Here is a 64,309-nt window from a genome sequence, read left to right as displayed (position 1 = left end):
CTGGCTCTGAAACATTTAAACATACAATAGAAATATATACCCATGTAACATGTGTAATCCTAATTATTTGTAAGAAATTTGTAAGTTATTGAGAATTTTAATCAAACCCCAGCCAGAGTCCGTTCCTGTACGGCAACGCTGTTGACTGCCTCCGTTATCCTCTTCCACACAGCGTTTTATGAGCTCCTTTAATTCCATTTTTCAGACTGCCAAAAAGCACATCTTTGTTTTGCTCTACCTCAGATGTGAGGATGCCGATTAACATCTCGGAAAAGTTTCTTTTCTTGCCAGTGTTTCTTTTCTCCATGTTTGACCTCAGTGGGCGAGGCCTCCGAACCAGGAATATTTAAGTTGCGTAACATGTTAATGACGGTCGAATTCAGCCGCCACATTTATCAAGACCGGATCAATCGTACGCTGGGATTGGTCAGATACGAACGTTTCATAAATCACACGTGTGTCCTGTCGTAAGACCAATTCTGCGCTCAGATCTGCACCCGTTTTCACACAAGATTGATAAATGAGGGCCAGCGACTCTAAACGGACAGAATGTGCAGCCTGAAGACACTGCTGTGTATTACTGTGCCAGAGAGCCACAGTGAGAGACAATAACAGGAGAGTCGTACAAAAACTACTTCCTCTGTTTACAACCATCACTGGGGACAGTTGGAACATATGTTTGTAATACTGATGTGCCATAATGTAAATTCTTATTATGGATTCAATGTTGAAGTCTTGTTTAATCTCATTCGTCTGAATGTTAAAGTCGTTTCCATCAAGAATTCAACATCATTCATTTGTCATTGCACAACAGAGTTCCACAATGATTCAATGTTTTAGCCCATTCCTGCAACACACAGAACAAAAGGACACATTGTTTAAAGTAGAATAGAAAAAGATACATTGTCATATTTGAGTTATTTAGATACTAATACACTGGTTCATTAGCACAATTAAAATTATAATTCTGTTGCACTCTTTTTGGATTTGTTGTTTGGGGGAATGTAAACGGCAGCAACAAGATAGTGCTGATAACTTTATGCTGAAATCTGAACTTTAAAAACTTGACATCTGGGAAATATTATTAACTTTTACAATATTTGAGCACCAAGTATCATCGATAAAAACAGTTTCTCCCCTTGTGAACACTAACATGAAGCCACCACAGGAGGAGCCCTCAGACCACCAAAGATTTCAACATCAGTTCACTGTTACAGCAACAACAGAAACAGTCTTTAGAACATTGGAAATAATAGACAATGTTCCAATCACTGATAAAATAGTGTATGTTGTCACAGTAACAAACTCCACGATACATTATTAAATATTAAAGCATTCAACAACTTATACAAATGAGGTTGATTACTTTGCTCAGTGTTCCTCGTCTCTGAAAGTCAGTTCCTTTTTGAGAACATACTAAAAAATATCAAACTGATAAGTTATCAGAATCATACGTGCATTAGAGACTGAACCGGTCTTTAGCCAAAGTCATGGTGGTGTTTATTATTTAGGACATAAAACATGTGATTCAAACATCAATCTCATTACGTTTGATATGTCTGAAGTTTCACCAACTCTTTCTGTGAGACGGAGAGAAAACATTTTAATAAACTTTACTGTCCCATGGATGTAAATAAGCCTCCTTGTGTGTTGCCTTATAAGGACATAAAGTGTCTTCTCCTCTTGCTGGTTTCTAGTTTCTATTCACGGCTGCTCCTTTAGTTTCCAGTAGTGCTCTTCTTCATTGTTACAGCAACGCTGATTTTAATAAATATTATCAATGAATGCTTCTGGTTGTTTGCAATTTGAAAATAAATTACATGATGCTTAAAAATCAAATGTCTCTCAGTGCAAAACATTCAGAAATTTATATTCTGTAAATGTTGGGACATTTTAAATGTTGAGTGTTCTGAAATGAAAATATCACATGTGAAGCAAAGGTGATTTCCAGGCATGTTTCTACTCGACTGCCCCTCCCTGCTTCACACACATAACATTCATAAACACGTTTAAATCAAGAATTCATGAATTTAAATAAAAAAAGTTGAGATAAACACCAATACACGTATGCATGAAGTGATATTATATAATATAATTTCCATCAATAGAACTGATCATTATCAGAATCATGTGGGCATTGGAAACTGAACCAGAAGTCACCTTTATTATTCAAATGGTAAATGGACTGTACTTATAGAGCGCTTTTCTCACTCAGAGCTGCTTTTTACACTACATATCACATTCATCCATTCACACACTGATGGCAGAGGCTGCTACTAAAGTGCCCAACTGTCAATCAGATATCACATTCATACCCTTTGGCTATGCCACCGGGTGCAATTTGGGTTTCAGTGTCTTGCCCAAAGACACTTCGACATGTAGCCTGAGGGAGCTGGGGATCGAACCTCCGACCTTCCGATTGAAAGACGACCGACTCTACCACTGAGCCACAGCCGCCACAAACTACAAACCTACAACAAATGAAGCTTTCAATACCAATCTAAACTCTGGGCAGATACCCAGAAACAAAGGAGACAAAACCTCCCACACATGTCGACAGTGAGATCTATAATGAAAGAACATCACGGGCAGTTAACACCTGATAGAGGTTTATATGGGAGCAGATCTTCTGGTGTCAAACAAGAGAAGAACTTACTGCTTCAGTCTGATGAACTGAAAATAACAGAGATAAAAGTCAAATGATATTCCTCCCTGAGGAGGAGTCAATGCAAACTGTGATGTCTTCCTCCTCTACTTATGTGACTGCAGAGAGGAGGACAGAGAACAGTGGACACACAGTTTAACATGATGGACTACAGGACAGGACTGCTGCTGATAACTGTCTGCTGGGCAGGTGAAGATCATCACTATATTCATGTTACATAGCGTATATATCTGTCAGCAGCTGATTTCACTTGATGTTTTTATCCTCTCTCCAGGTGTTGATGCTCAGACTCTGACAGAATCTGGACCAGTGGTTAAACGTCCTGGAGAATCCCACAGACTGACCTGTACAGGCTCTGGATTCACATTCAGCAGCTATCAGATGAACTGGGTCAGACAGGCTCCTGGAAAAGGACTGGAATGGATCGCTGCTGATGATGGTGGTAGCAGCAAATACTACTCTCAGTCAGTTCAAGGCCGGTTCACCGTCTCCAGAGACAACAGCAGACAGCAGCTGTATCTGCAGATGAATTGTCTGAAGACTGAAGACACTGCTGTGTATTACTGTGCCAGAAGAGACACAATAACACAAACCATCAGCAGAGCTGAACAAAAACCCCTCAGTGCCTGAACACTTGTAACATGAAGCCACCAGAGGAGGAGCCCTCAGACCACTAATGATTATAACAACAGTCTCAGTGGGACAAACAGGCTTTAAGTGTATTTAGGTGTTAAACACTGCAAAATAGTTTATAGTGGTAGTATCAGACCCTCCCATCAAAATCAGAGTTTCTGCATGTATAAAATATAAGTCATAAAATTTGCACAAATTACCATAAAAATGGTGCATGTAGTTGAAAATTGTGCTTCTGAAACATCCTTTAGCTGAATCCTTGTTCTTGTAAAACGTCTTCACTTAACCTCAGTGAGATGTGAACCAAAACTACAAGTTAACGTGTCTTCATGATTCAATAAAAATAAAAACAACAATAAATATTAAGTTCATGTGAATAAACTTAATCTTTATTTCGTCACCTGTCAATACTTGACTCTGATTGGTTGCAGGGTGTCACTTCTTTTCTCACTTTGGATTGTTCTGGCCTCTAAGTCGTCCATAAGTTCCTCATAATGGAAACATCATCAGAGAATGTCCCTTTCTTAGTTTTTTAAGAGAACAGTGTTTATTCTTTTCTCTCGATTATAAGCATTATTAACAGGCAATATAAAAAGTCTATCTCTGTTTCTAACTATGCTGATTAAATCATTTGTATTTCTGTCATGAAACAGTATAATAAACAAGTCTTACTGCAGAAAAGAAATCAGTAGCAATTAAGTTCTTATTCTCAGGCTTCCTTTAATAATTGGTCTATTTTCATGTCAGAAATTCATGTTGTCTGTGATTCAATCATCAGAAAAATACACTGATAGACATTTGAACACAGAGAACATGAAAAACAGCAGACAAGTTACAGCCGCAAGCGGCGATGAACGGGCCCTCGCACCCATGGCCACGTTGGGGAGTGTCGCGGCTACGGGGTGTGAGGCAGCCTCGGGACGTGCTGCAGCACCAGGGTGTGCATGAGCCACAGCATGTGCTGCAGCCAGGAGCTGTTAACCAGTAGGTGGTGCTATCAGCATGACCCAAATTCCTATGTAGATCTGTTCAGGCCGAGACTTTAATCAAGCAAATGAAATTTGAAGCTGATTGAAAAATGTATATGAGAGTTACTACTGCCTCTTTCCACTAGGTGGCGCCAAGAGTGAGTGAAAATGTATATGCAGATCTGTTCAGGGCAGTACCCTCATGAAAAATTTGTGAGGAGATTGGACAATGCATATGAGGGTTGATACAGGCTGTCACCAGTGTGTGGCACTATAGCTATCATGAAAAAATGACTCTGTTCAGGGCGGGACTCAAGCATATGAAATTTGGTGCAGAGATGATGAAGTACAGCCACGTTATCAAAGCCTCGATGTTAGGCGACGCATCATGGCGAAGGTTATCTTCGCCACGGCACCAGGGTCACGACGTCTGTTGAAACCTCACCGTGTTTTTCACAAATCTTGATCAAGGTCTTAAGGCTTTCCTGGCCAAAGTTTGTTGTTGATGTGTCTTACCACCTTGGAGGAGAAGCTTGGAGAGTAAAACATGTCATTTCCTGTTTCCAGTAGGGGGCTCTAGGCCCGATGGGAAATGTTTTCATGTAGTTGTGTTCAGGCAGGGGCTGTTATCATACATTTAAAATATGAAGAACATTGAACATTGTGTATGGGAGTTACAATGATTTTCTGTTTTTGGCCTTCGACCCCCCCGCCAAGGCCCCGCCCTTTGATGAAAACTCAAGCTTGTAATAACTTTGAATGTCCAGTGTGTTGTCAATACACTGACTGAGTTTGAAAAGGATCAGATGAAGTCCCTACGAGGAATTCGTTAAAGTATGACCACTGTAAATGACCAAAAACAAGCCTTATTTTGAAATTCAAAGCAAAATGGATGACTTCCTGTTGGGTTTGAGGTATGGGTGCAAAAGGCTGTTTTGTGCATCCTGACCTGCTATATATACCTACCAAAATCCATATGTGTACGTCAGAGTAACCTTTATGGGGACCCCTTTTTGAAATTTTCTGGGGGCGCTATGGAGCCATTTTGCCACGCCCATGTGCGTAAAACACAAAATATCAAACATTTCGTCAGACCAGGGGTCCGTTTCACAAAGCAGGTTTATTGAAAACTCTGAGTCTGTTAACCCTGAAATGAGGGAAACTCTGAGTTTTCCGTTTCACAAAGGGAGGTAACTCAAACCAGAGAAAGAGGGGTAACTCTAGCCTGTTTCACAGAGAGAGGTAACTTAAGCTCTCGGTCAGTAACCGTAGTAACAGTCTCTATGAACCTAACCTGGTCGGGAGCAGGTTTTTCTCAATGAACCTCGAGTTTCTCTCTGTCTCCGCCCTCTTTCAGCCACACACGGTATTTGATTTACTCATTCATTGAGTCAGCAGGCGAGTTTTGGCGTAGCAAAGTTCTGCCGTCTGTTATTTAAAAAAATCAGTCAGTAGGCTTATATTAGGCCATAGGCACAGTAGGTGGCGACTTTTTCCACTAACATGGCATGTCCGTTTGACAACGATCCCGTGGATGAAGGTGCAGCATTACTGCGCAGAGAATTAAATATTCGTCGGGAGATGGTTATCAGACCGCGCATAGATGTTCTCGCATTTCCAGACAATTATCTTTTTGAGCGGTACCGTTTCACGTCACAGTCCATCATCTACATACACAACCTAATCCGTCCTTACATTTGCAACATTACCAACCGTAGCCATGCTCTCACATCCCAACAGATATTGTGTGTTGCGCTGCGTTTCTTCGCAAATGGGAGTTTTTTGTATAATGTTGGAGATGCAGAGCACCTGAGTAAGGCAACTGTATGCAGGGCGGTCAGAAAAGTGTGCCTCGCCCTGAAACGGCTATTATCCATCTTCGTTGTTTTCCCTGGACATAAACCTGTCAGAGCCATCAAGGAGGAGTTTCACAGGATTGCAGGTGAATGATGTAGAGATCCGTTCAATGAATTTTAAATTATATTCTGTTAATGACATTGTGCTGCAACCTCATACTGGGATTAGTCATTTTAATTTCTTTTAGGATTTCCCAGTGTGATTGGCTGCATAGATGGCACACACATCCCCATCACGGCTCCGTCACATAATGAAGCAGATTATGTGAATAGGAAGTCAATTCACAGTATAAATGTGCAGGTACATGAAGATTGACTACTGTTTCAAAATGTTAAAGAGTGCATCATAGTTCAACATCTGTCATTCTCTGCACTGTCAAGATCATATGTGATGCTGCATACATCATTTCCAATGTGGTGGCCAAGTGGCCTGGGTCTGTTCATGACTCAAGGATTTATCGCGAGTCTAACCTGAGCAACAGACTGCAACGTGGTAAGCAGCCTAAAGATTTGCACAATATAATTCACTCGTCTCCCTCATTTAATATACTCTAATGTATCCACTATACATTACAGGAGAGTTTGATGGCCTTCTGCTGGGTGACAGGGGTTACCCATGCCAACCTAGGCTGCTGACCCCTTACCCTGACCCTGAACCAGGCCCCCAACAGAACTTCAACCGGGCTCACTGCAGGACGAGAGCCCGGGTGGAGATGACCATAGGCCTGCTGAAAGCCCGTTTCCAGTGCCTACGTCACCTTAGGGTGACCCCTGAGAGGGCCTGTGATATTATTGTGGCATGTGTTGTTCTTCATAATATTGCCACTATTAGAGGAGAGTAACACCCGGCCTACAAATCGAAGACCTTGATGATGACCCCATCCACCTGCCAGCTATGCAGGACGGCAGAGCAGTCAGAGACACCATATGCCATAACCACTTCAGAGACTAATCATCACCATCATCACCACCACCACAGCAGTCAAATAAAGACATAATACAAATTTCATTTGGACTTCTTTATTTCCTACAAATACAAGGGCTAGTTTAGTTAATGTTCCAATAGTTAACATAATTAACATAATTCAGCTGTGACCATGCACCTACCTCTAACTTGTGCTCCAGTATTTCAATTTCTAGGTCTGCCCTCCTAATCTGGCGGTCAGAGTATTGCATTTCTTTGTCGGTTTTTTGAATTTTTTTCAGCAGGTGAATTTTGTAAATGTCTTTTACTGGTAACTGGGAAAACATAAAGACATTAAATTATACAGTTACACATGAATTCCACAGAATGAACCTCTGGTGTTTACTGAACATCCATCTCACTGTGTCAATCTGTGCAGTGGAAGTTGAGGGACCCTCCTGCTGCTGCCCAGCCATGCCCTGTTAAAAAGGATGAGAATGTGTTAATACTTCAGTGTAGGCTAAATGTCACACTCTATATTCCACCAGAATGTTAAGAAATGTGAATGAGAAGAGAACTATCAGTAACATATCAAGATGTTACCTCTATAGGCCTTTCTGGATCCCCCTCTGTAAAGGCAGCAGACACAGTTTCCTCATACTCTTCTTCCTGGATGAGTGATATGTTTCAGTATACTTAAACTACCATTTGGCAAAATATTTGGAGTATTGCCTACTTACAGTTACAAGGTATGTTGTGGCGTGAGGGGGCTCCACCAGGCAGATAGCACCATCAGAATCTGTTTGGACAAAAGGGAAAAAAAAGACATGAAAGGGAAATACATATTTGTATGAATAGGCTTAAAAAAGGTATATAGGCCTAGGCATATTACATTTTATAAAGGCACTTGTGTCTTGAGGGGTGGGCTCAGAGGATGAGCTCCCTCCAGGGATTCCCTCAGCCACTGGCCTTCCTAAATTCTGGCTAAGGGCCAGCTTCTCTGCCTCTGTTAGAGGTGGCGGTGCTGGGCCACCACCCGTTTTACGGGCATCTGCCTTCTTTCTGTTGGCTGAGTAGAAGTCTGTGTTAGTTTAAATAGGCTTAATTATTTAACAGAACATGATATAGATAAGAAGACATTTATGTTTGTGAAAACAGCATTATGTTGGGGATAAAACAACTGCACAGTCAAACAGCCACTTAATATTTACTTTACAATGTAAAACATGATCAAAATGAGGTACCCCCATGAGGTTATGCCGAGGTCTTACCTGTTTGAACAATGTTTTTATATTTCATCTTAAGCTGCTGCCAAGTGCGCTTCTCCCCCGCGGGATTGCACCTAAATGAAATAAATTAATAGGCTACCACTGAAGCAGTTTTCCCCTGTAATATTATTGTGATTGCAAAGGACTACATTTAAACTTACGCATTGACCCGAGCAGCGATGTTCTCCCACGCCATCTCCCTCTCTTTTGCAGCTGCAGCGGTGTTGCACTTCCTTCTAAAAACATGTTCAAACTCGCCGTATGAGCGCATTAAAATGTCCAGTTTAAGTGGGGTGAAAAACGCAGCCCTCCCCTTCCCCATTGCCATGGTGACTCGTCGAATCGGGGCTCCACTGATGCTGTCTTTTTATAGTTGTGGTGCACGCGCTTAACTCCAGGTGAAACTACTCTGAGTTGATCAAACTAACTCAAATCAGCTGTTCTGGAACCGGAAAACTCAGAGTAGATCAACTCAGAGTTCAGGGTTAGACTCAGAGATGGTGAACCTGCTTTGTGAAACGGACCCCAGATGCACAATCCAAATGTGGTGAGTTTTTCGGCATGTTTAAGCTGCGAAATTTGCGCTTCATTTGGGATAAAAAGAAAGGGTCTTTGCACCCATCGGTGCTCGGGCACCAATAATACGAGTGACTCTGGTTCAATTAAAAATGTCAGTAAATATTAGATTCTAGATTAAATTCTGAAAGCTATGTTATTCAACACAGTGAAATTTGAGGCGTTTCATATTCAGGAATAAAAGAAGGAAGATTTATTTTATGTTCCAGAGAATGAAGAAACTGTAAATGATCATTTTCTACATGAAGTTTTCTTGCTTTGCCCGACCACACTGCAGTTACAACAGAGGAAACATGATGATCAAATATGACTAAATATGTCGAGGCCACACAAAGAAAATCTCCCACCTGCCCCCAAAACACTCCTTTTCTCTCTGTGAGGAGGAGTCAATGCAAACTGTGATGTCTTCCTCCTCTACTTATGTGACTGCAGAGAGGAGGACAGAGAACAGTGGACACACAGTTTAACATGATGGACTACAGGACAGGACTGCTGCTGTTAACTGTCTGCTGGGCAGGTGAAGACCATCACTATATTCATGTTACATAGCGTATATATCTGTCAGCAGCTGATTTCACTTGATGTTTTCATCCTCTCTCCAGGTGTTGATGGTCAGACTCTGACACAATCTGAACCAGTGGTTAAACGTCCTGGAGAATCCCACAGACTGACCTGTACAGGCTCTGGGTTCACATTCAGTGGCTCCCACATGGCCTGGGTCAGACAGGCTCCTGGAAAAGGACTGGAGTGGATCGCCTGGATTCAAACCAGTAGTAGCAGCAAACGCTACTCTCAGTCAGTTCAAGGCCGGTTCACCATCTCCAGAGACGACAGCAGACAGCAGCTGTATCTGCAGATGAACAGTCTGAAGACTGAAGACACTGCTGTGTATTACTGTGCCAGAGACCCACAGTGAGAGACAATAACAGGAGAGTCGTACAAAAACTACTTCCTCTATTTGCCAGCACCACATGGGACACTTGGAACACATTTTTGCAATACTGATTGTGATTAACTGTCATGTTCATTCTAACGGTGCCCCAATTGGTCGGCCACCGATCGTGATCAGCCGATATACATACTAACTGGTTTGATCAGTGGTTTCACAAGTGACATGTGGAGTTCGAGTGTGTGTCTCATGTCCATGTTGAGCCTAACTGGGCAGTTTATTGATCAAAACTTCAAACTAAACAAAGTTGTTCTTTATCCTCAAGAGTTCTGCAGGTCACACACCACAGTTGCATTCAGTGACATGTTACGAGCAACGGGGATACCGAAGGAAAAAGTGCACGTTATTCTAAGAGATAATGCCAAGAACATGGAAAAGGCCATGAGGGATACGGATTTACCCAGCCTGCCGTACATGGAGCATACACTCCAGCTTCCCGTTGCCGAAGGAGTTTCGTCACAATGAAGCATCACATTTGAAGCATTTAATAGCCTCTGAAAGACGCATCGTTGGCCAACACTCCCAGCTTGCCTACTGGCGACTTCAAAGTATCCAGAAACAACTGAGTCAGTCTATCAAAAGACTTGAGCAAGACGTACCCACCCGATGGAACATTTCGTTATTTATGCTACAGAGTCTACTTGAACAGAAACGTGCACTGTGCGCTTATGGAGCTGACTACAACAGAGTTGTTGAGACTGTTGATCTCAAATCTACTCACGGCTGAAAGGACATTAAATTAAGCTCTCATCAAGTTCAAACAATCGTCATTGCATCATTTTTGTTTATCCTTGTTTACAGCCTCTGGATTCACACTCAGCAGCTACTGGATGAACTGGGTCAGACAGGCTCCTGGAAAAGGACTGGAGTGGGTCGCTGCTGATGCTGGCGGCAGCACCAAATCCTACTCTCAGTCAGTTCAAGGCTGGTTCACCGTCTCCAGAGACAACAGCAGACAGCAGGTGTATCTGCAGATGAACAGTCTGAAGACTGAAGACACTGCTGTGTATTACTGTGCCAGAGACCCACAATAACACAAACCATCAGCAGAGCTGAACAAAAACCCCTCAGTGCCTGAACACTTGTAACATGAAGCCACCAGAGGAGGAGCCCTCAGACCACTAATGATTATAACAACAGTTCACTGTTAAGAACAGAACAGACATATTTAGAAACAGGAAAAGTCAAAGATTATAATGTATAAAAAGATATTTAATATACAGTGAAGTGTCAACATGTGAAATAGTGACATTATTTCTCTTCACAACTCTGTCTCAAAAAGGTTTCCATGAAACAAATGAAACATTAAAGATGGAATTTCTTTCTTTGACTAAATAACAGAAAATAAACAACAGAAAGAAAAACTCAAAAACTATACACTCAACCGCAGATAGATGACAACAGCAAAATGGATGAATTTCTGAGATCAGTGGATCTGCCAGTCCTCTCTGAAACTCAAAATAACACATTAATATCAGCGATAACAACGGAAGAAGTCAAAGCCGCCATTACAAGACTGAAAACAAATAAATCCCCAGGCCCTGATGGATACACAGCACAATGGTACAAAACCCTAAGAGATGTTTTGACACCTATTTTAGTGAAAGCATTTAACTGGGTTTTGCAGACAAAGGAGACCCCAATTTCCTGGAGGGAAGCGATAATATCTGTTATTCCAAAACCAGGAAAGGATAAATCAGAATGCACTAATTACAGGCCAATTAGCGTACTAAACTTAGATTACAAGTTGTTCACTTCTATTCTTGCTAAAAGAATCGACAAGATTCTGCCACAGATCATACATTTGGATCAAACAGGGTTCATTCAAAATAGACAAACTCAAGACAATATAAGACGAACATTACAGATTATCCGACATATTACCCAAAACAATCTCCAGGCTATGATAGTGAGCTTAGATGCAGAAAAAGCCTTTGACTCTGTGAGATGGACCTTCCTATTCAAGGTCATGGAAAAATTTGGCTTTGATGAGACAATTATACAAACAATAGAAACACTATACAAAAACCCATCAGCACGACTGAAGATTAATGGAGAACTCTCAGAATCATTTATACTTGAACGATCAACGAGACAAGGATGCCCACTGAGTCCTCTTCTCTTTGCTATTTTTATTGAGCCTCTGGCTCAAGGAATAAGACAAAACGAAGCAATAAGGGGGATAAAAATGGGAGATGATCAGAAATTGGCGTTATTTGCAGATGACGTATTAATATATCTAAGTAATCCAACACTATCCTTGCCAGCACTAATGACATGTTTAAATGAATATGGCTCTTTCTCAGGCTATAAATTAAATGTTCAAAAAACACAAATTCTTAGTTTTGATTACAATCCTCCCACTGATCTCCATCAGGAATATCAGCTAAACTGGGATGAAAAATCTATAAAATATTTAGGAATTCATATCCCTAAAAATCTGTCAAGAATAGCGGAAATAAATTATAAACCTCTTAATAAGGAAATTAAGGAAGATATTCATAGATGGAGCTTGATACCCTATCTAAGTCTCAGCTCACGTATTGAATCCATCAAGATGAACATCCTGCCAAGGGTTTTATACCTTTTTCAGTCATTACCCTTAGAAGCACCAGAAAAACAATTCCAAGAATGGGACAGACTAATCTCTAGATACATATGGGCGGGGGAAAAACCCAGGATACGATACAAGATACTCCAGCTGTCAAAAGAAAAAGGAGGACTAGCTCTTCCTATTCTAAAAGACTATTACAAGGCAGCCCAACTTAGGCCTTTAATAGGCTGGTGTACTCCTAGTTACAAGGCCAGATGGAAAAATATTGAACAAACAATGGGAAAAGAATTTCCAGTCACTGCGTTGATTGGGGATCCATCACTACATAAACACCTTACAGATCAAGATAATCCATGGATCACTAATTCATTACAGCTTTGGAGTGATGTACTAAAACAGTCCAATTTAAAAAAGACATTTGAAATCTTGAAATGGTTTGCATATGACCCACAATTTATACCTAGCCAACACGACCAAAGATTCAAAGAATGGACCTCCTTAGGGCTTACAACATACTATTCACTAATAAGTAAAGGTACGGTAAGGAGTTTCCAAGATCTCAAGGATAAATTTGGTCTGCAGAACCAGGACCACTTCAGATATCTACAAATAAGAGATTATATTGGGAAAAAAATTATAAAAAATTATGAACCCGAAAACGATATTCTACAGGTATTTGTAAAAGCCCACCAAGATGAACCTTATAAGAAGATTATTTCAAAATTATACACAGGTCTTCAATCTCTTAACAAAGAAAATACATCTAATGTAAAATCAAGATGGGAAACTGAGGGCAACAACATAATCACACAGGTGAATTGGAGCGAAATTTTTAAACAACAATGGAAAACAACAAATTCTCCACTTTGGAGAGAATTTACGTGGAAAAATGTAATCCGCTATTTCTGCACTCCATATCAAAAAAAATCATATTCCAATCAGACAGAATGTTGGAGATGCCGCGGAAGCAAAGAGGCGAATCATTACCATATATTTTGGAGTTGCCCTGCTGTGACCCCATTCTGGTTGCGCATACATCAAATCCTAGAGACTGTGTTTTCAACAAAAATAACTTTATGTTTCAATTTGTTATATCTGGTTGATCTAGAGGAACTGGAGTGGAGGAACAAAGAGAAATATTTGCTGAGAATATTACTGGTGGCTTGTAAGAAATCTATAACCAAGAAATGGCTGAAGAGGGAGGCACCTAGTGTAGATGAAGGGATTGATACTGTGCACAGCATCTTTGTGATGGAAAGAATTACTTCTAATCTAAGAACACAAAAGGAGGTATTTATTGAAAATTGGCAAAAATGGATTACATATGTCTCTGCCGTCAGACCGGACTTCAGATAATCTTTGATTGGACTATTATTAATACTTTTATTTACTTTCCTTTTTACCTTTTTTTATTTGTATTGCTTATTTTCATAACTGGAGATGTCTATCAGTCTCTTTATGCACGTCTTCACTTTCCCCCTGATATTTTTGCACTTGTCTATAGGTCTTCATGTTCATTGTTTGATTGTTTGTTTGTTTATATACAAATCAAAATTCAATAAAAAGTAAATGAAAAAAAAAAAAAGAAAGAAAAACTCTGGAGGTTTCATTTGTTGGGAAAACTCACATTGGCAAAACTTAAAATCTGATTAATTGTTGTCAAAGTCGTCACATCATGCAGCCTGAGCTCCAGAACGTAGAGCAGGGGTGTCCAAACTACGGCCCGTGGGCCAACAGCGGCCTGTGGTCCATTTCTAATTTGCAGCAATTCCTAAACACAGAATGGAATATGGCCCGCATGAGAAAATAAAGCTTGTGCTTGACTGTATTGTACGTCTTAGTTTTGACACTAGGCGGCGCTGCTGTCTTGAACAAGGCAGCTTCTCCGTCCTCACAAAACAGGTGCAATCACTCAGAGAAGATTTTGCCACGGGTGATTAAACATGAAAACCAAAGAAACACAAATTAGCAAGTGAGTGCAGAAAGTTTCAGACACGGTGGGAAAATGAATATTTCTTCATGGAAGTCAAGGGGAAGTGTGTCTGTTGGATTTGCATTGAAACTGCTGCAGTGATGAAAGACTACAATGTTCAACGACACGATGAAACCAAGCATCAGTCCGACACGTCCTACACTGGTGCCGAGCCACAACAGAAAGTTAAGCAAATGGCAGCTAGCCTGTTAGCTCAACAACAGTATTTTTTCCATCCTAACAAAACACAAGAAGATGCCACAGTCACCAGATACGAGGTAGCTCAACTCATTGCCCGACACGGGAAACCTTCCTCAGAGGGTGACTTCATGAAACAGTGCCTCACTAAAGTGGCAGGAATAATGTGACCAGAGAAAATGCAGGAATTCAACGTCAGCACGTCCAGAAACACAGTCGCCCAGCGAATCCAAGACTTGTCAGCTGACTTAAAGCATCAAGTGTCAGATGAAGCTCGTGCTTTTGATTTCTACTTGATTGCATGTGATGAGAGCACAGAGGCCACTTTGTTCATTTTTTGTTTGCAGGAATTGACGAGAACGTTTGACAATAACTCTGTGCCAAGAAGGTCCAGCTTGGCGACGTGATGAACACTGTTGTGAAAACTGTCAACATATTTCGAGCTCGAGGGCTCTATCACAGAGAATTTCAGGCTCTCCTGAAATCGATGCTGAATACGGGGACCTAATCTTCCAATGTCCAAAGAGCAGTTTGTGCCACAGCTTTACACACACATGAAAGCCTTCTGTGTGAAGCTCCGTCTCTTTGAGACACAATGAGGCAACTTCAATGCTGCACACTTCCCCACGCTGTGTGAAGTTAAATCTGCTTTTCCAAAGGCCAACTTCTCTGCTAAGAAAGGGAAATATGTGTCTGGGATCATTTTTCTGCTATTGACAAAGACATCCAGCTGTTCTCTACCTCCTTCTTGATGGATGCAGAAGAAGTGGATGAGAGTCTGCAATTAGAACTGATGGAAATGCAGTGTGAAGACTCTGAAGAATCAACATCAGCTTCTCTTTGTACCCGACTTCTACTGGATCTTGGAAGAGGCCAAGTTTCCTCTGATGAGGCGCCAAAAACAATGATCAGTCTTTTTGTCTCTTCATACAAATGTGAGCAAACTTTAATACACGAGAGGTGAGGTAAATTAAAGTGGCCCAGTTTCTCTCTGTGAGGAGGAGTCAATGCAAACTGTGATGTCTTCCTCCTCTACTTATGTGACTGCAGAGAGGAGGACAGAGAACAGTGGACACTCAGTTTAACATGATGGACTACAGGACAGGACTGCTGCTGTTAACTGTCTGCTGGGCAGGTGAAGATCATCACTATATTCATGTTACATAGCGTATATATCTGTCAGCAGCTGATTTCACTTGATGTTTTTATCCTCTCTCCAGGTGTTGATGGTCAGACTCTGACAGAATCTGAACCAGTGGTTAAACGTCCTGGAGAATCCCACAGACTGACCTGTACAGCCTCTGGATTCACATTCAGCAGCTACAGCATGAACTGGGTCAGACAGGCTCCTGGAAAAGGACTGGAGTGGATCGCTTACATCTACGCTGGTGGTAGCAACAAACTCTACTCTCAGTCAGTTCAAGGCCGGTTCACCGTCTCCAGAGACAACAGCAGACAGCAGGTGTATCTGCAGATGAACAGTCTGAAGACTGAAGACACTGCTGTGTATTACTGTGCCAGAGAGACACAGTGAGAGACAATAACAGGAGAGTCGTACAAAAACTACTTCCTCTATTTATCACCAGCAGCAACATCATTACAATAATAACTATATTTTTTTTTTACATTTGAAGGACATTAATATTAATCCAAATCAATCTCTAAATCTAATCTTGTTTTATTAACATGTTACATGATATTTTAATTGCAGGACTTCAGAGAGTTTTTCAGTGATCATCATCATTAAAGTGCTCAAACATACTTCCTGTTTCTCACTAAAGTTACTTTCTCTGTAGTTTCCTCGTGAGTGTGAAATCTAATCAAACCAGCATTACTGTGACTCACATTCATTCAATTATCTGGCAGTGATAGAAATTCCACTGATTGACTCAATGTTGGGATCTTTTTTCATCTCATTCAGCTGAATCTGAAATTCACATTCAACCTGAAAATCAACATTAATATAGAAAGTTGTTTTTTCTCTCATGAAGAAGAGAGCCAGAGAGTCACAATAACACAAACCATCAGCAGAGCTGAACAAAAACCCCTCAGTGCCTGAACACTTGTAACATGAAGCCACCAGAGGAGGAGCCCTCAGACCACTAATGATTATAACAACAGTCTCAGTGGGACAAACAGGCTTTAAATAATATACAATTATATTCGGAAATAATTTAAAAATGTAATGGTCATATCAGATATTTCCAAAAAGTCTGAATCTTTTCATCAGTGATCATGAATGAAAAATGTACAAATAGAATATAAAATAAAAGTTTTATTCAAATGTGTTAGTGTATGAATTATTAAAACATGTTTAAATGTAAGAGACTTGTATGAAACTAAACTGACCAGCATCACTTTCTTAAATGGAGGATGTATTTGTTATGACTGAGTCATATTATGAGTCCAGCTGTTGTATTGAGAGTAATGATGTGGCTCTGCCTCCTTGCCTGGGGTGGGTGCTATTGTCTCTCGTTTTGTGTGTGTTTTCTCTCTCAGTGCTGTGTTGCAGGTGGCTGTTTGTGATTGGGGGAAAACTTGTGGCGCCTGTTTTAAAATCGAGCTGCAGAAGTAGACTTTGCCCCGCCTCCTTTCTTCACTCCCAACCCGAACGTAGTGTTGCAGCGTCTTTGAGACAAGTGGATGATCGCTTGAGCGAAATTCTGTAAATATTGTAAATAGAGTAAATATATATTTAAAGTCTGAAAAGCAGGGCCGCTGATTTAGCTCAGCTGGTAGAGCAGGCGTCCCATGTACAGAGGCTACAGCCCTTATTGCACTGATCGCAGGTTAGACTCCCGATCTGCCGATCATTTGGTGCGTGTCATCCCCCACCCTCTCCTCCCAATATTTCCTGTCTATCTTCAGCTGTCCAATCTAATAAAAAAAAGCCAAAGAAATAAATACAAATCTGAAAAGCAGTCCTGGTAATAGTAGGGCAGAGGAGAAGTTACTTTTCACCCTTCTTTTGCTCCTGTTTTCTGTTAGGGAGTTAGGTAAGAACTTTGCATTTTCTTTATTGAGGTGAGAAAAATTGGTTTTGGGTAAGAGGTTCTGTTGGTTGTTTTGGCCTTGCTCTCCCTGAAGATTGTTTATGCTTTGTGTTGGATTAAATAAATCAGAGATTGTGGACTGCATATTGGTTTGACTGGTCTTCCTTGGGAGTGAGGAAAAGGAGGGGGTCACCTGTGTGCTTCAGTTTCCCCTGGGCCGGGCGTGACAGCACTTTTAATGCATGTGGATGTATTATGAAATAATTGAGCATGAACCTGTTACTTCAAACATCATTTCTCCTGTTTGATGAATGTTTTCAGTATTTATCAACAAGTATTTCCAAAATCTGTGAGAATGTGCAGCCTGAAGACACTGCTGTGTATTACTGTGTGCGTGTCAGCTCCACTGTGATACAAACCACCAACACACCTGCATAAAAACTCAGAGACTCAGCTACCTCACTAAATGTTAACTTTATAAAGACAATACTCTCTGATTAGTAGATAAGATAAATGTTTATGTAACTCACAGAATCAGAGAGTTCAATATTTCAAAGTATCAAAGCAGATCTAGTTTCACCTTTACTGCAGCCGACATCAGTACAGAAGAATCAGAGAGAAGCTTCATCTTGTGATACCTAGAAACAGTTTGTTTCTGTTTTTATGGGATGGGGCAGAAATTACCATCTGATAATGTAACTACATAAACATTATAGCTCCCCGTCTCACACAAACAGGAAACTATTTTCCCTTTTGGAAATCGTCAAGATAAAAACAGGCTCTAAACTGCTGAACCATGAGTTAAAGATCGTCAGTGAGGAGAGAAAGGTGTATTCTCCTTCTCAGCTGGTTCAGATATGAGTTGCCAGTTGCCATCATACATGTAAAATATAAAGAACGTTGAACATTGTGTATGGGAGTTACAATGATTTTCTGTTTTAGGCCTCAAGCTTGTAATAACTTTGAATGTCCAGTGTGTCAATAAACTGAGTTTGAAAAGGATCAGATGAAGTCCCTACGAGGAAGTCGTTGAAGTATGACCACTGTAAATCACCAAAAACAAGCCTTATTTTGAAATTCAAAGCAAAATGGATGACTTCCTGTTGGGTTTGAGGTAAGGGTGCAAAAGGCTGTTTTGTGCATCTTGACCTGCTATATATACCTACCAAAATTCACACGTGTAGGTCAAAGTAACCTATATGGGGACCCCTTTTTGAAATTTTCTAGGGGGCGCTATGGAGCCATTTTGCCACGCCCATGTGCATAAAACACAAAATAGCAAACTTTTCGTCAGACCTGATGCACAATCCAAATGTGGTGAGTTTTTCGGCATGTTTAAGCTGCGAAATTTGCGCTTCATTTGGGATAAAAAGAAAGGGTCTTTGCACCCATCGGTGCTTGGGCACCAATAATACGAGTGACTCTGGTTCAATTAAAAATGTCAGTAAATATTAGATTCTAGATTAAATTCTGAAAGCTATGTTATTCAACACAGTGAAATTTGAGGTGTTTCATATTCAGGAATAAAAGAAGGACGATTTCTTTTATGTTCCAAAGAATGAGGAAACTGTACATGATCATTTTCTACGTGGAGTTTTCTTGCTTTGCCCGACCACACTGCAGTTAGAACAGAGGAAACATGATGATCAAATATGACTAAATATGTCGAGGCCACACAAAGAAAATCTCCCACCTGCCCCCAAAACACTCCTTTTCTCTCTGTGAGGAGGAGTCAATGCAAACTGTGATGTCTTCCTCCTCTACTTATGTGACTGCAGAGAGGAGGACAGAGAACAGTGGACACACAGTTTAACATGATGGACTACAGGACAGGACTGCTGCTGTTAACTGTCTGCTGGGCAGGTGAAGATCATCACTATATTCATGTTACATAGCGTATATATCTGTCAGCAGCTGATTTCACTTGATGTTTTTATCCTCTCTCCAGGTGTTGATGCTCAGACTCTGACACAATCTGAACCAGTGGTTAAACGTCCTGGAGAATCCCACAGACTGACCTGTACAGCCTCTGGATTAGACTTCAGCAGCTCTCATATGGCCTGGGTCAGACAGGCTCCTGGAAAAGGACTGGAGTGGATCGCTTACATCTACTATGATGGTAGCTACAAATACTACTCTCAGTCAGTTCAAGGCCGGTTCACCATCTCCAGAGACGACAGCAGACAGCAGGTGTATCTGCAGATGAACAGTCTGAAGACTGAAGACACTGCTGTGTATTACTGTGCCAGAGAGCCACAGTGAGAGACAACAACAGGAGAGTCGTACAAAAACTACTTCCTCTATTTACAACCATCAACTTTCAGTTGTCTCAGCATCACTTTATAAAAAGGCCTCTACAACTTATATTCGACTAAATGTAAAATATAACAAATAAAAATGTAATAATGATCACAGAGCTGATTTTTAATGACAAAAAAAACAGCAGATTGGTCTGCGGCTAAGCAGCACCATACTGTCATGGTCGGCTCAGGACCACTAACAAAGAACGGGAGGTAAACAGGAGTTCATTCAAAACAATAATTAATTTATTGTGACCTAACACACAAATGCTCAAATGAACCAACATTATGAGGAGTGGAAGTCAGTGAGTCAGTGGTGCTAGTGTGTGTGCATGAGTGAGGTTATGCGGTGTGGGGTGTTGTGTGGAAACATGAACAAACATAAGATTAAAGAGCGTGGCCGAGTGGGGAGCAGACAGTTCTCCAACTCCCGTCCAAGACAGACTGAGGGACGCTTAAATAGGATTGGGAACACCAGGCCCAGGTGTTCCCAATCGTGATGACACAACCACACCCAATGGCATCTGAAACACAAACTACAAAGAGCCAACAAGCAACCACAAGGTGGGGTCGTCACAATACACAACAATGTGATGCTCTGTGTGTTCTGACACCTGTCTATCAGAACCAGCATCAACTCCCACAAGAGCTGCAGTTCTGGAGATGCTCTGACCCAGTCGTCCAGCCATCACAACTTGGCTCTTATCAAAGTCGCTCACATTCTTACACTTGACAAATTGTTTTCCTGCTTTCTCCACACCAACCTCGATGACAAATTGTTCCCTTGCTGCCTAACATATCCCACCCACTGACAGGGGCCATTGTAACGAGGTAATTGATGTCATTCACTTGACCTGTCAGTGGTCATAATAGGTGACTGGCGACAGCAGGAACTTTCCCCAGGAACTAGGAACCTTTTGAGGAACTATGTACGTTTCGACAGCAGGAACCAGAGTCTAAATTTAGTTCCAGGGTAATTGACTTACCCCCCTGAAAAGCCCCTGCTCAGGGGGTAGTACTTTCCAAAGGTCCAGGAACATTCAGGGCAGGGCCTGCAGTGCTGATCATTTCTGATTGGTCAAGTACTCACAGCATTTTATTTCACACACGAGGGCTGCACAATAATGATAAAAAAAACATACATAGCGATATACTTTTTATTTGTTCTGCAATATTTATTTCAGTATTAAACAATACAGGACATTATACCAGATTAATGCAGTGTTTTTATGTCCATAAAAACAATTAACAATCATATTTCTTACCCATTTGCACTTTTAAGTCTATTTTCCTTTAACATAACAAACCCTTCTGTTACTTCTACCACTCTAGGATCAGACTCCCTTATGAAAAAGTAGGATAGATAGTTCAGGCGGAGCGACACGCTTCCTTACGAAATAAATACAAATAGACCCGTGGGCTGCTGCTGTGTTATTTATACGGCGTGCCATCATCCGTTTCTAATGGTGTTCAAATTGAAGCAGGAGACGCGAGCTTTCCTGCTCAATCCATTTGCAATGCAATTAAGCAGGATCGAACCCAGCATAAGTTGAATCTCCTCCATGCTAACAGGCTAACTGTAGTGTTGCACAAATGATGATACCTTCTTCTTCTTCTTTGAGATATAATGGCGGTTGGCAAACCAGCTTAAAGGTGCATTACCGCTACCTACTGGACTGGCGGTGTAGAGAAGTTACTTTTACTACTTCTCCCTATGTCACTGGCCAGATTTGCATAATCTTCCCGGGACTTTAGACTGCTGTGGAAAAGCAGATAACAAAAGGGCCACAGGATCTATTTAGTTCCTTTAAGAGAAGTTCCTGGGACTTTTGGTCGAAGATCACTTAGTGTTATGGCTGATTTGTGAATATTAAATGACTCTTAGCTGCTCGATCTTGAGGAACTTTAGTCACGTATCAACTCATTTCCAGCTGTACGTTCTGGTGAGGAGGAGTCAATGCAAAACTCAGATGTATCATATGTAAAGCAGAGGTGATTTACAGTCATGCTTTCATATAGTCAGAGCAACACTGATGCTTCATATGTTTGACTCTATGCAAACTCAGTGAGCTTCCTTGTTACTCGGCTATAAAAGCTTCACAGCAGGCTGTCAGTGGAGTTCACAGCACGTCACTTTAACATAAAGCATGTTTTCTGTAGCTCTGCTGCTGCTGTTGGCAGCTGGATGTGAGTCTCTCTGGATTTGTCAAAGTCAACAGTTCTTCTTTTGCACTTTAACTTGATCATTTCTTACAAAACATGTTCTTTATTTTAACAGGTGTGAAGTGTGAACAGTTGACACAGCCAGCCTCTGTGACTGTGCAGCCAGGTCAACGTCTGACCATCACCTGTCAGGTCTCTTATTCTCTTAGCACCTACTGGACAGCCTGGATCAGACAGCCTGCAGGGAAAGGACTGGAGTGGATTGGAATGAGATTCATTAAAGTGCTCAAACATACTTCCTGTTTCTCACTAAAGTTACTTTCTCTGTAGTTTCCTCGTGAGTGTGAAATCTAATCAAACCAGCATTACTGTGACTCACATTCATTCAATTATCTGGCAGTGATAGAAATTCCACTGATTGACTCAATGTTGGGATCTTTTTTCATCTCATTCAGCTGAATCTGAAATTCACATTCAACCTGAAAATCAACATTAATATAGAAAGTTGTTTTTCCTCTTATGAAGAAAAATAATGTGTGTGTGTTTTTACTGTGAAGCAATGTTTACAGATGATGGACAAAGACTGTTTTCTGTTTGACACTATGTTGATTAAATTCTCTGTATTTGAGGTGAAACTGTGTCCACATATCTTCAAACAGTCCTTTACTGTCCTTTGAACAACAATCACAGTGAGGCAGTCATGGCAATAAATCTAAATATTCAGGCTCCATTCATCAATTAGTTTATCACATAACAGAAATGTATTGTGTCCCTATGGCGTCAAAAACGAGGAAACAACACATTATTCTATAATTCTTCATAGACACTCAAAACAGTCATGTGATGAGTAGGAGAAACTTCTGTCCAGTTTAGTAAATATGAGGACTTAACCCTGAAATCTATGTGGTTAAAAACATTGAAAAACCTTCGACTGTCTCTGATTGCACTGAAACGTTTGTTCATTTTATAGAGTCACAAAGAAAGGAAGGGTTTCTGTTCATGTGTCAGAGAATGAGAAAACTGTAGATCTGCATTTATTACATGAAGTCTGTGGTTGTTATATTTTCTATTCAATTCTGAATAAAGTTATAAGAAGAAGAAACTGGATCAATAATGACAAAAAATGTGACAGAGAGAGAGAGAGAGAGAGAGAGAAAGAGAGAGAGAGAGAGACAGAGAGAGAGAAAGAGAGAGAGAGAGAAAGAGAGAGAGAGAGAGACCATCATCCTCTCAGAAAAGAAATTCATGCAAACTGTGATGTCTTCCTCCTCTACTTATGTGACTGCAGAGAGGAGGACAGAGAACAGTGGACACACAGTTTAACATGATGGACTACAGGACAGGACTGCTGCTGTTAACTGTCTGCTGGGCAGGTGAAGATCATCACTATATTCAGGTTACATAGCGTATATATCTGTCAGCAGCTGATTTCACTTGATGTTTTTATCCTCTCTCCAGGTGTTGATGGTCAGACTCTGACAGAATCTGAACCAGTGGTTAAACGTCCTGGAGAATCCCACAGACTGACCTGTACAGGCTCTGGATTCACATTCAGTGAGTACTGGATGCACTGGGTCAGACAGGCTCCTGGAAAAGGACTGGAGTGGATCGCTTACATCTACTATGATGGTAGCGACAAATTCTACTCTCAGTCAGTTCGAGGCCGGTTCACCATCTCCAGAGACAACAGCAGACAGCAGCTGTATCTGCAGATGAACAGTCTGAAGACTGAAGACACTGCTGTGTATTACTGTGCCAGAGAGCCACAGTGAGAGACAATAACAGGAGAGTCGTACAAAAACTACTTCCTCTATTTGCCAGCACCACATGGGACACTTGGAACACATTTTTGCAATACTGATTGTGATTAACTGTCATGTTCATTCTAACGGTGCCCCAATTGGTCGGCCACCGATCGTGATCAGCCGATATACATACTAACTGCTTTGATCAGTGGCCTGTATTAAAGGCCGATCATAAGAGCTGATCAGATGATGCAAAAAAACAATTTCTCTAAGCGACACTAAAATGGCGTCACCGGTCTGGCAGTTTTACTTGGTGACAAGCAGCACGAGCCTACCTCGGTGCACCATGCACAAGTGTAGATAGCAAAAGACTTTTCAGCACAGCAGGGGATAGTGTTGATGACAAGAGGAACAAGCGGTCTGCCAAAAATGCAGAGATGCTTATATTTATAAAGAAAAATTTGCCATTGATGCCAAATAAATAAGCTTAGAGAGACACTGATCTCCACCCCCCACCACCACCACCTTTCACCCTCTAAACATGCACCAAACTGCCTCAGCTTTACAGAACAAAAGAACAGGACTGTATTATTTACTTGTGATGCCAAAGTCATCATAATGTTGGAAACATGTTTGAAACTTTATAATCAAATGTTTTAGAGTTGAAGTTATATATCCATAAGATTTATAAATGAAATGTTTTAAAAGTTAAAGGTCTTATAGTCTAATCCCTTAAAATTAACTTTCCTATAGTCTAATGCCTTTATAGTTAAAATGTCTTAAAGTTAACTTTTCTATAGTCTAAAGCCTTAAAGTTTTAGTCAAATGTCTTAAAGTTAAAGTTTTAAAGTCAAATGTTTTATAGTTAAGGTTTTTCAGTCAAATGTTTTAAAATAAGTTTTTATAATCTAAAGTGTTAAAACTTTAAAAATAGAATCCTAAGCTGAGAAACTCGCTGGGCTCAGTATAAACGCCAGGTGCAGGGTGGGCAGCTGGCCAAGAAAAACAGGTGTCCCCCCGAGCCCCCCCCTTATCTGTTGTACAGTGCATGAACGTGCCTAATTGGCCGGAGTGAGGAAGAGTCCTGCGGAAAAGTTGGAAATGGGTCGGGCAAAACTGAAAGGAAACAAACTGAGGGCAGAGAGCCAGAGCGAGGGGGGGTCTCCAACAGGTGCTGTCAAATAAATGAATAGATCATGTTAAAACAATAAATAGAGCTACACAATCCATCCAGGGCTTCAAAAAGACCCTGTGATCGGCATCGGCAGATCCTGCATCCGGTGATTGGCCTGAAAACTCAGGATCGGAGCACCCCTCTTAAATCCATACTATAGATTCAATGTTGAAGTCTTGTTTAATCTCATTCGTCTGAATGTTAAAGTCGTTTCCATCAAGAATTCAACATCATTCATTTGTCATTGCACAACAGAGTTCCACAATGATTCAATGTTTTAGCCCATTCCTGCAACACACAGAACAAAAGGACACATTTTGTAAAGTAGAATAGAAAAAGAAAAAAGAAATTGTCATATTTGAGTTATTTAGATACTAATACACTGTTTCATCTGCACACTTAAAGTTATAATTATGTTGCATTCTTTTTGGATTTGTTGTTTGGGGGAATGTAAACGGCAGCAACAAGATAGTGCTGATAACTTTATGCTGAAATCTGAACTTTAAAAACTTGACATCTGGGAAATATTAACTTTTATTATTATTTATTATTATTTAACAATATTTGAGCACCAAGTATCATCGATAAAAACAGTTTCTCCCCTTGTGAACACTAACATGAAGCCACCACAGGAGGAGCCCTCAGACCACCAAAGATTTCAACATCAGTTCACTGTTACAGCAGCAAGAAAAACTTGAGACTTCATGAAAGAACTCTTCTGTTTCCATCAATAGAACTGATCATTATCAGAATCATGTGAGCATTGGAAACTGAACCAGAAGTCACCTTTATTATTCAAACTACAACAAATGAAGCTTTCAATACCAATCTAAACTCTGGGCAGATACCCAGAAACAAAGGAGACAAAACCTCCCACACATGTCGACAGTGAGATCTATAATGAAAGAACATCACGGGCAGTTAACACCTGATAGAGGTTTATATGGGAGCAGATCTTCTGGTGTCAAACAAGAGAAGAACTTACTGCTTCAGTCTGATGAACTGAAAATAACAGAGATAAAAGTCAAATGATATTCCTCCCTGAGGAGGAGTCAATGCAAACTGTGATGTCTTCCTCCTCTACTTATGTGACTGCAGAGAGGAGGACAGAGAACAGTGGACACACAGTTTAACATGATGGACTACAGGACAGGACTGCTGCTGTTAACTGTCTGCTGGGCAGGTGAAGATCATCACTATATTCATGTTACATAGCGTATATATCTGTCAGCAGCTGATTTCACTTGATGTTTTTATCCTCTCTCCAGGTGTTGATGGTCAGACTCTGACACAATCTGAACCAGTGGTTAAAGGTCCTGGAGAATCCCACAGTCTGACCTGTACAGCCTCTGGATTCACATTCAGTGACTACTATATGGCCTGGGTCAGACAGGCTCCTGGAAAAGGACTGGAGTGGGTCGCTGCTATAAACCCTGGTGGTAGCGACAAATACTACTCTCAGTCAGTTCAAGGCCGGTTCACCATCTCCAGAGACGACAGCAGACAGCAGGTGTATCTGCAGATGAACAGTCTGAAGACTGAAGACACTGCTGTGTATTACTGTGCCAGAGACACACAGTGAGAGACAATAACAGGAGAGTCAAACAAAAACTACTTCCTCTATTTATCACCTCTGAACATATTCAGTCGTCTCAGCACTGATACTGACTGTGATCAACTATAAATGATGAAAATTCTTAGTTGTGATTTAATGTCTTTTTTTTCATCCTATTTGATTGAAATAGTTCTTTTAAAAGAAACATAAATCCAATAGAAGATGTGATGTAAAAAGACTATTTCTTGGTTCATACAATGCTGCTAAATAAATTATTTTATTAGTGTAATTGTCATCAGTACACATGGAGATCATGCATGTGAGTCTTCAGTTTGTAACATCTTACATCTGTGAGGAGGAGAATACAGTGATTTGCAAATCCTTTTCAAGCTATATTCAAGTGAATACAGCACAAAGACAAGATATGTAATGTTCAAACTGATAAAACAATATTGTTCATGATGAAATATACAAACATTCTGAATTTGATGCCTGCGACACGTTCCAAAGTAGTTGGGACAGGAACATGTTCACAACTGTGTTACATCACCTTTTCTTCTAACAACACTCTGTAATATACACAAAATGTGTGTATATTTCCCCCCCAAAAATGAGGTTTATCAGTTTGAACACTAAATATCTTGTCTTTGTGCTGTATTCAATTGAATATAAGTTGAAAAGGATTTGCAAATCACTGTATTCTTTTTTTACTCACATTTTACAAAACATGTTCTTTATTTTAACAGGTGTGAAGTGTGAACAGTTGACACAGCCAGCCTCTGTGACTGTGCAGCCAGGTCAACGTCTGACCATCACCTGTCAGGTCTCTTATTCTGTTAGCGGCTACAACACAGCCTGGATCAGACAGCCTGCAGGGAAAGGACTGGAGTGGATTGGAATGAAATACACTGGAGGCACTCACTACAAAGATTCACTGAAGAACAAGTTCAGTATTGACTTAGACTCTTCCAGCAAGACAGTGACTCTAAACGGACAGAATGTGCAGCCTGAAGACACTGCTGTGTATTACTGTGCCAGAGAGCCACAGTGAGAGACAATAACAGGAGAGTCGGACAGAAACTACTTCCTCTATTTACAACCATCACTGGGAACATTCATTTACTCCAGTAGCTCTTCATTTTTGTAATAACAGTCGTGATAAACTGTCAGAGCTGGAAATGATAGAGTTGATTGAATAACAGAGTCTTATTTCATCTCATGTGTCTGAATGGTAAATACAATTCAATCATTTTCATTTATTTGTGATGTCACAGTTTCTCAATCATGTGAAGATGTTGCCTCTTCCTGCTCCACACACATAGAACATAAATATAACTATTTAAAGTAAGAATAACATAAATAAAAATGAAACTATATATAAGGTTATTCATATTCACAGACACCTTTACACAGAGAGGATAAATAATTCTGTAGTGCATTTCTTAAAATGTCTTCTAGGGGAATGTAAACGGCAGCAACGAGATCGAGCTGAAAATATTTCTGACATCTGAACATTAACAACTCAACATGTGTGAAACATTGTCCATCAGCTTTGACTGCATTTGAGCCCCATGTATAATTGATGCAAACACAGTTTACACCAGAGGAGGAGCCCTCAGACCACCAATGGTTTCAACATCAGGTTACTATTATAGCAGAAAGAAAAACTTTACACTTCTTCCGTTTGTGTTTTTATGTTGGAGCAGATCTTCTGGTGTCAAACAAGAGAAGAACTTGCTGCTTCAGTCTGGTGTGTGAGTGTGTGTTATTTGCCTTCTGTGTTGATGTTGATGGACTTAAGTTCAAGTTAGTGAATTTAAAACAGTGAAAGAAGGAACGAGTGGTATCTTAGTCAAATAGTTGTCGCCCTCCTGTGAGGAGGAGTCAATGCAAACTGTGATGTCTTCCTCCTCTACTTATGTGACTGCAGAGAGGAGGACAGAGAACAGTGGACACACAGTTTAACATGATGGACTACAGGACAGGACTGCTGCTGTTAACTGTCTGCTGGGCAGGTGAAGATCATCACTATATTCATGTTACATAGCGTATATATCTGTCAGCAGCTGATTTCACTTGATGTTTTTCTCCTCTCTCCAGGTGTTGATGCTCAGACTCTGACAGAATCTGGACCAGTGGTTAAACGTCCTGGAGAATCCCACAGTCTGACCTGTACAGGCTCTGGATTCTCATTCAGCAGCCGGGCTATGAACTGGATCAGACAGGCTCCTGGAAAAGGACTGGAGTGGATCGCTTACATCTACGATGATGGTAGCACCAAATACTACTCTCAGTCAGTTCAAGGCCGGTTCACCATCTCCAGAGACAACAGCAGACAGCAGCTGTATCTGCAGATGAACAGTCTGAAGACTGAAGACACTGCTGTGTATTACTGTGCCAGAGACACAGTGAGAGACAATAACAGGAGAGTCGTACAAAAACTACTTCCTCTGTTTACAACCATCACTGGGGACAGTTGGAACATATGTTTGTAATACTGATGTGCCATAATGTAAATTCTTATTATAGATTCAATGTTGAAGTCTTGTTTAATCTCATTCGTCTGAATGTTAAAGTCGTTTCCATCAAGAATTCAACATCATTCATTTGTCATTGCACAACAGAGTTCCACAATGATTCAATGTTTTAGCCCATTCCTGCAACACACAGAACAAAAGGACACATTGTTTAAAGTAGAATAGAAAAAGATACATTGTCATATTTGAGTTATTTAGATACTAATACACTGGTTCATTAGCACAATTAAAATTATAATTCTGTTGCATTCTTTTTGGATTTGTTGTTTGGGGGAATGTAAACGGCAGCAACAAGATAGTGCTGATAACTTTATGCTGAAATCTGAACTTTAAAAACTTGACATCTGGGAAATATTATTAACTTTTACAATATTTGAGCACCAAGTATCATCGATAAAAACAGTTTCTCCCCTTGTGAACACTAACATGAAGCCACCACAGGAGGAGCCCTCAGACCACCAAAGGTTTCAACATCAGTTCACTGTTACAGCAACAACAGAAACAGTCTTTAGGACATTGGAAATAATAGACAATGTTCCAATCACTGATAAAATAGTGTATGTTGTCACAGTAACAAACTCCACGATACATTATTAAATATTAAAGCATTCAACAACTTATACAAATGAGGTTGATTACTTTGCTCAGTGTTCCTCGTCTCTGAAAGTCAGTTCCTTTTTGAGAACATACTAAAAAATATCAAACTGATAAGTTATCAGAATCATACGTGCATTAGAGACTGAACCGGTCTTTAGCCAAAGTCATGGTGGTGTTTATTATTTAGGACATAAAACATGTGATTTAAACATCAATCTCATGACGTTTGATATGACTGAAGTTTCACCAACTCTTTCTGTGAGACGGAGAGAAAACATTTTAATAAACTTTACTGTCCCATGGATGTAAATAAGCCTCCTTGTGTGTTGCCTTATAAGGACATAAAGTGTCTTCTCCTCTTGCTGGTTTCTAGTTTCTATTCATGGCTGCTCCTTTAGTTTCCAGTAGTCCTCTTCTTCATTGTTACAGCAACGCTGATTTTAAGAAATATTATCAATGAATGCTTCTGGTTGTTTGCAATTTGAAAATAAATAAATAAAATAATGTTTCAATATCAAATTTACTGGCTATAAAAGCTTCACATCAGGCTGTCAGTGGAGTTCACAGCACGTTTTACATAAAGCATGTTTTCTGTAGCTCTGCTGCTGCTGAGGAGCCCGGACCTTCTAAACCTTCCAACAAGGACTCTGCAGCCAATACAGTACCAACTCTAACATTAAACTACATAAACATTCTATAATAACTGCACTGATACAATTTTGTCGTGTTACAAAGTGTTCTTCAAACTCTAGAGGGCAGTCTAGGACTGACTGAGTTTGATACAGGTTACTTGATTTGTCTTACGTGACATGAACACAACGACTGATGATGGTTCATTTGTCCAAATCAAGCCCATGTTCCTATGTCACCTGGTCTGATGATGTAAACTACTAATCCATCAAAACACTGACCTACAAATACTAAATGTCTCTTTGGCTGCTTGATTTTGAGTTTTATCAGAACTTTACATCAAACTCTGTGAAAAATTAAAGGAACAGATCAACTCTGATCCAGGTTTATCCTCCCTGAGGAGGAGTCAATGCAAACTGTGATGTCTTCCTCCTCTACTTATGTGACTGCAGAGAGGAGGACAGAGAACAGTGGACACACAGTTTAACATGATGGACTACAGGACAGGACTGCTGCTGTTAACTGTCTGCTGGGCAGGTGAAGATCATCACTATATTCATGTTACATAGCGTATATATCTGTCAGCAGCTGATTTCACTTGATGTTTTTATCCTCTCTCCAGGTGTTGATGCTCAGACTCTGACACAATCTGGACCAGTGGTTAAACGTCCTGGAGAATCCCACAGACTGACCTGTACAGGCTCTGGATTCACATTCAGTGGCTATGATATGGCCTGGGTCAGACAGGCTCCTGGAAAAGGACTGGAGTGGATTGCTACTGACACTGACAGTAGCAACAAATACTACTCTCAGTCAGTTCAAGGCCGGTTCACCGTCTCCAGAGACAACAGCAGACAGCAGCTGTATCTGCAGATGAACAGTCTGAAGACTGAAGACACTGCTGTGTATTACTGTGCCGGAGAGCCACAGTGAGAGACAATAACAGGAGAGTCGTACAAAAACTACTTCCTCTATTTGCCAGCACCACATGGGACACTTGGAACACATTTTTGCAATACTGATTGTGATTAACTGTCATGTTCATTCTAACGGTGCCCCAATTGGTCGGCCACCGATCGTGATCAGCCGATATACATACTAACTGGTTTGATCAGTGGCCTGTATTAAAGGCCGATCATAAGAGCTGATCAGATGATGCAAAAAAACAATTTCTCTAAGCGACACTAAAATGGCGTCACTGGTCTGGCGGTTTTACTTGGTGTCTGAAGAAGATAATAAATTAGTCATTTGCAAGGTGTGTTCCAAGTTAGTACCTCGTGGGGGAACGCAAACGATAACATTCAACACCACAAATCTCAGACGTTTGAGGTTGAGTCACGTCAAAGAATATGACGAGTATTCAAAGCGAGCTTGTAGCACTAAGGAGAGAGAGCAGCTGGCATCAGCAACACTGCCACGACTCACTCAAACATCTGCAGCAGAGACATTTCAATGACAGCAACCAGAGAGCAAGGTCAGAAAGAAATCCACCAAAATAATGGTATTGATCACCAGCCGCTGTCAGTTGTGAAAGACGAGGGGCTCAGATGACTCATGTCATACATGGATCTACGTTACTCTCTGCCGGGGCGTAAATATTTCACAGATGTACGCCAGCCGCAGTTATACCAAACAATCTATACGCTTATCGACAGCCTTATGAAGAACAAGATCACTTTGATAAGTTTCACAAGTGACATCTGGAGTTCGAGTGTGTGTCTCATGTCCATGTTGAGCCTAACTGGGCAGTTTATTGATCAAAACTTCAAACTAAACAAAGTTGTTCTTTATCCTCAAGAGTTCTGCAGGTCACACACCACAGTTGCATTCAGTGACATGTTACGAGCAACGGGGATACCGAAGGAAAAAGTGCACGTTATTCATTTTTCACCTGTTTGATTCAGTGTGATCTGTCCTGTTTAATGATCTTTAAATGCCTTAAACCACCAAGACTTTGAAAGCTTCTAGTTTTTCTTTAATATCTTAAAAGTACTTACAAAATGTTTCTATTGTTAGAAAATAAAAAGGTGTTGTACAAAAATGTAGATGTTGAAACTAATGTAGAAGATTGTGATGCAACAGTTTATTGAATATCATAGCTGACTGAAGAATGGTAATGATGGGACTGATGTTCCACCATCTCTTTCTGTGAGATTCTGAGAAAAACAAAACATTTCATCGACACTTTGAATGATTGAATAAAGTTAGTCAGCTGATTAACTGTCCTGTGTATGTAAATACGCCTCCTTGTGTGTTGCCTTATAAGGACATGAAGTCTCTGTTGGACATGATACATTTCATGAATTATTTTATACCTAGAAATGATTAGGCACTATTATTTTTCCACTCAACAGGGTGGAAATTCAGTTGATAACTATAAAATACTAAAATAATGTGGCTCCCTTTCTCACACAAACAGGAACTCATTTTCCCTTTTGTAAATCATCAAGATGAAAAATAAGCTCTTTTTTTACTTTCTTGGAGATGTACAACATATAGTTAATGTATTATTTCCTCCTCTGTCATTTGCTGAGGTTTGCTGTTGAAGAGATACTCTGCTGAACTAAATGTATCTGGTTCATATTTAAATTTCCCTGTTAAACCTGCAGAGGGAGGTCCATGCAAACTCTTCCTCTCTTATAAACACACCATCAGTAACCTGTGGCAGAACACCGGGACACTTTAGTTTATTCTGTAACACTGAGATCAGAGAGAACTAAACTACAGGATGGAAAAAACGATGATCTGGAGTTTAGTTTTTGTAGTTTCTATTCATGGTGAGAAAATCAATTCTGCTTCACTTTTTAATGTCCAACCTGTTCTTTACACGTTTGTTTGATAATGATCACTATTCATTTTTCTACAGGAGTTTGGAGTGAGATCAAACTGGAGCAGTCTCCCTCTGAGGTGAAAAGACCTGGAGAGACAGTGAAGATGTCATGTATCACATCAGGTTATAGCATGACAAGCAACAATATGCACTGGATACGACAGAGGCCAGGGAGAGCTCTGGAGTGGATTGGGTGGATGTATACAGGCACAAACTCTGCTAGCTATGCCAGCTCCTTTCAAAGCCGTTTCATCATGACTGAAGATGAGCCCAGCAGCACTCAGTACCTCCAGGTCAACAGCCTGACAGCAGAAGATTCTGCTGTTTACTTCTGTGCTCGAGAAGAAACAGTGAGTGAAGACAGTGGAGCAGCTGCACAAAAACCTCCACAGGCAAACAGCCATGTGATCTCAATGACATCTGGGTTTACATACCATAATCCTTTTTTACCAAGTCATCCGGTGAGTTTATGTAGAAACAGTTTATGTAATATCATAGATGATAAAGAATGGTAATGGACATCTAGTAGGTTGGCGTTCAATATATCAATACAAGAGTATAAAGTAATGTGATTTAAATCAAATGCTTTATACAAACTATAATGCTAAAAAGTAAATGACCTATTTAAAACCTTAAATAGTTCTGCACTGTTTCTTCAGTGCAGGAAACTGTGTTGGGTTTTTGTACGAGGGTTTATCACAGTGGGGGGGCACCGAGATACAGAGCCATACAAAAACCTTACAGCAATAATCTCAAACTCAACCATTCATGTGATGGACCAAAGAGCACAGGACGAAATATATCCCTCTAAAAACGTGGTCACTACTGTGTCGATGACTTTGATACGCAGATTTGTGGTTAGAAGTCTGATTTTTAGTCGTTTACAGCCACAGTTAGTCCACAGATGTAAATGTTACCTCTCAGTAAACCTCTACTTTAAAATAATATTTTGCATCACTCCGAGCCGACGCTTACAAGATGACACCAGGGTTTCACACTGACCGGGACTCCTGACCAGGACTTCTGTCTAATAAGGTTTTAACACATTTTTCTGGTACTTCAGGTTTTTGTTCAAGCTTTGAATGGAGGCGTATCACTGTGACTCCTTTGACTACTGGGGGAAGGGGACTCAAGTCAGCGTTTATTCAGGTAAGTCACATTTAATGTAATATATTTAGAGACTAGTTTCTTTTACTTTTCTTAAAATGATCATTGATGTTTGAGAGGTTCAGCTCAGTTCATATTTAGAAAAATGATTTCACTGCAGCCGTTTCTTAGAAAGCATTTAGAAAAGTTCCTCTTTGGCATTAAAAGTTCATATTTAAGAGATGGTTCGTTTTAATCTTTAAATCCACCCGGCCGATTGAAATCCATAGTTTTTGAGAGGTTTGTGTGTTTGAATACAAGGTCTCGATGCCCTTCAATTAAACTCTGAGTGAAGAGATTATTGAGCTCACACTTAAATAAAATGTTAAATATATATTATAAAGTTTCTTTTGAAATTCCAGGAGCATTGACTTTAATAGGACTATATAATTACACTGAACTGTTGATCAGTTTAAGTTCTGAGAAAACAATTCTCATCAAGTGTTTTATATGTCTTGTTACAATTAAACAATAGACCCACTACATTCTAATAATAAATACTTCAATACTTTATTAAAACTGATTATTATCATATACGATTATTATGGCCACAGAACAGTGCAGTGACTTCACTGGCTTCACTAGCTTCTAACGTTAAGATTTAATACGCAAGTTCATTATGTAAACATTTTTATTTAATCAGTATGTTTTTCTTTATATTACGTTTTATTAAAAATTGTATTATTTAAAGTCTTTTCAGCTTCATGTCTGTGAAATGCTTAAATTTTGTATAAAGATAACAAAATAATTTTAAATTTTAGACAGAAATTGTTCAGTATATCAAATCAGAATTCTTGAACAAAACATTTGGTAGTCGTAGTATATAGTAGTTTTAGTTTTTAGTGTTTAAGTGTCAGTATCAGAGTCACATCCCTTGAAAGTGTCCACATACTTGGCCAATAAAACTGATTCTGAAATCTGCCGCAATATATTTTATAACAATAGAATAGTTGTTATTTATATATGATTCATATATGATGAGTTGTGATCATTTGTTAATTTCTATTAATTTTATTTTAACCTTATAAAATCTCTCTCTTTGAAAGGACCTCCACCGACTCTGTTCCCTTTGGTTCCATGCGATTCTGGGACTGGAGATACAATCACTGTTGGCTGTATGGCAGACGACTTCTACCCACAGGGTACTTTGCAGTGGACCGATGCCACAGGGAACAGCTTGACTTCTGTACAATATCCTGCGCTTGTCAAAGACAACAAATATATAGGAGTCAGTTTGGTCAACGTACCAAAATCTGACTGGAACTCCTTCAAGTCTTTGAACTGTTCTGCGACTCATCCTCAAGGCCCCCGAAGTGTGAAAGTTAAAAGTATGTAATTTTTTACCCTCTATCGTGGCTCTCTTATGTGTAGTCTAAACGCATGACCTTGTTTTTATGTTAGCAATTGATTTTCTATTTTAAATTTTTATCTACAAAGTCTACAATGAACAATCTTCTTAACTAATCTTCCTCTGCTTTTTCATTACTACGCATAGAGGCCTCGACCCCTCCAAAGATAAATCTGGTATCAGTGCCAAGAGGAGACACTCAGACTCTGGTGTGTACAATTGAGGAATTACCTAACAAAGACCTGTCAGTAAAATGGACGAAAAATGGAATCAATGTACAAGACTTCACTTCTTGCCCCGCCCAATCATCCGGAGACCTGTATTCATCTGTCAGTGTCCTGAATGTGGAGAACACAGACTGGGACAGTAATGCTGTTTACACATGTGAGATGACGCACAAAGGCACTGCATATACAAAGAAGGCCTCTAAAGGTACAGTCATTACTGCTGTACTATTACTCCAAGTAACCTGGTTGTAAAATAACAGTGAACATTGAGCTAAAATAAGCTAAATGTTTTCTCTGTTTATCTCGTTTATGTAGCTGCTGTCACAATGACACTCAAACAACCAAGTCCCAAAGAGCTGTTCAATAACAATCAGGCACAGTTGGAGTGTATCGTTACTGGACAAGACAAGGCCATTGTAGATGTGATGAAGATAACTTGGCTAATTGACGGAAACAATGTGACTGACAACATAACAGAGAAAACAGAATCCAGAAACGGTCAACACAGCAGAACCAGCACGATGACTCGGAGTTTCTCAAAGTGGCAGGAAGTTAACAAAGTGCGCTGTTCTGCTGGAGGAGACAACAGGACACCGGTAATTCAAGAATTCACTGTCCACAAAGGAGGTATGTTACCGAGTGATGGAAACTCATTGATGAAACAGCAAGCTGTGTGTAAAATGAACATTAATCTTGTAGATGAACCTCATTGCTAAAACAAGTGTCTCTTTCAGATCAGAACTACTACATCGCCTGGGCAGAGAATAAAGGAGAGAAGACTGGCAACTATGTTGATGGCTTTGACCTCCCCCCACAGAAGACTCCAAAGGGCTACTTAGTTACAAGTATTTACTATCCAACTGAGAAGACAAATTTGTTTGTGTGCAACGTCTGGCCTGCTGGCAGCGAAAGATCCTCCATGATTCCAAAATCAGTGTCTCAGACCAAGGGTAACTCGAGTGAATGCGAAACAGTTTAGATTGCATGTGGTATGTAGTGCTCACGTTTTGTTCTGTCCGTGTGTGTAATCTGTGCTGCGGTAACATGTGCACCCTGTGATGTCACCAGTCTTTGTGATTGTAAAACACAACAGTCAACATGTCAATGTAGTTTTGTTTGTCATCATATGGTGTTTCAAACTGTCTGTCACATTGTCTAACAGCTTGAGAAGCATGCTTATTGTTCCAAATAAATGTTGCATGGAGAAAAGTTTGTTACATGTTCATGAATGACTTCTACATTTTTAAACAAACTGAAAAGCTTGCACAAAGTAACTCAATAAATAGGCTTATATTTAAGGCAAATTTAAGGCAATCAATTGCCTTAATTTTTTTAAGTTTATCAACTTAAAAGTCAAGTGTTTTCAGAGCTTAAATATTTGGATTACATGCTACACATACCTTTTGATTACAGTTAAATTAAAGTGCTTATTAAGCCAACTCAAATATTTTTTGTTCATGTGACTTAAAGTTTTGATTCACCTATCCCAAGGGATTAAGTTAACAGAACTTTAACAAAATGAGTACACAAACAAACTCTTTTTTTGTTAACAAAACTCAGTATTTATTAGTCTCTTTTGTCATTATTCTTCATTAATCTCAACACAAACACATTGGTTGTGAAACTTAAAACCATGTGACTCAAAACTTAAAAACTTTGTGGCAAGTGATTGCCTCAATTACATCGAGTAAAACCAACTTTAACAGTTTGAGTAAATGTCTTCTATTGAACAGTATTTTCTTGCCCACTTCCATTTTACACACTGTTACGCCACGGTTAATAGGGATAAGACACAGAAAGACATTTTAGTAGAAAATGTGAGTACATTTTAGAGTAGATCTGGTCCTTGATCTTGGATAGGTGCGGTATAGTGCACAAATGAGTCCAAACATTACCAGGAGCAAGTCTGGTGAGGCTGACCACAATGTCTCTTTGTGACGACACAGATGACGACAGAGATTTTCACCACTTAGCAGTGAACTGGACTTGTTTCATTATCACTGATGACGGTATGGATGGCCACAGAAACATCTCCAAGCTCTGGCTCATCAGACTCGTCCTGAATGAAGGAAAGAGAGATACTAATTACAAACTAGTCCAGCTAGTATGAAGGTAGTTTAAAAAGAAAAAAACAAAATATGCACACTTTACTACGCAGTACTTTTGGGGTGTTTCAGATCAACAGATTTACTTTCACATTCAGACAGTTAGATTCTAAAAATTCATCAGTCAGTGTCCCAAAAAAAGTAGACCACAGTTTCCTTATTTGAGACTCATTAAGTTGTTAAAAAGGAGGTGTCCATTGAAGCCACTTGACTCCTTAAGGTGGGTCGTAGTGTAGAAAAAAAATCAAACATGTTCATTAAGCAAAAACAAAGCTCTACCCAACAACATCTTCCTATGCTGCTATATTTTTTGACTCCAACCTTTGGAGTTATGTTTGTAAGTTATATTTTAGTTAAAAATGTTTTTGAGAGTTGTGTTGTGAGATGGACCGATGCTAAGCTCAGCATATATTTGGAAATGTTTTACCAGACCTCCGTATTGCTGTGAACAAAACAACACTGATCTCATTCATTAGTAATGGGAAGACCAAATATATGGACAGACAGACTGAACAAGGGTAAGTGAGAAAATGTGCATTTTGATGAACTGTTCACTTAATATAGAGTGGTATTGGTAATCATTCAAGGAGACTCACTGTGCAGGTTCTGAAAGACTTCCTCACACAGATACAGAGGCAGGGCATGGAGAAGGGTGGTACACCTTGTGTGGATGTCATGAAGTCCCTAAAACAATAGGGAGAATAGAATAGAAGTGAAGTTTACTGAATAAACCTCATTTTAAACAGTCCAATCAGAATATATATCTACACTAAAAACCTACTCACATATTTATCAGTCGGGGAAGATGGGGGTCAAGCTCAGCGTAGAATGTGCTGGGCAGGCTCTGGCTTGTGATGTTTAAATTCTGCATTCACCTAAATTTAAAAACAGAGCGGAAGGACAATACAGCAATATCAATAAGTCAGTTCAAGAGTAATATAACTAGGTTAATGTGATAGTTGTGGTTCTTCCCCAAACAGTGGTACTTGTTCCTCCATACAAGTGTAATAAATACTCCAAGTTTGACCCGTCAACTCTTTCCCTGTGGCGAGAACGAGAGCATCACCTGTACTGTCAAACAAACATGTAGCGCTTCTTAGTGATTCAGAGACAAAGCGGTTCCACCACTTTGAAAGCAAGAGGGCTGGAAAAGAGCATTGATAATGAACTCCAGACAAATGTGTATTATTGTGTATCCTCAAAAACATTTTTCAGCTCAAACTTGTGGTGGAGTCAAACATGGAGGATCTATCACGCTCCTATAAAGTAGTAACTAGCCACTAAGTGAGTAAGAACCACAACTATCACTTTAACCTCCACAGAATGTGACATATGTTATCAACAAAGAAAAACAGGTAAAAGAGCTAATCCGTATTACCTCAGACTCCATTTTGAGAGCAGCCAAGAGGTCCATGAGCTCTGCGATGATTTTTTAAAATGCTTTCTGAAATGACAGAAGAGAACAGATTCAGAAAAATGATGCTGAAATGTGCATTTAAAGGGCATATAAATGACAGGGCTGACCATGCTCTGCATCACTGATAACTCTGCCTGGGTAGTATCTTCTTTTTTTTTTGCATGTCACCGTAGTATATGGTATATGACGGGATTTGTGTAAAAACAACAACAACAGGCTGAGCTGCTGCTGTCATTAAAATGAGAATAGCTGTTCCACCTTAAAGGTCAGTCCACCTTAAGTGAGATTGGCCTGAAGTTGTCGCTAGATTCGGAGCTAACCCCCTTCACTTTAAACGGAGTTATAGCATTTATTCACCGACAAATAGCCTAGACTGTACACACACTGACACTGCACCGCTATGTTTACAGCTAACGTTACTGCTAACTTTATACTTAACGTCACCCGCACTGTCTCTCTCTCGCTGACGTTACCCAGTGTGCATTTTCCCGTTGAAAATATGTCTAAAAATAGACGTTTAGTTATCTTCAAATAGTCGATGAAAAACGTACGCTTTTCAACCAGTTTTGAAAGTCTTGAACGGAAAAATGCGCACTGGACAGGTTCATTACTGTCTGGTTTCAAAGCATCACCAACTGTGGCCCCGGTTTCCCTGAACAATGCTACTTTAAACGATCTTCTGCAAGCAGTCATAATTCCTTCCTCTAATGTTTCATTACTCTCAAACGAACATTTGAACGTATATTACAAGTTTACATTCTACAGTACCTTTGTGCAAATAATTCAAGCATTAATGTGAATCTCCTGACTCAACTGCTGGCTAATGTTAGCTAGCAATTATCAACACAAGCTCAACATTATCGATCCCAAAATATCAACAAATGCTTTAAAATATAAAGACATATAAATATTTAACACTTACGGTGAGAGAAATGCTGATTACTGCCGATAAGAGCGTAGTTCCACCTTACTGCAGGCATTTGTGGAGCTTTCTTGACTTCCGAGCCCCGTGTTCCCACAGCCTACCGTTACTGACGTTGATGACGTCAGACGCACGCATTTAAATTGAAACAATAGAAATAAGTACAGTGAAATTATACTTTTAGAGTGGTGCTTAATTAATCCGCAAGATAATTCAAGTAAATCAAAAATAATGAGTTTAGCTAACTCAAAAAGGAAGAAAAAGTCACAGGAACTGAAAATATTTAAGTTTACACTAGTTAATGTATTTAATTAATTTGAACGTTTGGGTTTACAGTGCTGCAGTGAAAATGGAAATATTGTGATGCTTTTTAAATTTTGAGAGCAGAAGGGTTTTCAATTTCCTGGCGCTGCTAAACATATCATCTTTCGAGAGTCACTTCCAATTTTCTATGCACCTCTGGGACCACACCTGTGGCAATGGAACTTTGTAGAAACTGTCGGAGCTAGTGAGACACTCATCTTTCATTGCATATATTTGCAAATCAGCACGTAACCAAGCGTGAAGAGGCGAATTTGCACACAGCAGACACATCCTCACAGACAAAGATAACATTAAAAAATGTCTAGAGACAAACGTGAAGCAGCAGCATAAATCAGATATATCCAATACACAGAATATTGAAAGCTTGTTAAACAGTACAACAGAACATATGTATGTGTGTAGTGTGTTTGTTTTGCTGTGTGGTGAAGAGTTCTTGGTGATATAGAGAGGGATAGTTTCATATAAGCGTTCTTGGTTTGTAGAACATCATGGCAGCACACATCAGACAGAGCTGGAAGCCTCTGAGGTGGTGTTTAATGAGTCTGACCTTCTCACTGGTTCAATTGAGACCAAAGTTAAGAGGCTAGAAATGTGTGATCTTGTAACCAAATTGGCAGATATGAATGGCGATGACAGAGCCAACGAGCAGTTTGCTGCAGTTACTTATAAGGTATGTCATCCAACATTTCTAACAATGTTTAAATATATGTTTAATGAGCGTAATCAGCCTGGTGACAGTAACTGTTGGAAATGAAAGCTCGCTGCATCCCACTTCCTGATGGCACACACAACCTCACGCCGTGTGTGTGCTGCAGGTGAAGCCGCTAAAGAAAACCTTTCGCAGTATGTCCACTCAGTTACCAGCCCGTATCTGTAGCACCGAGACGAGGTGCCGCTGACAAAAGCACGCACCCCAAACGTTTTAGCCCAAACTGGATGAAGATTCAGCTGAGCAATTCATGAAAAAAGCAACTGTGCTTAAAGATGGAAACAACTTCAACATTTAGAAGAACTTCCTATTGCAGAAACGTGGGGTTTAAGCACATCGACGGTATCACCTTTAAGTTCATCACCTTTGTTTACTAAACAAACTCCTTTATTGATTGGGTTATTGAATGATTGTGGCTGCTGACTGTGTGAATGAACACAAGGAATATTGGGCGGTGTTATTTGAACCAGATCGCTACAAGAGCTTAAAGGGACACCTTCCGATGTTTCGGTTTGCCCAACCTTTTGCCAAATCTGAACCATGACATGATGAATGGAGATCCTGATAATAGTTGCCAAGTTAAACAGAAAAAGCTTGTAAGCTGTTTTGACATTGCTTCTTGAAGATTCACAACCGAGAATAATTAAAAATCCTCCAGTAAGAACTGAGTCAGAATGACTAAAATCCATACGTTACCTAAACCTAAAAAGTTAATGGACTAAAACATGAGATACTTTCAGTATGGATGTTGTGGATGATTGAGTGGATATGACAGCCCGATATCATAAACCTATATCCATGTCCAAGTAATGCAGCTAAATCAAGTATATCTGGTTATCCACGCTGCAGTAACTGAAGGTGACAGGAGGATGTGATAAAGCTGTACACCAACTGTTGGCAAACACTTAGTTTTATATAAGCCCCACCACAGGAAAGGAATACCTTTAGGGAAGTGGTTAATAAATGGTACATTGGGGATTGCTTTAGTCAGTGAAACATGTTTGCTTTTCATGTTTTTTTCATTATAAAAATGTATGTTGGTTAAAACTGTACTCAAACTAACATTTAATCTTTAGTTAAAACATAAGATCAGAGTAAATATTACATATATACACTAATTTACTGAGTAAGTACAACAATTTAGAATATGATACAAGCTCCCAAGTATTTTCGTACTATAGTTCAATTGAAACCTCTCCTTACATTTAAAATTTCATTGATATCACATAATTTGACCTCAGTGGCGTGAAAGGCTTCTTTGAGGTGCTTGTTTTTGTATGTTGGATGTGTTGACATATCACACTGTGACGGTGCTTTTGACATCTGGGGAAAAGGAACCATGGTGACCGTCACATCAGGTAAAATAATTCATTTTGGTCTTGATAATGACAATTTGGTGATTACACAGTTAAATATGAGGTATTTTGACCTCAGTGGCTCGAAGGGAGTCTTTGAGGTGCTTGTTTTTGTATGTTGGATGTGTTCACATATCACACTGTGACGGTGCTTTTGACATCTGGGGAAAAGGAACGATGGTTACAGTCACATCAGGTAAGCCAAACACTTTTTTTGTCTTTTTAATTTGTTTGTTTGATTTTGAAGCAGAATTAGGAAATCCAGTTTTGACACCGTAAGTTAATGTATATCTGGAATACTGTATGTTAAAGGTGTTAAAATCCATAGACTCAATTTAAACTGAGCGGATCCAATTTCAAAGTTGGTAAGTGCAGAGGCCAATGTAACTATGTAATAGGGTAGATTATTACAAAATCACACACTATGGAACATGTAGATGCTTGAGATCCAGGTTTTTGTATGCAGCGGTTAATTATTTGTTGAACTGTGACAACTGGGCTTTTGACTACTGGGGAAAAGGCACTATGGTCACTGTCACTTCAGGTAAGTGATTTTAATATGTTTGATTAGTGAATGAAACTCCCATTGATGCCATTACTAATGCAATTTAATCTTTTTTCATGTGGTCACAAGTGTTGAACAAGGATATCATAGCCAACAGTATTTTGTAGGCTGGCATAGAATCTCTGATAATATTAAAACTCCTGGCTGGTAGTTCTATGGACAGGTTTATATCTAACTTTGGTTTTGGCAACAGTTCAAATCAAACTGTTTGATGAGAAGTTATTATTAAGGGATATTACAGTAAAAAGTAAGTTTTCGTGTTAAGTCCTTATGACTTTCTGAACTGTGACAACTGGGGTGCTTTCGACTACTGGGGAAAAGGCACTATGGTAACGGTGTCATCAGGTAAGATTTGCACTGCTAAATCCCTTTTTAAGTTACATTTAAATTGCTAAAACCTCTAAAGATTTGGAGTGTCACAAAATGAAAGTGTTTTACTATAAGGGTAAAAAAAAAAACGGTAAAAATTCTCTGAAGACACTGGTGAAGATTTATACTAAGTGTATTTTATTTCATTGGAAGAAAATATATGACAAAGCGAGCATTATTAAAAGTTAGAGTAGAGTAGAGTAGCTCTCAACGTTAGTAGACAGCCTTTTCAGACTAGTGGTTCAGTAATTTCAGCGCTGTGTTACTATGAAGCTTTTGACTACTGGGGAAAGGGTACAATGGTAACTGTTACATCAGGTAAGAATACTGTTTAATCTCAAACATATTTGCCTAATTTAAACAAAAGTTAAAGTTAACAAAATGATATGATGCCATAAACTCAGTACTGTATGTTTGTCAAATGTACAGCTACACTCCATTTAACTTTGAAAAAATAACAATGATTATCATCAAAGTTACGGACTAAAAGTTATCGACATTTATATTTTAAAAAGAGTAGACCACAAATGATATTACTGAGGGAGGCTAGTTCATCAAATAACATCTAAAGAAATGTGATAAGATAAAGATGTATGTACGGAGCGCACTTCTCTCATTCAACATATGAAAAGGTTAAGGTATTAAAATGTATCCTTGATTGCAATGCTTTGCTATGCTTTTGATGAAGTAAGCCAACTTCATTCCATTGTTAACTTATGTTTGATGAAAAATATCTTATTTTAAATGTTCACTTCACTTTTTTAACGGCATTTTTGTTTCTACTTTGTTAGCATGTGTTTCCAAGCCAACCGTGTATCCTCTGATACAATGTGATTCTGGGACTGGTGACCTGGTCACTCTTGGCTGCCTTGCCACTGGCTTCACACCGTCCTCAGTGACCTACACATGGAACAAACAGGGGTCTAACTTGCGGGAATTCACTCAGTATCCTCCAGTACTGAAAGACAATGTTTATACGGGAGTCAGTCAACTCAAAGTGAGCAGACAGGACTGGGACAACATGAAGCCCTTCCAATGTGTTGTGACAAATACAGCAGGAACAGGACAGGGGACATTCATCAAGCCACGTAAGTCTTGTGTTTAGTCATATATAAATGCCTTTATAGTAGTTGATTTGAAATTTAGCAGGTTAACATGGCAGAGCTGTTAACATATTTTAGCATTGTGAAACAATTTAAAAGGTTTTCAAATTGATTGTGATGACACAAAGCGTACATGTATTGCCAGTAGATGACAGTAGAATACAGTAACAAATACATAAGATCCATTTCTTACAGTGCACTAATCAATAATAATAATAATACATTGATAAATGTTATTGGTGTAATGTGTCTCTACTAGTTTTATTACTGTGTTCTTTAGAGGTGTTATCAGAGGTAGACTAACCCCGTCATTGTACCTTTATCCTGAGCTGATATTTTGACGTTTGAAGTAAAAGTAAAAGTGAGCCATCACTGTTGTAATTGTTTTACAATATACTCAATTATGAAGGAACGTGAACACAAAGGAGAGCACAAAAAATAATTTAGCTATTAAAAGGTTAGAGTGTTTCTAAGGTTTCTAATGTCATAATGAGCAGACCTGACCGGTTAACCAAACAGTGTGGTGGAATGAGAAGGTTGGCACTTTCTCGTGCACATACAGCTGCTGACTCAGTCTATATTATCTATTACTAATATTCTGCATGCCCTCTGCACCTGCTGAAGAACAAATTATTGTTGTGTGCTCTGCTTCTTTCCATCTATCTGCATAATCATAGTGATGCAGATAGATTGAACCTTTATGGTGATAATTAACGTTCAAGTTAACTCCATGTTTGCTTGCCTGAGCAGTCAATGTATATGCAGAAGCGAGCATCAGAGCTCTGCTGTTCAATTGTATTTTCCTCGAGTCCTTCTGCACACTTTAAAAAGAAGCTAAAGAGATCCTTTGAGTTTTATCAAACTACATGAACCTCTGCTTCTGCATATATATATTATACACACACACACACACACACACACATCCCCTGCTTGCGCATACATATATTTGTTTATATCTTTTTCTTTTTCAGATATGCCTTATCAGATACCAGATGTTAAAGTGTTTGTCTCATGTTATGAGGATCACGAGGTTGCCTTCACCTGCATTGCCAGTGATTTTTCACCAAGTAATCAAAAAGATCAAATGGCTGAAAAATGAAGCACCAATAGCCGATGAAGCAAATGTGATGAAAAGCTCTTCTGCAGAGAAAAAGACAGCTAATGGACTGTACAGTGTTTACAGTGTTCTCAAAGTACCAGCCAGTGAATGGACTGAGAGCATTAATTATACATGCGAGTTTGAAGGGAAAGGTCAAAATGGTGCAACGTCCAATAGATCCACTGTGTCCTACAAACAGACGTCCTCTCCCTCTAGTAAGTAAATGAATACTAATTATTGAAACATTTTGTGTGAATTTCTATGGTTTATATTCTCATTGGTTTGCAGCCATTCCTGTCCAATAATGTTTCCCTTATTCCTCAGCCCCAAAGGTGACGGATGCAGTGAATTAGCTGCTGACGTAGTGATCAAAGACCCTTCACTGGAGGACTTGTTTTCAAAAGGAAAAGGAACAATAGTATGTGAAGTCAAGGTAAATACGCCATCAGTAGAAGAGGTACGTTGGGAGGACGAGGAAGGAACTGAAATCGCTAATGCCAAATCGAAGGACAAAAAAGGACGTGGAGGCCTTTACAGAGTACCACTCGAGATCACATTTGAGGACTGGACCCGGGGGATAAAACCCAGCTGTGTTGTTATTCATCCAGATTTACATGAACCGCTCAAGAAACCCTTTGAAAGGAATATTGGTAAGAAAACTGAAGGGCTGTCTTTATTTTTTCTAATCATGCCATCAAATCCAGTGATCTTTCTCAGCTGATTATGGAGCAGAGATTTCCTTCAGCACTGTATGTGTGGCAGGAGGTTTAATGTTTCTCTCATGCTTGCAGGAGGACCGACTCGGCGTCCTTCAGTGTTTATGCTGGCTCCAGTAGAACATACTAGACAAGAAATGGTGACCTTGACTTGCTATGTGAAAGACTTCTACCCTCGTGAGGTTTTGGTGTCTTGGCTTGTTGATGACGAGAAAGCAGATTCAACATACACGTTCCATACCACAGAGCCTGTAGAAAACCAAGGATCCTATTCGGCTTATGGCCAGTTATCGCTCAGCCTTGATCAGTGGAAACAGAGTGATGTAGTGTATAGCTGTGAAGTGTCCCACGAGTCTATGGCTCAACCAAACTCAACCAAAGCTATTGTCAGGTCCATTGGGTACAGAATGCATGAAGGGAACAACCTGGTCCACCTCAACATGTTTCGACACATGCCAATACTGCCTTTTTAAAATGCGTTGTTGTCTATTGAATTAACTGACCGAACAACTGTTTAAATCTGGTCTTACCTCGAAGGTTATAAAGTATATAACCCTACAAGAAATGACTCAAATACTTTTGAAATCCAAAAACCAACATTTAGCTTTGAACGTTTTACTTAAACTATGAAGGGCATAATTATGAAGATGTCAGACAAGTACTCATTGTGATATTTTGTTATACAGTAATGTAGGCCTAACTGGAAAAGCAGGACTTTGATGACTTTGGTGCATTTTCACTCAACATTTGTTTTCTTTGTCTTCACAGGTTAAATGAAACAAGGTGAACTTTCTGTAAGACTTATTTTGTCTGCCTTTTTTTCATTAACTTAAGAGTCATTATTAAGAGTATTGTGTAAGTATTTTCCTTTGTTTTAATTACAAAAGCTTTATGTCTGCTGAACAAAAATGTTTAAATGTCATTAACCATTGATGTTGATCCATTTTTTGCTTTTCCATTTAATTGTTCATACTATCTATTGTCTAAATGTCTATTTCACCAAAACATTTTTTAATACGTAACACTTATTTCTTGTTATTGACATTTTAATTGTTTTATCATGTTATTTATTGCATTACTCTGTTTATCATCTCCATTGCATCTGCAAAAGACAAAAGTTCTCGGTTCTATTATTAAGAGACTTAAACCTTCAGCAGGTCCTGACAAGCAATGCAAAAACTATTGTGCATGTACACTGACATGAGACGACATGAGATATTTAAATGTGCACTCTGTTTCTCTTACTGGCATAACCCCACCTCACACCTGGAGTCTGTGATGCTCCGTTGCTCATAACTTTGTTTCACTTCTGTAATTTGGTGCTTTACTAGGGGCGGCTGTGGCTCAGTGCTAGAGCCGGTCGTCTTTCAATCGGAAGGTCGGAGGTTCGATCCCCAGCTCCCTCACGCTCAGGTCGAAGTGTCCTAAATTGCTCCCGGTGGCATAGCCAACGGGTATGAATGTGATATCTGATTGACAGTTGGGCACTTTACGTAGCAGTCCTGCCATCAGTGTGTGTGAATGGTTGAATGTGAAATGTAGTGTAAAAGCAGCTTTGAGTGGTCGCAAAGACTAGAAAAGCACACAAGTACAGTCCATTTACTTTATTGGGAGCTGGGTGTTACTCAATGCTTCCGCCTGCTGCTTGCCCTGATCACTCTACCCTGTCATGCTGCAACATCTGTGCAACAGACTTCCAGCCTTCTCTCCACCTAACTTTTAGGACACACACCATCTAGCCTAGACACAAAGGTATTACCATTTACAATTCAGGCCCACATAATGTAAAGGTATGTACAACTGCTGATATGATATCAGCTCATTTTTTATAAATAAACATCTAATAGTTAGAAAGAAGCAAGCAAAGGTAAAATAATACTCTCTCTCTCTCTCAGGACCGCAGGTTCTATCTCCAAACATCAATAAAATCAGCAATAAAAAAAGGTCATAACTTTCTTCAAGGATAGGCTTATACTGCAGTACATTGTTCTCACAATACCAACACCCCTGTGTTACTTAGATTGTCCACAAGAGTGAGACAAAGCTCCACGTACAGCAATGTTGAGCTGCATCCTCTGTGAAACACCAGTTGGGTAGACATTTGATGATTCTGAACTGGACTTGCTAAATGCTAAGACACAGAGGTACATTCACTTGAAGAACAGAGACTGTTTTTCTAACCATTTCTGTTCCTCCATACATACACATGCAGAGTTACTGTCAATGTGTGCACATTCTGTCTTTGAGGTAGAACTGCTTGTTTGTATTGTTTATAGATGCCGATGGTCTCTTTTCCCATTCCCAGTGGAGTGTAGTGCTTTCAGTCTCTTTTCTGCTGCGTCACCATCTGACGTCACAAACGTGCCGGGGACAGGGTTAGTAAAGGGTTTTATTGTACCTATTACTCAGTCTATTTATCAAACTCGGCACCCACAACTTGGAACGATGTTCGAGCGCTGCTTGGAAGGAGACGGGCGGAAATTGTAGCTGAGTTGACAAGGAGTCACAGAAGTTACCGACGTAGCATGGCATTGCGCCTGAAAGGGGGCGGAGATTAGCGTGTCAACATGGTTTTTGTGTTCCCATCAATGCCGATTGGAGACGAGGCGATAATTACCCGCGTCTACTGCAGAGTCATTTGACCCGGGTCTGAATGTTGATTGTAGCCTTTCCCATTAAGAAAAAAAGATGAGTGTTCCCGGGTGTTAGAGGGTTTTTCGACCAGTGGGGAAAGGGCTTAAGAGAGAGTGTTCAAACATGGTTAGATTAACGTAAGTGGTCCATTCAGGAGACAGGGACTCATATTGGCCCCCGAGCCCACCTTGAGGCACAGATCTTATTCAACATTAAACAGAGCTGAATAAAATTCCAACAAGGTCTTCCACAACATCTATACTTTGATGTTACAAGGGTGATTCCTTTCTTCCTAAACCCTCATTTACAAAAAAACATTGAGATTTCAATTATTTTCAGTTTTGGAAATAATATAGTGTAATTATAGTTAATTATAGTGTAATAGTGTAATTAAAAAGCACCTGTAAAGTGCCTTTGAGTGTCATGAAAAGCGCAATATAAATAAAATGTATTATTATTTTAAAATTAAACTGAAATTTAATAAGTGAGCCACTTGTCCCAAACAGTCAAAAAGTACATTTCTATCTGATGCTACTTCAACAGACAACCATAAAAATATTGTACCGACAAAAATTGTGACAACTTCAAATCTTCAATACAAAAACAAAAAGACACTTCACCCGTCATAGCTGCAAATGCACAGGTGTTACTCATAAAACTGATAGCTGTTTTATCAGTGTCCCAGTGAGCTGTGATAAAAGAGTCTTTGCTACGTCTTAACTTAAGGATGAGCTCTGTCTCCTCTTGGACCCTTTAACAATATAATGTGATTAAAATGTTTTTCTTGCTCTTTACTTTAATTAACGGGTTTTGCCTTTGCCGAAATTTCAACGTCATGATGCGGATTAGTAAGTAGTAAACATGAAGCTTTGTCAGGTCTGTCCTCAAGAGGAAACTACTTTTAAAATGCTCGTTTGTTGAACGGAGGTCGGATTGATCATTTCTTATGCATTTGAAGAAGTCGGGAAATCTAAACGCTGAACGGCTTTTGTGACACCGTGTCAGGAAATTTAACTCAAGTTGAATCTTGATCTAGATGTATCTTTAGCTGTTAGCATGATGTCTGTTTATAGAGATTAATAAAACACTAAATCATCGCCAGACAGCCGCTGATGGGAGCCGGGATGTCATCTGCCTGCTTTTGCTCTCCACACGGACTGTTTTTCCTGCATACGCAGCAGCCTGCTGATATGTGATTGGTCACAGCCTACAGATTAATGCAAGTATTAGGTCTGTGGGTAACATGAGCTTTTAAAAAGTATGACATATACATGTATATTGACAATATGTTTATACTGATGACATGTTGGCACTACAGTAAATATTGTTTGAGAAACTGACCTTGCTTGTTTTGTTCATCTTCTCGTTCTTCGGTGGAAAAAAGCAGCCAGAGTGTTAAGTTTATTACTGCCACCAAACCATGGATGCATGTGCTTCCTGGAGTGACCTTTGTTGTTACTCACTCCTGCAGTCCTTCCAGGGTGGATCGAGCAAAGTTCCCTTCAGTTTTTCAGACAAAAGGAACTACACTTGTTGGCTGCGGGGATACCCCAACTCATGGGAGTAGACACATGAAAGGCATCTTATGTGAAGTCTGCAGAAAGTTTGCTCTGAGGCCTTCGTGGAATGGATGAAATGTGGATTTGGAGAGCATTTCAGAATGTGTCCAAAGTGAAGAGACATTTACGAGACAGAACTGATGAATGTCATTCAGGTTTACTAAAAAAATAAATCACACCGACACATTACTGCTTATGTTGGCATTAGAGTATTTGTCAACTAGCTACCATGCATTTTGGCCTGCAGGCAGATAGCATTGTTGACTATTATAGACTCATTACACTCTATTTAAACAGTTTTACTCAGACCCTAAACATTACATGTAGAACCGTGCGCATGCTCTCAGAGATGGAGAATGCAGTAAACACAGCATTGATCATTGGTCACATGACTCTTTATACATATATCAAGCCTGTAATCTTGGTTGTTGAAATAAAATCTATGAATCCAGGATCCTTTTAAGCATTTCTATGTTTTTAACATAGACACCAAAAGCAATCTCACTAGCTGGCTTTTATCAAACCAGCTAGCTTGACCCACCTGGCCTTACCTTTGTGCCCTTAAAGGTCAGCTTTGTTGCAGAAGAACAGTGGTAGAAATTCGCGGTGGGAAATGACGTTTTTTGTACGTTTTTGGAGTATGTATGCTTTTTCAAACATAGAAACAAAACAAGCTCCTCAGAGTGGATCAAGTTTCCATTTGTTGGTAAGCCTCAGAAAGAAATACCTTAAGCAGCATCAAGAAGCTGCAGCATCTGTTGTCTGAGCGTTTGTTAGACCTACCTGTAGGGTTGCTAGCCTTTAGGGAAGGTGGCCTGTGGGTAGGATAAGTTTGTGCCATAGACTGGCAGGTTTGTTATGTTTAGTGAATCTCACCTGTGTGTCAATTGTAATTAACTTTAATTACTCAACATGTGTGAAACATTGTCCATCAGCTTTGACTACAATTTGATAATGATGATGTATAATTGATGTAAACACAGTTTACACCAGAGGAGGAGCCCTCAGACCACCAATGATTTCAACAGCAGTTTAGTATTATAGCAGAAAGAAAAACTTTAGACTTCTTCTGTTTTTATTTGGGAGCAGATCTTCAGTTCAAGTTAGTGAATTTAAAACAGTAAAAGAAGAAACAAGTGGTATCTTAGTCAAATAGTTGTCGCCCTCCTGTGAGGAGGAGTCAATGCAAACTGTGATGTCTTCCTCCTCTACTTATGTGACTGCAGAGAGGAGGACAGAGAACAGTGGACACACAGTTTAACATGATGGACTACAGGACAGGACTGCTGCTGTTAACTGTCTGCTGGGCAGGTGAAGATCATCACTATATTCATGTTACATAGCGTATATATCTGTCAGCAGCTGATTTCACTTGATGTTTTTATCCTCTCTCCAGGTGTTGATGCTCAGACTCTGACAGAATCTGAACCAGTGGTTAAACGTCCTGGAGAATCCCACAGACTGATCTGTACAGCCTCTGGATTCACATTCAGCAGCTACTATATGAACTGGGTCAGACAGGCTCCTGGAAAAGGACTGGAGTGGATTGCTGCTATAAGCAGCGGTGGTGGCAGCAGCAAATACTACTCTCAGTCAGTTCAAGGCCAGTTCACCATCTCCAGAGACAACAGCAGACAGCAGCTGTATCTGCAGATGAACAGTCTGAAGACTGAAGACACTGCTGTGTATTACTGTGCCAGAGACCCACAGTGAGAGACAATAACAGGAGAGTCGTACAAAAACTACTTCCTCTATTTATCACCAGCAGCAACATCATTACAATAATAACTATATATTTTTTTACATTTGAAGGACATTAATATTAATCCAAATCAATCTCTAAATCTAATCTTGTTTTATTAACATGTTACATGATATTTTAATTGCAGGACTTCAGAGAGTTTTTCAGTGATCATCATCATTAAAGTGCTCAAACATACTTCCTGTTTCTCACTAAAGTTACTTTCTCTGTAGTTTCCTCGTGAGTGTGAAATCTAATCAAACCAGCATTACTGTGACTCACATTCATTCAATTATCTGGCAGTGATAGAAATTCCACTGATTGACTCAATGTTGGGATCTTTTTTCATCTCATTCAGCTGAATCTGAAATTCACATTCAACCTGAGAATCAACATTAATATAGAAAGTTGTTTTTTCTCTCATGAAGAAGAGAGCCAGAGAGCCACAATAACACAAACCATCAGAGCTGAACAAAAACCCCTCAGTGCCTGAACACTTGTAACATGAAGCCACCAGAGGAGGAGCCCTCAGACCACTAATGATTATAACAACAGTCTCAGTGGGACAAACAGGCTTTAAACAACCCTGATCGCTGTACGAGAAGCACTGAAGCATGTCGGGCTTTAAAAACATTTCCCCTTCAACAATGAAGAATTAACACTGACGCACATTTTATCAATGAAAGTGTGTTTGTCAGCATGTTGGGACAGTTCATCATGACTCACAGCAACGGCTGCATTCATAGGAAGACAACTGTCCTGTAAATACATCATCAATACGACTGAACAGAGAACTGTACTTTAAAAAGCTCTCTCTCACCTGTTATGTCTCTGGTTAGTCTTTGACTGACAGCAGATGTGCAACAGGTTGGATCAGTCAGTATGAAGGAAAACCAATGGACGGGATTTTTCATCAGTGGGGGGAGGGAACTTTCACCAGAATAATGTTCTGAAGAACACTACAGCAGAGACACTTGTGCTCGATCAGTGACTCTAACCAGACAGAATGTGCAGCCTGAAGACACTGCTGTGTATTACTGTGCCCGACAGCCACAGAAAGAGACAATAACAGGAGAGTCGTACAAAAATCACTTCCTCTGTTTACAACCATCAGTGGAAACATTTATTTGTCTCAGCGTCACTTCGTCTTCGCAATACAATTCTTTATACTCAGACTCCCTTCAGCTAATTTGTCTGTTTGTGTCACAAATTCATGTTGTCTCCGTTTCAATCATCACAGAAATACACCAAAACATATTTGAACACAGAGAAGGTTAAAAACAGAAGAGAAATGATACAAGTGACTCCTGTTCAATTCAAAATGTCAGTAAATATTAGATTCTAGATAAAAGTCTGAAATCTGTTGTTTAACACGTAGTGAAAAATGAAGTGTTTTATATTCAGGAATAAAAGGAGGAAGCTTTCTTTTGTGTTCCAGAGTGTTACGTGCCGTAGTTTTGTCTCATGTTTCCTGTGTGCGTCTCTCTCCTGTGTGCTCCTCAGGTGCTGCTCTCCCTTCACTGCAGGTGATTGAGCTCACCTGGGTCTCATTCAGCAATCAGGAGAAGGCATAAAGAGCAGCAGAGAGGAGACAGCCAGGGCCAGTGGGCCATTCGGCTGCACGTGTGTTGGACGTCAACTAGCTTGTGTATATTCCTATTGTGGAAGGAAGGGGTTCTGTCTTCGAGGCCTTCGTGTTTGTTAGTCGTCATTTTGGGTTTAATAGTCTTGATTTATGTTACAGCTTCTCTTTTGTTGGTTTTGAAAGAAGCTCGCTTTGTGTTCCATTTTTGCTTAATTTGTGAATAAATTCCTTTAAATTTGCAGATACTTTGTTCCTCCCTTCTTTTTCCTGGATTATAATTTATTGTTACTCCCCTCATCACCTAACCATCCTCGGGGAACGTAACAGAGAGAATGAGAAAAGTGTAAATGATCATTTTCTACATGAAGTTTTCTTGCTTTGCCCGACCACACTGCAGTTAGAACAGAGGAAACATGATGATCAAATATGACTAAATATGTCGAGGCCACACAAAGAAAATCTCCCACCTGCCCCCAAAACACTCCTTTTCTCTCTGTGAGGAGGAGTCAATGCAAACTGTGATGTCTTCCTCCTCTACTTATGTGACTGCAGAGAGGAGGACAGAGAACAGTGGACACACAGTTTAACATGATGGACTACAGGACAGGACTGCTGCTGTTAACTGTCTGCTGGGCAGGTGAAGATCATCACTATATTCATGTTACATAGCGTATATATCTGTCAGCAGCTGATTTCACTTGATGTTTTTATCCTCTCTCCAGGTGTTGATGCTCAGACTCTGACACAATCTGAACCAGTGGTTAAACGTCCTGGAGAATCCCACAGACTGACCTGTACAGCCTCTGGATTCTCATTCGGCAGCTATGAGATGGCCTGGGTCAGACTGGCTCCTGGAAAAGGACTGGAGTGGATCGCTTACATCTACTCTGGTGGTAGCAACACATTCTACTCTCAGTCAGTTCAAGGCCGGTTCACCATCTCCAGAGACGACAGCAGACAGCAGGTGTATCTGCAGATGAACAGTCTGAAGACTGAAGACACTGCTGTGTATTACTGTGCCAGAGACCCACAGTGAGAGACAATAACAGGAGAGTCGTACAAAAACTACTTCCTCTATTTGCCAGCACCACATGGGACACTTGGAACACATTTTTGCAATTCTGATTGTGATTAACTGTCATGTTTATTCTAACGGTGCTCCAATTGGTCGGCCACCGATCGTGATCAGCCGATATACATACTAACTGCTTTGATCAGTGGCCTGTATTAAAGGCCGATCATAAGAGCTGATCAGATGATGCAAAAAAAACAATTTCTCTAAGCGACACTAAAATGGCGTCACTGGTCTGGCGGTTTTACTTGGTGTCTGAAGAAGATAATAAATTAGTCATTTGCAAGGTGTGTTCCAAGTTAGTACCTCGTGGGGGAACGCAAACGATAACATTCAACACCACAAATCTCAGACGTTTGAGGTTGAGTCACGTCAAAGAATATGACGAGCATTCAAAGTGAGCTTGTAGCACTAAGGAGAGAGAGCAGCTGGCATCAGCAACACTGCCACGACTCACTCAAACATCTGCAGCAGAGACATTTCAATGACAGCAACCAGAGAGCAAGGTCAGAAAGAAATCCACCAAAATAATGGTATTGATCACCAGTCGCTGTCAGTTGTGAAAGACGAGGGGCTCAGATGACTCATGTCATACATGGATCTACGTTACTCTCTGCCGGGGCGTAAATATTTCACAGATGTACGCCAGCCGCAGTTATACCAAACAATCTATACGCTTATCGACAGCCTTATGAAGAACAAGATCACTTTGATAAGTTTCACAAGTGACATCTGGAGTTCGAGTGTGTGTCTCATGTCCATGTTGAGCCTAACTGGGCAGTTTATTGATCAAAACTTCAAAGTAAACAAAGTTGTTCTTTATCCTCAAGAGTTCTGCAGGTCACACACCACAGTTGCATTCAGTGACATGTTACGAGCAACGGGGATACCGAAGGAAAAAGTGCACGTTATTTTAAGAGATAATGCCAAGAACACGGAAAAGGCCATGAGGGATACGGATTTACCCAGCCTGCCGTACATGGAGCGTACACTCCAGCTTCCCGTTGCCGAAGGAGTTTCGTCACAATGAAGCATCACATTTGAAGCATTTAATAGCCTCTGAAAGACGCATCGTTGGCCATTTCGAACAGTCCAAGTATCCAGAAACAACTGGGTCAGCCTATCAACAGGCTTTGAAGAGCTCACACAACAGATCAGCTCATTAACGGCATCTGCTGCAGATGTGATAACATTCATCAGAGCTTTAACTCGTCTTGAGAAAAACTGCAGATTCTGACCATGAAGTAAAAACATCGAGAGCCACATTGTTGGAAGCAGTCCAGAGGAGATTTAGGGACATTGAATCTGAGCGCCTGTATACCATCGCTACAGTCCTAGATCCGAGGTGAGAAAACCTCATGAGCGCATGTGCGTTTGTGTGTGTCCAGTGCTTATGTCGCTCTGAGCGAATTAAAGAACAGGAAAGAAAGCAAGCAAAATGAGTAGGCTATTGAAAATGTTTAGATTCAGAAGCAATGTAAATTAAAATGTATTCATTGCTTTGATAAACATATGACAAATCAAAACAAGACTTATGAACAATCTTCGAAATTCATAAAATTATTGTTTACATTTATTTTTTTAAATAAAAAGGTCTAAAGAGATATTTTCCCGACACACTAAAGCCAAAGATACGTGGGCTGTTTCCTGAAGTCCTAGCTGCCCAAACGGAGCAACAGAATAGTCAGGCGAGTTCAGAAGCAAGTGGCTCCAAGCCCCCAGAGAAAGTACCACGAGCTAGGTCCTAGCATGCTATGTATGCTGAATTGTCGGATGAAGATGGGGAACATGGTGGCGGCGGCATCGTCAGCCCAACATCATCACAGATGAACCTCTGCCTATTGGAACAAGTTATCCCACGAAGCCGGCAGCCACTTGTTTTTTGGCAGGACAATAAAAGTCGCTTCCCTGCTCTTGCACAAGCAGCACGAGCCTACCTCGGTGCACCATGCACAAGTGTAGATAGCAAAAGACTTTTCAGCACAGCAGGGGATAGTGTTGATGACAAGAGGAAGAAGCTGTCTGCCAAAAATGCAGAGATGCTTATATTTATAAAGAAAAATGTGCCATTGATGCCAAATAAATAAGCTTAGAGAGACACTGATCTCCACCCCCCACCACCACCACCTTTCACCCTCTAAACATGCACCAAACTGCCTCAGCTTTACAGAACAAAAGAACAGGACTGTATTATTTACTTGTGATGCCAAAGTCATCATAATGTTGGAAACATTTTTGAAACTTTATAATCAAATGTTTTAGAGTTGAAGTTATATATCCATAAGATTTATAAATGAAATGTTTTAAAAGTTAAAGGTCTTATAGTCTAATGCCTTAAAATTAACTTTCCTATAGTCTAATGCCTTTATAGTTAAAATGTCTTAAAGTTAACTTTTCTATAGTCTAAAGCCTTAAAGTTTTACAGTCAAACGTCTTAAAGTTAAAGTTTTAAAGTCAAATGTTTTATAGTTAAAGTTTTTCAGTCAAATGTTTTAAAATAAGTTTTTATAATCTAAAGTGTTAAAACTTTAAAAATAGAATCCTAAGCTGAGAAACTCGCTGGGCTCAGTATAAAAGCCAGGTGCAGGGTGGGCAGCTGGCCAAGAAAAACAGGTGTCCCCCCGAGCCCCCCCCTTATCTGTTGTACAGTGCATGAACGTGCCTAATTGGCCGGAGTGAGGAAGAGTCCTGCGGAAAAGTTGGAAATGGGTCGGGCAAAACTGAAAGGAAACAAACTGAGGGCAGAGAGCCAGAGCGAGGGGGGGTCTCCAACAGGTGCTGTCAAATAAATGAATAAATCATGTTAAAACAATAAATAGAGCTACACAATCCATCCAGGGCTTCAAAAAGACCCTGTGATCGGCATCGGCAGATCCTGCATCCGGTGATTGGCCTGAAAACTCAGGATCGGAGCACCCCTCTTAAATCCATACTATAGATTCAATGTTGAAGTCTTGTTTAATCTCATTCGTCTGAATGTTAAAGTCGTTTCCATCAAGAATTCAACATCATTCATTTGTCATTGCACAACAGAGTTCCACAATGATTCAATGTTTTAGCCCATTCCTGCAACACACAGAACAAAAGGACACATTGTTTAAAGTAGAATAGAAAAAGAAAAAATAAATTGTTATATTTGAGTTATTTAGATACTAATACACTGTTTCATCTGCACACTTAAAGTTATAATTCTGTTGCACTCTTTTTGGATTTGTTGTTTGGGGGAATGTAAACGGCAGCAACAAGATAGTGCTGATAACTTTATGCTGAAATCTGAACTTTAAAAACTTGACATCTGGGAAATATTAACTTTTATTATTATTTATTATTATTTAACAATATTTGAGCACCAAGTATCATCGATAAAAACAGTTTCTCCCCTTGTGAACACTAACATGAAGCCACCACAGGAGGAGCCCTCAGACCACCAAAGATTTCAACATCAGTTAACTGTTACAGCAGAAAGAAAAACTTGAGACTTCATGAAAGAACTCTTCTGTTTCCATCAGTAGAACTGATCATTATCAGAATCATGTGAGCATTGGAAACTGAACCAGAAGTCACCTTTATTATTCAGACTACAACAAATGAAGCTTTCAATACCAATCTAAACTCTGGGCAGATACCCAGAAACAAAGGAGACAAAACCTCCCACACATGTCGACAGTGAGATCTATAATGAAAGAACATCACGGGCAGTTAACACCTGATAGAGGTTTATATGGGAGCAGATCTTCTGGTGTCAAACAAGAGAAGAACTTACTGCTTCAGTCAGATGAACTGAAAATAACAGAGATAAAAGTCAAATGATATTCCTCCCTGAGGAGGAGTCAATGCAAACTGTGATGTCTTCCTCCTCTACTTATGTGACTGCAGAGAGGAGGACAGAGAACAGTGGACACACAGTTTAACATGATGGACTACAGGACAGGACTGCTGCTGTTAACTGTCTGCTGGGCAGGTGAAGATCATCACTATATTCATGTTACATAGCGTATATATCTGTCAGCAGCTGATTTCACTTGATGTTTTTATCCTCTCTCCAGGTGTTGATGGTGAGACTCTGACAGAATCTGAACCAGTGGTTAAACGTCCTGGAGAATCCCACAGACTGACCTGTTACGCCTATGGATTAGACTTCAGCAGCTACTGGATGGCCTGGATCAGACAGGCTCCTGGAAAAGGACTGGAGTGGATCGCTCTCATCAAGTATGACAGTAGCCACAAATTCTACTCTCAGTCAGTTCAAGGCCGGTTCACCGTCTCCAGAGACAACAGCAGACAGCAGGTGTATCTGCAGATGAACAGTCTGAAGACTGAAGACACTGCTGTGTATTACTGTGCCAGAGACCCACAGTGACTGGAGGAGGCTGAGCAGCTGTACAAAATCCTACAGGACTCATCTTTACTGCACTGATAGACACTAGGAAACAGTTTAACACTAATATAACATATTTCATTAAACATCACCAACAATAACCTTTAATCTCATAACTTAAAAGCTGCTTTTGAAAAGAAACTCTGCCGTTCATTATTGTGCGACTCGTGGACTGAGTTATAGTACTGCCATTAAATATATATTGAGATCAATGTAAAAAGTAATAATAATAATAATAACTTTACTTATATAGCACCTTTAAAAACAAGAGTTTACAAAGTGCTTTGACAGCCAAGCAAACAAAGTAAAGCAGAGAACAAGCAGATCATAAAACCAGCAACTCACTCAGGACCAGCAAATCACACAACAAGCAAAGCACAAAACCCAATACCCAATAGGCAGCAGGAGAACCCACACAACCAAGACCAAGGGGACGAAGCAGGAAGAAGTAGAAAGAGTAAATACAATAAAATAAAATACCTAAAAGAGATAAAGAAAGGAAATAATGCAAAAAGAAATAACAGCTGTAAAAGCAATAGGAGAGATAGAAACCAGTAAAAGGCAATTAAAACAACAAAAGAGCTAAAACAATACAAGCAATAAAAAGGAATCAAATCAGTCAAGCATGAAAGAGATTAAAGAAATAAAAGCAATAAAGGAGATAAAGGATCAATAAAAACAAGGAAAGAAGGAAAAGTAAGAATAAGGTGAAATAACATTTAAAAAACATAAATAAGAGCCAATAAGAAGACGTGTACATCCAATCTATTTCAAAGGATTCAGAGCTTAACTTCAGTCAACAAAGTGTTTTTAATGTAGAGAACAGAAGTTCAAAGGGCACACTCGTGACACTCAGATATCTAAATCATCATCATTAATATCATCATCACAACATCAACAGTAATCATCTGTCCATCCATCCTTTTATTCTTCAGCTTCTTCTCCCTGTTCACTGCCAGGTCAGTTACAGTCCCTCCATTAAAACTGCTGAGGGCAGACAAGGACTGACTGTATTCAGTGCTGATCACAGTAATGGCCTCCATGGAACGAGCTGTATGTACAAGTAATGGCCCTGAGGAAAACACTGACAGTTTAACACAGTTAACACCCTCAAACATCCTCTGAGTGTCTGTGATGCTTTCCTCATCCTGTCAACACACATGTATTTAGGTAAAATGGCTTTTGGAATCCTTTCAGGTGACAATATGTGTGAATGTGTTTGTCTCGTGTTTCAACTTGCTTGTTGAGAATGCAATGAGAAAAGTCCAGTCACCATGAAAAAGACAAAGTGGTTTGGAAGCTTGAAAGAATCCTGGTACCGCTCTACAAACAAAGTTGTGTCTCACGTCAGGCTATAAAACTCATTAGTGCAACGAGTCATTAATTAATGAAAGGGGTTATATGTTGCTTCTACTGACTGTCTGTCTGTCTGCTGAAATCTGGCACCAAAGACTCGATCCATTCAGTTTGATTTATCGTGCACGTCTTGTCCAACCAGCCCTGAAACCTCCAATAAAAAACAACATGGAAATATGAGGCTAAATCTTCATGCTTCTATTTTCAGCTCTGTGAGGCGGAGTCAATGCAAATCTACATCTCTTCCATCGTTATTAATCTCACTGCAAACTGAGGACAAACCAATCCACCAACCAGACATACAAACACATTTTCACAATGACTTTGGATGTTTTTAGTTTCCATTAGTGCTTATCTTCATTGTTATAGCAGTGCTGATTCTAATAACATTTTCTATTGTCCATGAATGTTAAATTAACATTAAGTAATAATGTTTGTCATTTGAAAATGAACATAATGTTTCAGTATCATATTTCTTTCAATGCAAAACATTCAGACATTAATATTCTGTAAATGTTGGGACATTTAAATGTAAATGAAAATATCACATGTGAAGCAAAGGTGATTTCCAGGCATGTTTCCACTCGACTGCCCCTCCCTGCTTCACACACATAACATTCATAAAAACGTTTAAATCAAGAATGTCATGAATTAAAATAAAACTATTTAAATAAAGCTATTTAGAGGAACACCAATACACGTATGCATGAAGTAATAATTCTGTAGTGCATTTGAATTTGTGTTTGCAGCTGAGGGGAAATGTAAACTGCAGAAACGAGATAGGCCTGAAAGTATGGCTGACATCTTAACATTAATAAGTCAACATCTGGGTAACATTGTCCATCGACTTTGGCTACAATACAGCCCCAAGCATCACTGATGTAAACACACAGTTTACAATGTGAACAACAGGAGGAGCCCTCAGACCAACAATGATGTCAACATCAGTTCACTGTTACAGCAGAAAGAAAAACTTGAGACTTCATGAAAGAACTCTTCTGTTTCCATCAATAGAACTGATCATTATCAGAATCATGTGAGCATTGGAAACTGAACCAGAAGTCACCTTTATTATTCAGACTACAACAAATGAAGCTTTCAATACCAATCTAAACTCTGGGCAGATACCCAGAAACAAAGGAGACAAAACCTCCCACACATGTCGACAGTGAGATCTATAATGAAAGAACATCACAGGCAGTTAACACCTGATAGAGGTTTATATGGGAGCAGATCTTCTGGTGTCAAACAAGAGAAGAACTTACTGCTTCAGTCTGATGAACTGAAAATAACAGAGATAAAAGTCAAATGATATTTCTCCCTGAGGAGGAGTCAATGCAAACTGTGATGTCTTCCTCCTCTACTTATGTGACTGCAGAGAGGAGCACAGAGAACAGTGGACACACAGTTTAACATGATGGACTACAGGACAGGACTGCTGCTGTTAACTGTCTGCTGGGCAGGTGAAGATCATCACTATATTCATGTTACATAGCGTATATATCTGTCAGCAGCTGATTTCACTTTTATCCTCTCTCCAGGTGTTGATGGTCAGACTCTGAAACAATCTGAACCAGTGGTTAAAGGTCCTGGAGAATCCCACAGACTGATCTGTGCAGCCTATGGATTAGACTTCAGCAACTTCTGGATGCACTGGGTCAGACAGGCTCCTGGAAAAGGACTGGAGTGGATCGCTGCTATAAGCGATGGTGGTGGTAGCAGCAAACTCTACTCTCAGTCAGTTCAAGGCCGGTTCACCGTCTCCAGAGACAACAACAAACGGCAGCTGCATCTGCAGATGAACAGTCTGAAGACTGAAGACACTGCTGTGTATTACTGTGCCAGAGAGCCACAGTGAGAGACAATAACAGGAGAGTCGTACAAAAACTACTTCCTCTATTTATCACCAGCAGCAACATCATTACAATAATAACTATATATTTTTTTTACATTAGAAGGACATTAATATTAATCCAAATCAATCTCTAAATCTAATCTTGTTTTATTAACATGTTACATGATATTTTAATTGCAGGACTTCAGAGAGTTTTTCAGTGATCATCATCATTAAAGTGCTCAAACATACTTCCTGTTTCTCACTAAAGTTACTTTCTCTGTAGTTTCCTCGTGAGTGTGAAATCTGATCAAACCAGCATTACTGTGACTCACATTCATTCAATTATCTGGCAGTGATAGAAATTCCACTGATTGACTCAATGTTGGGATCTTTTTTCATCTCATTCAGCTGAATCTGAAATTCACATTCAACCTGAAAATCAACACTAATATAGAAAGTTGTTTTTCCTCTCATGAAGAAGAGAGCCAGAGAGTCACAATAACACAAACCATCAGCAGAGCTGAACAAAAACCCCTCAGTGCCTGAACACTTGTAACATGAAGCCACCAGAGGAGGAGCCCTCAGACCACTAATGATTATAACAACAGTCTCAGTGGGACAAACAGGCTTTAAATAATATACAATCATATTCGGAAATAATTTAAAAATGTAATGGTCATATCAGATATTTCCAAAAAGTCTGAATCTTTTCATCAGTGATCATGAATGAAAAATGTACAAATAGAATATAAATAAAAGTTGTATTCAAATGTGTTAGTGTATGAATTATTAAAACATGTTTAAATGTAAGAGACTCACATTAAATTAAATTGACCTGCTTCAGTTTAATAAATGGAGGATGTATTTTAAATGGATGTGTTATGAAATGATTGAGCATGAACCTGTTACTTCAAACATCCAGCATAGATGGACAATCAGCTACATGAAATGTTGAATTGAACTCTAACAGTGCTGAGTTCAGGAGCCACTCCCTCTTGATGCAAATGTTCAGTGTGTGCAGAGTACTTGTGTCCTGCTGACTGCTCTCGTCCTCTGTGTGGAGCTTCAGAGGTCACATCTCCAGCCTCAGGATGATGAACACACTCACTCTTCTGCTGGTTGCTCTCTCTCTGCCCTGTGAGTTCTCCTGCTTCTTGCTCTTTAATATTTTATCAGACAACATCGCCTGATGGTCAGTCAGTGATTCCAGATCCCCGTCTCACTTTCTCCTGTGGTTCCTGTCTGCTTTCCTCTCATCAGGTTGTACAGGTCAGAGTATGGAGTCCATTCCTTCCAGTTCAGTGGTGAAAATGCCCGGGGAGACTCTCAGTCTCTCCTGCAGGGGATCTGGCTTCACTTTTAGCTGCTGTGTTATGAGCTGGATAAGACGACCTGCAGGAAAAGCCCTGGAATGGATAGGGAGCAGTTTCTCTGATGCCAGCAGGAACACTTATGCCAGCAGTGTGCGAGGACGTGCAGAAGTCAGCAGAGATGACAGCAGCAGCATGGTGTATCTGAGACTGTCCAACTTAAAGCCAGAGGACTCTGCTGTGTATTACTGTGCCAGAGACACACTGGTTACAAGAAGCACAGAGGCTTTACAAAAACGTCTCAGACAGTGTTTTAACAAAGACCTACAGGTGGCAGCAGAACACATGAAGTCAGATGACTCTAA

General features: G+C 39.8%; 1 protein-coding gene, 1 long non-coding RNA gene, 1 pseudogene and 1 gene segment (V, D, J or C); 3 read left to right on the top strand and 1 right to left on the bottom strand.

The window, feature by feature from the left end:
* The first annotated feature begins 5,769 nt into the window (after window positions 1-5,769).
* On the top strand, window positions 5,770-6,964 carry LOC138602581 (putative nuclease HARBI1). Its single transcript, XM_069674079.1, has 4 exons — window positions 5,770-6,208; window positions 6,311-6,423; window positions 6,504-6,615; window positions 6,699-6,964. The coding sequence occupies exons 1-4, from the start codon at window positions 5,770-5,772 to the stop codon at window positions 6,962-6,964; spliced, it is 930 nt and encodes a 309-aa protein (XP_069530180.1).
* A 16,359-nt stretch (window positions 6,965-23,323) lies between these two features.
* On the top strand, window positions 23,324-46,945 carry LOC138602579 (immunoglobulin gamma-1 heavy chain-like; annotated as a pseudogene).
* Window positions 33,794-36,955, top strand: LOC138603187 (immunoglobulin heavy constant mu-like). The segment is given in 6 exon segments: window positions 33,794-34,216; window positions 35,260-35,541; window positions 35,709-35,993; window positions 36,104-36,463; window positions 36,523-36,738; window positions 36,951-36,955. Coding segments are annotated over 6 exon segments (1,215 nt in total).
* On the bottom strand, window positions 37,388-39,338 carry LOC138602775 (uncharacterized). Its single transcript, XR_011309216.1, has 4 exons — window positions 39,272-39,338; window positions 38,679-38,768; window positions 38,490-38,577; window positions 37,388-37,847 (listed from the first exon to the last, which is right to left on the bottom strand). It is a non-coding gene; the product is annotated as an uncharacterized lncRNA (long non-coding RNA).
* Window positions 46,946-64,309: the final 17,364 nt, after the last annotated feature.

Source organism: Semicossyphus pulcher, unplaced genomic scaffold (assembly GCF_022749685.1).
Source record: "Semicossyphus pulcher isolate SPU_LCO1_2020_fin unplaced genomic scaffold, fSemPul1.0.p SCAF_23, whole genome shotgun sequence".
In the NCBI taxonomy this organism is placed as follows: domain Eukaryota; kingdom Metazoa; phylum Chordata; class Actinopteri; order Labriformes; family Labridae; genus Semicossyphus; species Semicossyphus pulcher.
This window is presented reverse-complemented; position numbering and strand designations above follow the sequence as displayed.

Coding starts and splice junctions, on each gene's coding strand:
- LOC138602581 (XM_069674079.1), top strand. CDS start 5,770: ATGGCATGTCCGTTTGACAACGATCCCGTGGATGAAGGTGCAGCATTA. Junction 6,209..6,310: donor GGAGTTTCACAGGATTGCAG/GTGAATGATGTA, acceptor AATTTCTTTTAG/GATTTCCCAGTGTGATTGGC. Junction 6,424..6,503: donor TTCACAGTATAAATGTGCAG/GTACATGAAGAT, acceptor TGCACTGTCAAG/ATCATATGTGATGCTGCATA.